The 60,948-nt window shown below is 45.2% G+C and overlaps 2 protein-coding genes across 3 annotated transcripts; one reads left to right on the top strand and one right to left on the bottom strand.

The window, feature by feature from the left end:
- The first annotated feature begins 1,912 nt into the window (after window positions 1-1,912).
- On the top strand, window positions 1,913-22,306 carry LOC127555828 (chloride channel protein ClC-Ka-like). Of its 2 annotated transcripts, XM_051988484.1 has the most exons (19): window positions 1,913-2,027; window positions 3,151-3,279; window positions 4,508-4,636; window positions 6,051-6,190; window positions 6,322-6,399; window positions 7,533-7,611; window positions 8,940-9,065; window positions 9,899-9,983; window positions 10,235-10,336; window positions 11,171-11,255; window positions 12,141-12,314; window positions 12,867-12,936; window positions 13,703-13,816; window positions 14,070-14,283; window positions 15,409-15,542; window positions 17,319-17,407; window positions 18,321-18,404; window positions 21,568-21,654; window positions 21,933-22,306. In XM_051988484.1, exons 1-19 carry the CDS (start codon window positions 1,928-1,930, stop codon window positions 21,978-21,980), a joined length of 2,067 nt encoding a protein of 688 aa, XP_051844444.1. In that variant the 5' UTR covers window positions 1,913-1,927; the 3' UTR covers window positions 21,981-22,306. The 2 variants fall into 2 exon arrangements, with proteins under 2 accessions (XP_051844444.1, XP_051844445.1); XM_051988485.1 differs by lacking the exons at window positions 21,568-21,654; window positions 21,933-22,306 and adding an exon at window positions 18,892-19,046.
- Window positions 22,307-23,662: 1,356 nt separating this feature from the next.
- On the bottom strand, window positions 23,663-45,751 carry FAM131C (family with sequence similarity 131 member C). The gene is made up of 7 exons (XM_051988493.1): window positions 44,930-45,751; window positions 33,381-33,496; window positions 31,637-31,672; window positions 31,284-31,377; window positions 29,139-29,321; window positions 28,129-28,239; window positions 23,663-24,893 (listed from the first exon to the last, which is right to left on the bottom strand). The coding sequence occupies exons 1-7, from the start codon at window positions 44,949-44,951 to the stop codon at window positions 24,595-24,597; spliced, it is 861 nt and encodes a 286-aa protein (XP_051844453.1). The 5' UTR covers window positions 44,952-45,751; the 3' UTR covers window positions 23,663-24,594.
- Window positions 45,752-60,948: the final 15,197 nt, after the last annotated feature.

Here is a 60,948-nt window from a genome sequence, read left to right as displayed (position 1 = left end):
CAGGAAAAATCAGATCAAAAAGAAAAAAATGAGAAAGAAAACAAAAAGCAAGCAAACAACAACAAAAATGGTGAAAATGCTGTGTTGTGATCCACCCTCAGTTCCCACAGTTCTCTCTCTAGGTGCAGACGGCTCTCTGCATCACAAGACCATTGGAACTGGCCTGAATCATCTCATTGTTGGAAAGAGCCACGTCCATCAGAATTGATCATCGTATAATCTTGTTGCTCTTTACGACGTTCTCTTGGTTCTCATCACTTCACTCAGCATCAGTTTAGGTGAGTTTCTCCAGTCCTCTCTGTATTCATCCTGCTGATCCTTTCTTACAGAACAATAATATTCCATCACATTCCTATACCACAATTTATTCAGCCATTCCCCAAGTGATGGGCGTTCACTCAATTTCCAGTTTCTAGACACTACAAAAAGGGCTGACACTGGGTTCTAAGGGTCCTCCCAGCTCTGATCTCCTGGGTTCTAAGGGTCCTCCCAGCTCTGACCTCCCGGGTTCTAAGGGTCCTCCCAGTCCTGACATTTCGTATTCTAAGGACCCTCTCAGCTCCAAGGCACTGTGAGCCCATTCACAGCATCATGCAAAGATCCCTCATCTCAATTCAGAGACTCTGGGGCAGAGTATCTGGGTTCTGCTCATAATCATCTGTGTCACGTTGGTGGACTCCCTTCCCTCTTCTAGACCTAGTTCCCCCCTGTGTATAATGAAGGAGAAGTTCCATATTACTTCTAGCCCCCCTCCCCCATGATTCTGTGGAGTCATTGGTCTGGGGGACCTTTGCTGTTTTGGGCTCAGCTTGAGAAGCTGAGAAGCTCTAGACAAGGAGCTCAGGTGGCCTCTGACCTGGCCGAGCCCATTGACGCTTTGCCTTCTGGAGGAGGCTGGGGCGCCCTGAGCCAGGCTGGGGAGCACCTAGCCGGACCCTGGGCTTCCTACTTCCAGCTCCTTCCCTCCATACCCAGAGTAACTGGCATGTCCTGTTCAGGTTGACTTGTCAAGGACATTCTAAATAGCCACTGTAAACTCCCCGGGCTGGGGAGGGGGGCAGGGGGGAGAGGCTGATTGGTGGAGCTCACACCTGGCCAGGTGCAGCTGAGCCGGAGGGAGAGACTCCGAGCAGAGGGAGAACCTGCGCCGCCACAGGAGGACGAGGGTGAGTTGGTCAGAGGGGAGCCTTTGGGAGCGGGGGGCCCAGTGACCATGGACCCTGAGGAAGCCTGGATCCGGTGCGGAGCCCCTGGGGACGGGGGTGGGCGGGCGTGTGAAGTGGTCCAGGGAACAGCTCCGGCGAGGGCAGGGGCCGGGACCAGGGTCTGGCTTTGCTGGGTCCAGCTGAGCCATCTTGGACCCGTCCCTCTGGGTGTCCTCCCTAAAGTGAGGGAGCTGGCCCAGGGCAGGTCGGGCTCCCTTCTCGGGGTGATTCCTGTCATTCTACTCTGGAACAAGCCCCCTCTCTGTAGGGGGCCGAGGGAGCCGCGGGCCAGTCCTAGGCCGGACTTGTCCTGCACTGTGCGCACACAATACACACACCAAACACATATACACTACACACACACACACACACACACACACACACACACACACACCCCTTCCCCCATCTCCCTTCCCACTCTGAGCCCTCCCCCAGACATGATCCAGCTTCTTTGGAGCCAGACTTGAATCCGGCCTCTGGAGGAAGGGCTCAGAACCTCTTAGAACCGAGCCTGAACCCAAAGCGCTCGTAGAGTTGAGCTGTTCCCACCCGCGTGTTAGCTCACTGGGGCCGGGGCACAGCAGGGGCCCGATGCTGACTTTCAGGCTGGGGAGGGGCTGAGTGGGTGCTGGGGTGCAATGGGGGGGAGCCCAGAAGAAGGCCCAGAGGGAGGGGCTGGGCTGCCCCCCAGGGTCCGCCTGTCTCTCCAAGCAGGGTCAGTGATGGAGGATCTGGTGGGACTCCATGAGGGCGCTGCGGGGGAGCCCGTGGCCTTGCAGGAGCTATGGGGTCCCTGCCCCAGGACCCAGCGCCGAATCAGAGGTGAGAGGCCCCTGCGGGCGGGGGGGGGGGAGCCAGGGGGCAGCCTCAGGGGCTGTCTGGGCCCGGCCTCTCCCCCAGCTTGCCTGTCTCTGACCCGCCCCCTGCAGCTTCTTCTCTTCCCTGCTGCCTTTTTTAGCGGCCTCCTTCTCTCTCTGAGACCACCTCACCCCCTAAAAATAGCCCCTCCCTTAGGACTCCGAGTGTGATCTCAGCCCCTGAGCTGCTCAGACGGGCAGGCTGCCAGGCTCCTTTCGTCTGCCCCCAGCACGGTCACTGCCTAGCATCGCCTGGGAATGGGAGAAGCGGCTCTCCTCACTCCCCGTGCTGCTGCCAGTGAGAGGAGGGAGGGCCCAGAGAAGGCCGGGCAGAGGGCTCCGCACTGGGGCTCAGGGCTATTGTCCTGGACATTGGAGCTGCATGGAGACAGATGAGGCTCCCAACTACTTGGCGAAGCTCAGGGACAGGCAGGAGTTGGAGCCGGGCCTTGGGGAGTGGGCACAGGCTCCCGGGTCTCCTGCTTGGCCTCCAGGGCCCTATCACTCCATCCCTGTGCCCCTAGGGACCCCGGGGCTCTTGGGCTTCTCTGCCGGCTCTTAGCACTAGGGTGGCAGGAGATACATGACAACGGGAGCTGGCACTGAGGGCCTGCCTCCCTCTCCCTCACCGGGCTATAAATACCCACCCCAGCAATTCTCTGGGAGGCGGGGCACAAGTAGCTGGCTGCACTGGTCTCCATGCAACCAGAACCCCGTGGCTGGCTGGGCACAGCCCCTCCTCCTCTGCCCTGCCACCTTCTCCAGCCTGGCAGCGCGCCTTCTTCCAGTTCTAACTCCCCTCATTCACGCTCGCTGGCTCTCCCGGACCTGAGGCTGTGGAGAAATCTGCCCTGGCATGGTGCCCACTGCTGTGCCACCTTCCCCTGGCAGGATGCCTCACTACACTGTTGGCTTTCCCCAGCAATACCCCCTGGTCCTTCTCACCCGAGACCAACAATGCCCTGAGGTGGTCCTGACCTTCTCCCCTGGCTCGACTTCATTCCCAAGCCAGCCCGGGCCAGGCCTTCCAACAGCCCCCCAGCCCCTGGACCTTCTGACCTTTGCCCACGACGCTTCCATTTTGGCAGGTTTCCTGGAGAGAGTGAAGAGACAGCTCTTCCGGGTGGGCGAAGACTGGTATTTCTTGGTTGGCCTAGGAGTGCTCATGGCTATCATCAGCTTCACCATGAACTTTGCTGTTTCCAGGGTCGTCCATGGTAACTATGGGCACTGCCAGCCTCAGCAGCCCTGCCCACTTATAGCTTTGGAACCAAGGGGAGGTCTTGGCCCAGAGCATCAGCAATACCAGTGTGTTGCCTGGCATGAGGCAAAGTACTATGTCCCCTTCACATCACTGCCTACCCCGTATTCTTCTTCCCTTTTTCTGTCTCCCTATGGGAAATCCTCCCCATTCCCTACCAGAGACAGAAGATGTAAGGAATCACAAGGGCTGTGTAAGAATTATTAGAGCTTCAGAATCCCTTAGAACGCAGAATGTCAGAGCTGGGAGGGCCTTAGAACCCAGGAGGTCAGAGCTGGGAGGGCCTTAGAACCCGGGAGGTCAGAGCTGGGAGGGCCCTTAGAACCCAGGAATATAGCATATCAGTAACCACTCTTGTCTGACTGGGTACAGTCTATGTATGTATGCTGGGGATTGGAGATGGGCTGTTGTTAGTTTTAGTTCTGGATGCCAGATGACAGGAGGAATTATGACAAATCTGATCACATTTAGAGGAGTGCAATCAGGGTGGTCCTGATCATGGGAGAAGAGTTTTGAGTTTCCTGAGGAACTAGAATTGTGAAGCTTAGGAAAAAAAAGATTTCAGGAGGACACGGTCATTGTCTGCAAGTATTTTAAGAATTGTCCACGGAAAAGGGATTCAATTTGTTCTGTTTGGTCCCAAAGGGCAGAACATATTTGCAAGTGGTTGGAACTTCTTTGAAGCCAATGTTTACCCAATGTAAGAAAACTTTTTAACAACCAGGGGTGTTCCAAAGCACAAGGAGCAGCCAAGGGGAGGGTGAGCAGGGAAGTCTTCAGATAAAGACTGGTCAGCCACTTGGTCAAGGAGGTCATGGGGGAAATTTCTCTTTGGGAAGGGATTGACTAAATAAGTCCCAGTCAATGGAGACACTCCATAAACTTAGAATAATGTATAAGTCATCTAACACCTCCATTTTACGGAGGGAAAAAACCTAGACAAGTAAAGTCTCTCTCAGAGTCATTGGCAAACACCCCCATCTTGAATGGGAAGCTTACCATACCGTCTGGTTTCCGCCCCAATCCCAACCATCTCCTCTCCTCGGTGACTCTTAACCCAACTCACCCACTCAAGCCAGGAGCTTAGGGGCCCTTCTATAAACAATATCAGACAGGGCATCTTCCCAAACTACGTTTGAGCTGGCAAAGCCTTTTGGTCTACAACCCCCATGATCCTCTCTTAGCACACATGTGGCTGTATCGAGAAATCGGCGACAACCACCTTCTCCGCTACCTCTCTTGGACTGTGTATCCCATAGCCTTGGTCTCCTTCTCCACTGGATTTTCCCAGAGCATCACCCCTTTTTCTGGAGGTAAGAACCATGGCCTGAGGTACCTTTTTCTGGGGAAAAAGATAATAACAGGAATAGGTAATTTTCCCATAGCATTCTCAGGCTTTGCGAAATGCTTTCTTTATAATAACTCTGTGAAAGAAGATTTTGCAAGGGTCAATGCTGAAAAATTACCCATGCATATATTTTGTAAATAAAAAGTTATAATAAAAAAATTTTTTAAAAAAAACTGTGAAGAAGGCAGAAAAAACTTTGGGTTTTTTTAAAATAGAACAGAAAACTGAGGCTCAGGGAGGATTCGTGGTTTACCCATGGTAATGCAGTGAATAACTGTTCAAGCTAGTATCTCTATTCATGTGTCTTGATTTTAGGCCCAATTCAGTTCGTGTTCTTTCCTATCCCATGCTATCCTTCCTTGGGTAGTATCTTGAATTTCTGTGTTGATTTATAGTTTCTAAGTGGTGTTCAAATACTTCATCTCAATGAAGGAGATCATAGAGATATTTATCTCCATTTTATAGATGGGGAAATAGACTCAGAGAGGCAGGGGTTGGGGTAGGACAGGGAGAATCGCCCATAAGATCTTTTATGGAACCAATAGACTAGAATTCAGCTCTCTTGACTTCCTTTACATACAACTATTTCACCTGTCATGGTGACCAAGGTGATATTCTGGCTTAGGTGTGACATAAGAAGGGCACAGAAATGAAGGAGGCTTATTGGTAGCTGCCTATGAGGGAAGCCCTAAAATCAGAATCAAAACCTAGCTCTGGCATTTATCTGGGTGATCCTGGGCAAGGCATTTACCTCTCTGAGCCTCAGTTTCTTTGTCTATGAACTGAGGAATTCTGGATGATAGGATCATAGCTATCAATCTCAAAGGAACCTCAGAGGCTATGTGATCTAACCCCTCATTTTACAATTGAAAAAAACTGAGCCCCAGAATGGTCAAGTAGAAGCAGCATTTGAATTCATGTCCTTGGATTCCAGAGGCCATATCACACAACCTTCTTGGGATTATGGGTTGGGGTGTGTGTGTGTGTGTGTGTGTGTGTGTGTGTGTGTGTGAGAGAGAGAGAGAGAGAGAGAGAGAGAGAGAGAGAGAGAGAGAGGAGAGAGAGAGAGAGAAGAAGAGAGAGAGAGAGACAGGAGAGAGAGAGAGAGAGAGACAGAAGAGAGAGAGAGAGAGACAGAAGAGAGAGAGAGAGAGAGACAGAGAGAGAGAGAGAGAGACAGAAGAGAGAGAGAGAGAGAGAGACAGAAGAGAGAGAGAGAGAGAAAGAAAGGGGGGGGAGGGAAATTAGCAGATACCAACTTCAGCCCTGCCAGTTTTTGCTTCATGTCCATGATCAGTAGATAGGAGATTGCACTTATTGATCCTCAAGTGGTCCAATAACATCACCTGACTCTCTTCTCAAATTCTCTCGGCTATTAGGCTCCGGAATCTCAGAATTGAAGGTCATTTTATCTGGCGTAGTCCTGGAAGATTACTTAGACATTAAGAACTTTGGGGCCAAAGTTGTGGGCCTCACCTGTACCCTGGCATGTGGTAGCACCATCTTTCTCGGCAAAGTGGTATGTGCCCCTAAGGTTCAAGGGATAGGGATGGATGGGGGGTAGGAATAATTTCTATGCCCCTGGGATGAGATGCTTGGCCAGAGGGACACACCTGCCTGGCTGTGCTCATCCACTCTTCTTCTTCCCAGGGCCCCTTCACACATATTTGCTGCATGATTGCCTCCTACATGGGCAAGGTGCGCATTTCAGCCCTTGGAGAGTATGAGGTAAGGTCTGGGGCTTTGGGTGGTGCAATGCTCATCCTCTCAGGGGGTTGGCTCTCTTCTCCAGAAATCCCAGGGATCTGGCTGAAGAGTCTGGGGAAGATGGGGGCAGTAGGAGGGTGCAGGGTAACTGCTGACCATATTACTCTGAGGTCCTGCCCAGCTCTGATAGTCTATGTTCTAAAGATTCTCCCAGCTCCGACACTCCATCTGCTAACGTGCCCCTAGCTTTGACATTTTGTATTCTAAGGCCCTTCCCCCTCTGACATTCTGGGTTCTAAGGGACCTTCCACCTCTGACATTCTGGGTTCTAAGGGCCCTCCCAGTTCTGACATTCTGTGTTCTAAGAAGCCTCCCAACTCTGACATTCTAGGTTTTAAAGGCCCTTCCTATTTTGGATACCCTTTCTTCTAAGACCCCTCTCAGCTCTGACATTCTTTATTCTTTTTTTAATATTTTATTTTATTTTATTTTATTTCATAATAACTTTATATTGACAGAATCCATGCCAGGGTAATTTTTTTACAACATTATCCCTTGCACTCACTTCTGTTCCGATTTTTCCCCTCCCTCCCTCCACCCCCTCCCCTAGATGGCAAGCAGTCCTATATTGACATTCTTTATTCTAAGGGTCCTTCCTGATCTGCCATTTTATATTCTAAAGTTCTCTGACATTCTGTGCTCTATACTCTAACATCCTCCTAAATTCTGACATTCTGTCTTTTAAGGTTTTTTTTTCTGCCTGGATATTCATCATTCTAAATCCCCTTTTGTCATTGTTGTTCAGTCACCGAGTCATGTCCGAGTCTTTGTGACCCCACACCAGACCCTGCTCTCCTCTACTTTCTCCCAAAGTCTTTCCAAATTCTTGTTCAATGCTTCTATGACACTTTCCATCCATCTCATCTTCTGCTGTCCCCTTCTCCTTTTTGCCATTTATCTTTCCCAGTGAGTTTTCCCCAATGAGTTCTGCCTTCTCAATATGTGGCCAAAGTATTTTAGTTTCCGCTTCAGTATAGAAGTCTGGTTTTAAATAATTCTTGCAAGCTAGGGTGAGGACATGCAGAACCGGGGGATGTCTGGAAGCAAGGAAAGGGATTGGACCCCCAGGTCCCAAGGTCTGTCTCTCTTTCCAGAACAAGATCAAGCAGAATGAGCTGTTGGTGGCGGCAGCAGCAGTGGGGGTGGCCACTGTTTTTGGGGCACCCTTCAGTGGTGAGACCTGGAAGTGGGGGAGGGATGGAAGAACAAAGATCTGTCCTCTCCAACCCCTGGAACTTTTCCTTACTCCAAGCCCCCTCCTCTCCCACATGCATGGTTTTCCTGACTACCTTGGAATGGGCATTCACTCAAATTCCTGCTCCTATCCTGTTGCTCAGGCTTCTGGGAGTTGTGTCCTGGTTAAGTCAACCTACTAAAGAATTATGTGCTTCTTAAGTACATGCCTTATGTCCAAACTTTTGCATGAGACAGAAAAAATAAAATTGAGGTCCCTTCCCCTGAAGTGTTTAGGATCTAACTGGGGAGCGTGACAAGAAAGTCACGGGGAAGCAAGGTAAGATGGTATTAGGACTAATGTTCTATTAGAACATTAGGGGCAGTGAGGGGACACGTAATGCATAGAGCACTGGACCTGGAGTCTGGAGGACTCATCTTCCTGAGTTCAAATCCAGTTAAGACACTAGCTGTGTAATCCTGGGCAAGTCATTTCACCCTCTTTGCCTCAGTTTCCTTATCTGTCAAATGAGCTGGAGAAGAAAATGGCAAAGCTGTGTGATTCTAGGAAGTCACTTTATCCTGTTTGCCTCAACTTACTAGCAAGTCATTTCCCACTGCTTGCCTCAGTTTCCTTATCTGTCAACTGAGCTGGAGAAGGAAATAGCAAAGCATCCCAATATCTTTGCCAAGAAAACTTCAAATGGGAAATTAGAACGGGACACAAAATTAGGTAGTTCAGACTCTTAAGAGCTTTAGAAATGCAAAAAATAATGACTAAGGCCCACTGCTATTGCCCTTTGCAAAGCAATCTCCCCATGTGTGTGGTATTAATGGTAAAAGGATTTTTATGTCCATCTTACAGATGAGGAGGCTGAGGTCCAGAGTATCCAAATTTGACTGGGTTCAAAATGTGATTTGTCTCTCTAGGTCTCAGTTTCTTCATCTGTAAAATGATAGGGTTGGATTTGATGATCTCCAAGGTCCCTTCTAACTCTAGATCTGTGACTTCATCATTCAAGTCTCTATTGTATACCTGCAGGCTCAGGGTTCTGAGCAGGGGTCACTTAGAGAGGGCTCCCCAGAGAAGGTAGGGTTTGAGCCAGTTTAAGTCCTACATTCTACCTTTGCCACCTTTTTTGATCAGGGACAGGAAGTAAGGGAAGGGAGGTTTCTCCTTCTCCTCGTAGCTGGGAACTTCAGCTGGGGGTGGGGGTAGGTGCTCATGGCTGCGAACTCCAGCTTGAAGTGGGGGATAATTAGCAACTATCAGGCCTGGAGGAGAGGCTGGACTGAGGCTCTTATAGTCACCCCTTCCCCTCCGACAGGGGTCCTGTTCAGCATCGAGGTCATGTCCTCCCACTTCGCTGTCTGGGATTACTGGAGGGGCTTTTTCTCTGCGGTCTGCGGGGCCTTCATGTTCCGGCTCTTGGCTGTCTTCAACAGCGAACAAGGTGAGTGGAATCTCAGCATTCTCCTACAGGATATCAGGAAAATAGACTCTAGGGCTCCATGTTTGTGATTGGGGGAGGGGTTTCTGCTCTGCAGGACCTTCTTTAAGCAAGTGGAAGAGGGATTTTACTTGGTTTTTCATGGCCCCAGAAGGTAGAACCAGAGCCAGAATGAATGGGAGTGACAAAGAGGCCCACTGAGGCTGGATATCAGGAACAATGTCTTACCCATTGGGGTTGGCTGGCTCCAAGAGGCTGCCTTGTAGAAGGCAGGTAGTGAATTCCTCATCCTTAGAGCTCTTCAAGCAGAGACCAAACATAACCACTTGTTTAGGATATAGTAGAAGGGTTTTAGTTATTTAAGTTGAATTAAATACACTCTAAGGTAACATCCCTCTTGGACTCAGAAAGAGTCATTTTCCTCAATTCAAAACCAGCCTTAAATACTTAGTAATTGTGTGTTCCTGGTGGGCCAGTCACTTTACCCTGTTTACCTCAGTTTCCTCATTTGTAAAATGATCTGGAGAAGGAAATGGAAAATCACTCCAGTATCTCTGCCAAGAAAATCTCAAAAGGAATCACAGTCAGACAGGACTGAAAAAGAATGAGTTTCCTTCCAGCTTTGAGATTCTATGATTTTATAGGAACAGTAGGACACAAGGTCATTAGGGTCAAGATATATTAGGCTTTGAATGTCAGGTTAAGAGTTTTTGGAGACTTCATGTTGGGCAAGGAGATACCCTTGCAGGGGCTTGAGAAGTTGGGGTGTAAGGACAGGGTATATAGTAAGCTAAAGATCTGATGTGCAATTCCTTTTACACAATCTTTTTCCCTAGAGACCATCACCTCCCTCTTCAAGACTAGATTCCGAGTAGATATACCTTTTGATCTACCAGAAATCTTCTTCTTTGTACTGCTTGGGTGAGTAGGTACAAACAGACCCAGAAAGATGAATGAGTCCTGGGAGAGGCTCAGATAGGCTTTCCCATTTTTGGGGTGCTCCTGGCGTGCATGTCCCCCTTTCCTCCTGGGGAGAACAGCACTATGAACCCCAGGCTCTACAGATACAAGGAGACAGTAGTCCTGCTGACTTATTTCTGGGGTCCCTGGGCAGGGGGATATCAAGGGGATCTGTGCTGGAACTCAGGGTTCCTCTTGCCCACTCTTTCCAGATTTGTCTGCGGGATCATGAGCTGTGCCTACCTCTTCGGCCATCGTCGATTTGTGATGTTCGTTCGAACAAACTGCATCACCAAAAATCTGCTTGCAACAGAGTATGAACAAGAAATGAGGAACTGGCGAGAGTTGGGGGGCTGGTGTTTCTTGCTACAACTCTTCCTGAGCTCCCATCAGCTAAACTGGGCCCCCTTCCCTGGTTCTGAGCCCCTAGCCCTGATGGACAAATCCTTGCACCAAGGGCTAGCCCATCAATCAATCAATCAACATTTATTCAGCATCTACAAAACTTAAATACAAATTTAAATACTTAAATACAATGCTTAAATATTTCATGAGAGAACAGAACTCATTGGAATAGATGCTAATGGGAAAAAGTGAAGGCAAAAGAGAAGGCAGAGGATAAGATGGATATAGTGTCATGGAAGCAACTAATATGAGCCTGGACAGACTTTGGGAGATAGTGGAGGAGAGCAGGGTCTAGTGTGCTGTGGTCCTGAGGCTCACAAAGAATACAACATGGCTGAACCACTGAACAACCACAAAAGCACCTACTATATTCCAGGCCCTATATGAAATTCTGGGGATTCAAAGAAGCAAAAAGTCCCTTGTCCTTAAGAAGCTTCCATTTAATGGAAGAAGAGATCAAGGAGAGGGATCTGGTAATTGGGGTGAGGTGGGAAAAAGTTAGTCAGTTAACAAGCATTTATTAAGTGTGCCAAACTTTGGGCTTAGAGCCAGAGTTCCTGCCTTCAGGGAGCTTACATTCAAATGAGAGTTGGGCTATGGAGAGATAATAAGTAGCTTCTGGGTAGATGTGGATCTATAAAGAGCCTCTATGATAAGAGGGCCCTGAATTCCCAGAAGCCCTCTCTGGCCCCTAAATAGGGGATAGAATGGAATAATTTTGGCTATCTTTCTCTCCCTTCCAGCAAGCCTCTGTACGCAGCCCTGGTGGCACTAATTCTGGCCTCCATCACCTACCCACACAGCCTGGGACGATTTATGGCTTCTAGGGTAAGAGGGAAATGAGGGGGGCAGAGTTAGGTCCCCTCAATCTAAGTATAGTGCTTCCTTTATTCTACTATCTACTATATATATATATGTATTATATATATATATAATTCACTCGAGCCCTTTATTACACAATATAAGCCCTCAAGGCACCAACTATACCACCTAGGGAATGCTAAGTGCCAGGAACAGGGAAGAGAAGCAAGGTTTTATTTTTCCTTTTGGTCTGATTTTTCTTATACAACATGACAAATATGGAAATATGTTTAAAAGTATTGTACATATGTAATCAATATCAGATTGCTTTGCTGTCTCCGGGAGAGGGAGGTTAGGAAGGAGGGAGAAGAAATTAGAACACAAAGTTTGACAAAAATGAATGTTGAAAATTATCTTTATATGTATTTGGAAAGCTAAAATACCATTAAAAAAGGAAAAAAAAAGATATAGAAAAAAAGGAAGAGGAGGAAATAAGCATTGATTAAGCACCTACTATATGCCAGGCATGATGTACAGCCCTTTATAAATCTTATTTAATTTGATCCTTTTAATGACCCCATGAAGTAAGTGCTTTTATTATCTTTGTTTTAAAATTGAGGAAACTGAGGTAGACAGAGGTGAAGGGACTTTTTTTAGGACTTTTAGTGTCTGAGGCTGGATTTGAACTCAGGGCTTCCTGACTCAGGACCAGAGCTCTATTCATGTACTGCCAGCTGCTTCTGTCTATGAGGAGCAGAGATTGGTCCGATAGTTTGGGAAGGGTCAGCCAGTGTGGGCAGGGGTCATGGGGAAGTTTCCCTGGATGAGTAGGGGGAGAGAGAAAGAAAGAGCGCCTTGGGGAGAGCAGGGAGGGACTTCCATAAATATTATTATTCCCATCTCTATCCCCAGCTGTCTATGAATTTGTACCTGAATTCACTGTTTGACAACCAGTCTTGGGCTCTGCTATCCCGGAACTCCTCTCCTGAATGGCCCCCAGAGGTGGACCCCAACAACCTCTGGTTTGAATGGTACCACCCCCAGTTTACCATTTTTGGCACCCTCACCTTCTTCCTGGTCATGAAGGTGAGTGTTCCCCGTCGGCCCCGGAAGCCTCCTTGTCACCTTCTCTAACCCGGCCGTGTCCCCCTCTTCCTTCCCTGACCTGCTTCGCCTGCTGCTGCTGAGGCTTTAGCTGGGCCGGCCTGGAGGAAAGAGCTCAGACTCTGGAGCCAGAAGACCTGGCTTAAGACCCCCGCTCTGACGCCCAATCCCTGTGTGAAGGGAGGAAAGCTACTTTATTGTCCAGACTTCCTTTCCTCATCCATAATCCCTGGACCTCTTGCAGTAGCATCTTGCAGGGCTCCTGTCAGTGATGATCTTCTGAGAGACCTTTTGCCTCCACGTGGGTGCCCTTGTTCCTTTTATTCCCAGGCCTTTTGAAAGGGACTACCTCCCTTGGGCGGTCCCCGCTCCAGCCATCTGTGTCTTGGCTCCCTTCGCCACCCTTTATCTGGCCAGCACCAGCCCGAGCTCCCCCCCCTCACACAGCCCTCTCTCCCTCCCTCCTTCACATATCTTATCTGCTGGGCCTCCTCCTGGGGCCTGCCCTGACCCGGGCCCTGGCTCTGCCCATAGTTCTGGATGCTGATTCTCGCCACCACAATACCTATGCCAGCCGGATACTTCATGCCCGTATTTATCTATGGTGAGTCTGAACCAGAGGTGGTTGGGATTCTATGATCCTTAACTAGCAAAGCTGCTCCTTCCACGCCCAGAATATGTGGTAGAGACCCGGGACTTGGTAATGGCCGCCTGCCGGATGCCCTGAAGCCATTCGCTCAGCAAATCCTGGCAGAATATAGTATGAGGAATGGGCACTGAAGCTCCAGAAGCTAATGTGACTTAGCTCATGATAAGGGAGGCAAAGGATCCAGAACGAGGAAGGTTGATAAGTCCCCATACATCCTGTCCTGGGCAAGACACTCTTCAGTTCTGGGCACCAGAGAAAACATTGTCAAGATGGAGCACATAAAGGAAAAGGCGTCCAGGATGAGGACATGAGGACAGAGAGGACAGGAAAAAGTGGAAAATTGGGAAGTTGTCGATCCCCTTCTCTGAAATCTTTAAGCAGAGACTGCTTGGCTCCTGAATGGGACCATTGTAGAAGGGACTCCTGCTCAGGCAGAATGGAATAGAGGCCCTGAATTTGTTATATTATTATATTTTATTATTAGATTAGATTCAATATTATAGGGCTCAGTTTCCCCGTCTGTAAAATGGCCCTCCGAGGTCTAAAGCCGAATTTATATTTCTCTGATTCTGAGGACCAGAGCTCCAGGAGGTTTCTGAATGAGAGTGTTCTGCTCTGTAATTTTATCTTAAGGACAGTTTGGGCACATAGAAAGACTTCAAGGCCTTTTGGGCAGTAGAGCAGACCCCACCTCACTTCTCACCCTTCTACTCTTTGCCAGGAGCTGCCATGGGACGAATTTTTGGAGAGATCCTGGCGGTCATCTTCCCAGAGGGCATCAAGACGGATGATGGGGTCATCAACACCATCCTCCCTGGTGCATATGCAGTGGCAGGTACATTTCTCTGGGTGATTAAAGAATGTTAACCATGGCTGAGCCTCTGGGCAGGGTCTGGCCCATGGCCAATCTTGCGCAAGGACAAAAGGCCTCCCCAGAGCTGCCCCCAGACTCGCTCTGACTTAGGCCTTTGGGTCCTGGGAAGGTTACAGCTGGAGGTCCCAGAAGGTAGAGAGGAGACTGGGTCGCAGGGGTCTGGGGCTAACTCCCAGCTCAGCCTGAAGTCTGTTCTCCCCCAACTCCTTGATAGGAGCTGCTGCTTTCTCGGGAGCGGTGACCCACACGATTTCCACGGCCCTGCTGGTCTTCGAGCTGACGGGCCAGTTCGTCCACGTGCTGCCCGTGCTGATGGCTGTGCTCGTGGCCAATGCGGTGTGCCAGAACTTCCAGCCCTCCTTCTATGACAATGGCATCATCCTGAAGAAGCTTCCCTACCTGCCCCGGGTCGTAGGACGCAAACTCAAGTGAGTCCTGACCCTCAGCAACTGAGTGGGGGGGAGGAGGAAGGCCCAGGACTCCTTCCGTGGAGCGGAGGCCCTGAGCTCTCTGCTGCTGACTAGCCATGCAGCCTGGAACCGTTTCCTTACCTGGGAAATGAGTGGATTGGACTAGAGAGATTAAAATCCCTTGCAGCTTTGGCACTATACTGCCAAATCCTGGCTGTGATGTTCTACCTTCTAAGGGTTTCTACCATTCTGACATTCTCTGTTACAAGGATCTTTCCAGCTCTGACATTCCATGTTCTAAGGGCCTTCCCAGCTCTGACATCCCGGGCTCTAAGGGCCCTCCCAGCTCTGACATCCCAGGTTCTAAGGGCCCTCCCAGTTCTGACATCCTGGTTCTAAGGGCCCTCCCAGCTCTGACATCCCGGGTTCTAAGGGCCCTCCCAGTTCTGACATCCTGGTTCTAAGGGCTCCCCCAGCTCTGACATCCTGGGTTCTAAGGTTCCTCCCAGCTCTGACATCCCGGGTTCTAAGGGCCCTCCCAGTTCTGACATCCTGGTTCTAAGGGCCCTCCCAGCTCTGACATCCCGGGTTCTAAGGGCCCTCCCAGCTCTGACATCCCGGGCTCTAAGGGACCTCCCAGCTCTGACATCCTGAATTCTAAGGGCCCTCCCAGCTCTGACATCCCGGGTTCTAAGGACCCTCCCAGCTCTGACATCCTGAGTTCTAAGGGCCCTCCCAGCTCTGACATCCTGTGTTCTAAGTCTTCTTCCAGCTCTGACCTCCTGGGTTCTAAGACTTCTTCCAGCTCTGACATTCTGGGTTCTAAGGGCCCTCCCAGCTCTGACCTCCTGGGTTCTAAGGGCCCTCCCAGCTCTGACCTCCTGGGTTCTAAGGGCCCTCCCAGCTCTGACCTCCTGGGTTCTAAGAGCCCTCCCAGCTCTGACATCCTGTGTTCTAAGTCTTCTTCCAGCTCTGACCTCCTGGGTTCTAAGGGCCCTCCCAGTTCTGACCTCCTGGGTTCTAAGGGCCCTCCCAGCTCTGACCTCCTAGGTTCTATTGATATTCTGTCCCATGGCAGCAAGATCTCCCTGCTCAGGAGATCTTTCCCTGCTTCTTCCCTGACTGGGTCTCCTTCTTCCACAGCTCCCACTGGGTGACTGCCGAACTCTTCATGAACCCCAATATCACCACCCTGGCTAAAGATTCTCCCCTGGATGAAGTGGTGAAAACTGTGACCTCCACAGAAGCTGCTGAATTCCCACTGGTGGAGAGTGAAGGTGACCTGTGGGGGGGGGGGAATGGGCTGGGCAAGATATTCCCCTTCCTTTCCCTCGATTCTTCTGTCTGGAGGAGAAAAGGCTGGGGAGGGAAGGAGGAGTATCTTTTATTAAGCACTTACTGTTTATAAGGCACCATGATCAACATTGGGCTCCAAAGGTAGAAAAGATACAACACTGACCCTGCCCACAAGGACTTCATGGCCTGATGGTGAGAAGGATAAATACCCATGTAACGATGATACCAGGGAGAGGAAGACGGAACGTAATGGAGAAGTCCAAATAGTGTAGCATGTTTAGCCAGAGGACCTGAATTCAAATCCCACCTGAGATGTCCTCATCGATCACTTAAGCTTCAATTTTCTCCTCAGTAAAATGAGGGCATTGGATTTCATGGCTTCTGGGGGCTCTTCCAGGTCCACATCTATGATTCTATGGTCCCATATCACTTAAGTTTCTTCAACCTCAGTTTCCCCCTCTGTAAAATGAGATGGTTGGACGTGCCTCTATATGACTGGTATGTCTGGTGACAAATAATATCACCCCACTGTGTAATAAGGAATTTGAAGAGGGAGAAATGACTTTTCCCCTAGTGGAGAAGGAGGTTGATCAGGGAAGGCTTCATGGAGGAGCACATGGTACTTGATTTGAACCTTGAAGGAAGGGAAGCATTTTCACAAATGGATATATGGACTTCATTCTAGTGTGGGATAGGCTAGCCAATGGGGTTAGTCTTACTTTGCTTGGCTCGTAATGGCAGGGGCAGGTAGGAGCACTGGATAGGGATAGAGACAGAGAGAGACAGATAGACATAAAGTCCACAAGAGCACATGAAAATGAGCTGGGAAAAGTAAGGAGAGACAAATCACCGAGGGCTTTGAATGCCAGGGTCAGGATTGCTTTGGGAGATTTTTGAGTAGATAATTAGAGGCTCACGGATTCAGAGATGGGAGAGGCCAGGGAAGTCCTCATTTTGTAGATGAGGTATCAATCTGAGATCACCAGAAGTACGGGGAGGTGGCAGGACTCACAGTTTGCCACCCAGAGAGCAGATCCAGGATCTGACCACAGGTTCACACTTCCCGATCATCCTTTGTTCTACGGTCCCAGAATGCCTCCCCAGTAGCTAACATTTCACATGGTGCTTTCAGGTTTGAAGAGGATCGTGGAGATTATCTCCTCAGTGGGATGAGGGATGATTCCAGAAGAGATAGAGGGGAAGCAGGAAAGCTGATTTAAAAAGGTTACAGCAAGAATCTTAGATGAATTCTACCTCAGCTGGGTGTCTATGAAAAATCTACATAACCTCTCCAAATTTGTTTTATTCACTCTAAAATGAAGAGATCAAAGGTAGCAAACTTCCAGTACTGGCTGACTGGGGCCAAATTAGATTCAAATATAATTAGGAAATATTTAATAAAAAAATAAAACTACAATAGAATTAGATAATGTTAATAAGTAGTTTTCTAAATCAACTTGCCCATTTGGGGATTTTTACATATTATTTAGTGGCCCCCATATCTATTTGAGTCCTCTAGGAATCCACAAGGTCCCTTCTAGCTCTGATATGCTGTGATTTTAAGTTAGGGCTAGTGGGGAGAAAGGAAGCATCTTGGGTCTTTCCACAAGGTCTCTCTCCTCTTTAATTCCCCACCTCTGGTTCACCCCTCCTCTAGCTGTTCTCCCGAAGCATGGCCCTGCACCCTGTTTCAGGATTGACCAGAATTCTCACTCCAACCAAATGCGCCTCTTTTCTCCCCCCTTTCCTTGGCTCAGAATCCCAGATCTTGGTGGGCATAATCCAGAGAGCCCAGCTGTTACCATTCCTCCAGGCGGAGCCAACCATCCAGACACCTGGACACCAGGTGGGTGAAGGTGTTGGAGGCAATGTCTAAGCCTGGCCAAGATAAGGGTGGTGGGAAGAGATATCCAAATTAATCATCTAAAAGAGGAAGTATAATGTGGAGAGAGGGAAGAAGAAAAGGTCAGGCTTGAGGGACTTGGGGAACTCCCCACTACAAATCCTGGGGAAGAAGGGGCTCAGACCTATATGGAGCAATAAGAAATCCTGCCCCCAAGTGGCAGCTTGTCCAAAAAATCTGCTAGGGGCAGACAGTGTGGCTTAGGACACACAGAGTTCTCAGTGGAGTCAGGAAGACTTTGATGTCTTTGGAAGTCAATCAATCTCTTTATCATCCAAACAATTTTCTAAGCTGCAAAGACTACAAAAATTCTGCCTTGATAGAAATTGTTCTTCACTAGGTGATTCATATATGATCAAATCTCAGGTTTGGAATGAAAGAAAGAAAAGAAAGAAGGAAGGAAAGAAGGAAAGGAAAAAAGAAAGAAAGAAGGAAAGAGAAAGAAAGAAGGAAAGGAAAGAAGGAGGAAGAAAGAAAGAAAAAAGGAAGGAAAGATGAAGGAAGAAAAGAAAGGAAGAAAAGAAAAAGAAAGAAGGAGGAAGGAAAAATGGGCAGGAGAAAGGAAAAAAAAGAAAGGAAGGAGGGAGGAATGAAGAAAGAAAAGAAAGAGAAAGAAAAAAGAAGAAGGGCTTGGAGAGGGAAGAAGAAAAGGAGAAAAAAAGGAAGGAAGGAAAAGAGGAAAGGAAGAATGAATGCAAAAAAAGAAGGAATAGAAAGAAAGAAGGGAAAGAAGGAGGGGAGGGAGGGAGAAAGGAGGGAAGAACACTCTACAATATCCTTTCTATCTAGTTTGATTGGGTCGGAGGTGGACATTCTGGGGGCTGCTCCCTTACCCCTCACTTTCTCACCCTCTCAGTGGCGTCTCCAGGATGTCCTGTCTGGGGGCTGCCCCGTGGAGCCTGTGACCCTACAGCTGTCACCTCAGACATCTTTGCACCAGGTAGGTAACTAGGCCCGTGCCAGGCAGAGAACAGGATGCTATGAAGAAGGGGCTTTCAGAGTGCAGACGAGAACTAAGTGAAGGCGCGAGTTGCCTTCCGGAGACTTACAAAGGATTTGGATTCAGGTCCAGCTCTGGCTTAGACATTTACTAGCCTTGTGGTTTGGGGCAAGCCTTCACTTCCTTGGTCCTCAGTTTCCCCATCTGTAAAGTGCAAGGAGTAAATTGGATGGATCTCTAGGGTCCGTTTCAATTTTAATTCATTTATTAACAAGCAGCTCCTATGTGCCAGGCACTATGCATTGGTGATATCAAGAAAAAAAATGAGATGAAATGAAACTGTCCCTGCCCTCAAGGAGCTTCCACTGCACTGGATCCTCGAGTTCCGATGTCTTGTGAATGTGCTGCCCCAGAGAGGGATTCAGTTTGGTTCAATGTAGATTCGAGGGTTTTTCCCCTTTCTTTTTCAAATGTTTCTTTTTTTAAGCCCAGAGACTACAATATTTCAGTTCCAAATTCTCTTTCCCGCCCACTCAATAAAAAGGTAAGAAAAATGAAACATTATAAATTTGAAGAAAAAAAGAAATCTACACGATAATTTTGTTGTATATTTGAAAGGAATAAGTTGTGCACAGTAGATTTGCAATTTCCTACGCAATCATTTTTTAATTGTACTATGTTATGGAAATGCTTGTTTTATTCCATAAATTAAAAATTAAATATAAAAATAAATAAATATAACAAATAAAGATTAAATATAATTTAAATAAATAAAATAAAAATAAAAACATAAATATAATTTAAAATTAAATATAATAAAAATTATAATAAATATAAATACATAAATTAATTTAAAAATAAATATAATTAAATATAATATAAATAAAAATTAAATATAAATAATAAATAAATAAAGATAATATAATAAAAATAAATATAATAAATAAACAAATAAAATTAAAAGTTTAATTTAAAATTTTTAAAATTAAAAACGATTTTTAATTATTAAAAATTTTGTATAGTCATACAACAAATTTCTGCACTAGCCACTTTTTTAAAAGCAAGAAAAAGAGAAAAAAATGTATTTCAATCTGTAGTTTGAATATCTCAGTTCTCTTTCTGGCAGTAGACAGTATGTTTTCCCATGAGTCCTTTGGAGTTGTGGTTGGTCATTGTGAAGATTCAGTTTGATGAAACATTTCCCTGTAAAGGGAAGTGGTGGCTCAGTGCATACAACCCTGGCCCTGGAGTCAGAAAAATCTGATTTCAAATGTGGCCCAGACACTTCCCATTTGTGTGATCCTGGGTAAATAACTTAACCCTCTGTTTGCCTCAGTTTCTTCATCTGTAAATTGGGTTTCAAAACAGCACTTACCTTCCAAGATTGTCATAAGGCTCATAAGATCCTTCTGAAGCACTTAGCACAGTGTCTGGTATAGTTACCACTTTATAAATATTAGTCATTATTATTATATAGCACTGGAACTGGAGTCAATAAGATGTGAGTTCAAATACAGCCTCAAACAAAGCTGTTTACCTCAGTTTCATCAACTGTAAACTAGGAATAATGTCTCTGAGGGTTGTTGTGAAAATCAAATGAAATATTGTTTACCTGGTATACAGTAAGTGCTATATAAATGTACATTCCCTTCCATGTTAAACTATAAAATCCTTGAAGGAAGGATCTGGGTTCTTTCATTTATATTTTCATCTCTAGCACCCAAAACAGTGCCAACCACATAGTACTTAATACATTAATTATAAATAAATCAAATAAATTATAAATTAATTGATTGAAATGCTGGCTCATTCAAGGTTCAAGGACTGGCATAAATTTGAAGGAGAATTCTACCTGTAAATAAAACTGTTAGAAGCCAAGGTCTGTTCTTTTTCTCCATGTACTGATCTGCCTACCTTCTTTTTTCATACTTCTTCATGTCCTTACCACCTAAGTCCCTGAAAGTTAGTCTCTCTTTTGTTGGCCTGGGAATCTTCTTGGAAAACATGGATCTAGTGGATTGAGCTTTTTTAGAGGAATCCCTTTAAATTCAAGGATCCCACTCAAGGCAAGAGTGGACAATCTCAATTGCACCAGAATCTCTTAGAGGAGAATCAGAGGTGTACCTCAGTTTGCTCATCTGTGAAGTGGGAATAATAATCTCTGCCCTGCCAGAGACACCTTGTGAGGAGGGGGAGGGCGTTTGGGGAGGCATGTGGTTAATTCTATGTATTGTCCCTGGTCTAGCATCAGCACAGGGAGAAGGCAGGAATAAGGAAAACTCATAGGACTGTATATGTAGTGCCAGAGATGCTAGAAATTATAATTAGTATTTATGTAATGCTTCACAAATACTATCAAATTTTACCTGACAACAATCCTTGAAAGTAGGTGCTATTATCCCCATTTTATAGATGAAGAACTAAGGCAGGAAGAAATGAAGTGACTTGCTCAGGACCATACAACTAGTAAGTGAGATTGGATTTGAACTCAGGTCCACTGCACTACCCAGCCATCTCACTTACCCTCCTTCCCCTCCCTACTCCGTATTGATTCCCCTCATCGATCTTGTAGATAACTTCTTATCTACATTAGCATGTGTTCTCAAGGGCAGGGGCACATTTTGCCTTTTTTTGTATGCCTAGGGCTTAGTACCGGTGCCCGGTACACAGTAGGTGCTCAATAATTGTTTGCTGACTGATTCGCCCAGAGTATCTTGACCTAGATCAGAAGTCTGTACACATTAGACTTTGAGGAGTCCCTTCAGCTTCCTGGGTCTGTCTCCCCTTCTATAAATGAGGAGAACATTAGCAATTAATTCCCTAAAGTCCCTTCCCAGCATCTTTGGAATTTACTTCCCAGTCTCCTAATTCCCTATAGCTGGGAAAAATCTTATGTGGGAGTGGTGTGGCCTCTGCTGGCCAATGTAGGAACTACAGGACAATGTGCTCTTTCCCGACCTCTCCATCCTCACCTCTTCAGGCTGGGGAAACTGAGGCACAATGCAAAGGAGGGTCTTGCCAAAGGGGACCCGAGAGTCCTTTCTCTTATAACACAGCCCCGTCTTGTTCAGCTCCCCCGTGGACCTATGCAAAATTCGTCTTTCCCGGACCCCTACCTTCCCCCCATCCTTTGCAGAACTGAATCCACCTCTCTCTCCCTCAGGTTCATCACCTCTTTGAACTCTTGAAAATGAGGAGAATCTTGGTGACGTCGATGGGTCGAGTGGTGGGCTTCATCTCCTGGGTGGAGGTACCAGGGGCGGGGAAGGGAGGGAGGGGCAGAGGTGGGCAGTGGTCTGAGACAATTCCAGGGGGTCATCTCGGGGCCCTGACTCATGGAGTTTCTCCGTCAGCTCCTTGTCCAAGGGGCAACACAGGTCCCAGGGGTTCCCAGGGAGGGGTAGAGATTTGGTTCTAAATTCTAGGTTCTAGACCAAGGAGCTCGGGGCCAGAAAGGCCCTGTTTTAATTTATGAGTAATCCGCCTCCACTCCCAATCAAAATAGACCAAGTTTCTTTTCTCCTCCAGCTGAAGAAGGCCATTGCTGATCTGGCGAACCCTCCGGCTCCTAAATAAGGCGGCGGTGGAGGAGAAGCCCACCAGCCCCGTCCTGCTGGCTCCATCCAGGAATCACCTATTGGGGGGCTACTAGCACTGCCTCTCTTGTGTTACTAAGGGCCCTGAGGCTCATTCCCTCACACAGCCCTCACCCCCAAGCCCACTCCCTTTTTTCAGGGGGAAAATTCTAGATCCAGAGGATTGTTGTATTCCTCAAAAGGCATCTTGCTCAATTCAGCGGATGGAAGCTCCTTGGAGGAGGGGTCATTGTCAATTTTGCCTTTAGAGCCCCTGTTCCTGGCATAATGCCACGTGCATGCTTAATAAATGCTCACTGAATTACACGGGGTCTCTTCATTTCTGTTAACTTTTGACACCCAGTTAGCATAAGGGATTTGATCCAAATCATGCGAAGTGGGAAGGAGCAGAAATCAGGATTTGAAGCCAGATCCCAGGATTTCCTTCATTGTCACATTCACTGTCCTTCAGATTCCAGGGGCAGCTTTAAACAGTTTTTTTTTTTTTTGGTCTTCCTGCAATAAGTTTGAGGTAAGAGCATTTCCTGCCCCAGTCCCCTAGGTGCAAAGGCCTGTCCAGGGCAGATCTATGCAGAAGATTGGCAAACGGACAGTGTTCTGGGAGCCTCTGCCCATTGGGCACCTCTGGTGCTCTGTCACCAGGAAGAGGAGCTGAGATGGGGCTCCGAAACCTATTCCTCTTTATCTCCCTTATAAAAAAGAGGGGCTTTCTCCATCCCCCACATGCCCGACATCCTATATAATAGCATGGCCCTATCATTGTCTTCTTCCCCAAATCCTGTGTTGAAGGAACCTTAAACTAAAATCCTGGGTTTCTGCCATTTTTCATTTCAGCAGAATAAATCTTGAAAGACGGAACCTTCTTTATTGTATTTCCCAGCAGACGGATCACCCTCATATAAGCAAACTTTTTGTCCCTTTTCTGCTGCTAGTCCCAATAGGTGAAAGTAAAATGGGGCTAACAAGTGGTGTCCATGGTGTAGCTCATACACAAGTAAATAAAGCCTCAGCTAGTTCCTCAACTAGATTTTTCTTTGTTTTCCTTTCCTTCCTTCTTTCTTTCCTTCCTTCTTTCCTTCCTTCCTTCCTTCCTTCCTTCCTTCCTTCCTTCCTTCCTTCCTTCCTTCCTTCCTTCCTTCCTTCCTTCCTTCCTTCCTTCCTTCCTTCCTTCCTTCCTTCCTTTCCTTTTTCCCTCCCTTCCCTCCTTCCTCCCTCCTTTCTCTTTCTCTCTCTCTCTCTCTCTCTCTCTCTCTCTCTCTCTCTCTCTATCTCTCTCTCTCTCTCTCTCTCCTTCCTTCCTTTCCCACTTCCTTCCTTCCTTTCCCCTTCCCTCCTTCCTTCCCCCCTTTCCTCCCTCCCTCCTTCCTTCCCCCCTTCCCTCCCTCCCTCCTTCCTTCCCTTTTGCTTTCTTTCTTTCATTATTTCTTTTTGCTGAGGGAATTGGGGTTAAGTGACTTGCCTAGGGTGACAGAGCTAGGAAGTGTTAAGTGTCTGAGGTTATATTTGAATTCAGGTCCTACTGACTTCAGGACTGCCACTTTGCCATAAAACTGCCCCCTCCCCCACTAGATTTCTGCACAATAGAAATGGAAGTTCTGATAAAGCTGGAGACCCAAGAATTATCATCCACCCCTCAACCCAAGCCATCAGTCTGTTAGCTACTGGACAAATCCACCACTTTAATGTCTTCAGAGAACATGGTAGGGGAAGGGAATGAATGGATAGGGTGGAGAGAGAGGAAGACTGTCCACCAAGGGGCCCCTGTTGGGAAGGATCTCCAGTAACTTGGGAGCCAATCCCTGGAGTATCCAGGAAGTGCTACAGTATGAGGATGCTCAGACGGTCACAGTGACAAGAAGGGGGGCTTTAGCTGCCAGGGGAGGGAGTCACCACCTTGTAGGAGGGCTGAGGGAAGAAGCAGAGGGAGTGAGGGGGAAGAGAGAGCTTACCCCCAAGTAGAAGTGTGAGACGTGAGGGGAGATTGAGGAGGGAACCCAGGGGTTCGGACAATCCCTTGCTACCTCCTAGAGCCCTCCCTGTCACCACTGAGGGGACGGCAGAGGGGACTCCTCAGGGGTAATTCTTGATGTCACAGAGTTCAGTATTCTGCTTTGTCCTGAGGAAGGGCAAGAGAGGCGGTGGGAAGGAGGGGCACATAGAAGACCCCTCAGCCCGCTTCTGCCCAACCTTACCTCCCAGACAGAAAGGGAAAGGAAAGGGCTGGGGGGATATGGCTCCCATTGAACAAGGGGTAAACTGAGGCACCGATTGGTTTCCTAAGGGGTCTCGATGACTCCACGGCCCCATGCCTACCGGTTGCCCGACTCGCCCATCTCAAGATCAAAGAGAGGCATGAGTCCGTCCACTACAGGGGAGCAGCCTCCGCTGGAGACCTCGGGAAGTCTGATGCCCGTGGCCCCGAGCCACAGCCGGTAGGGGCAAGCGCCCCGGTGCACCCCTTGGCGTGGTATGAGCATGGGGCAGGGAGGTCAATGGGGTCAGTGAAGAAAGGAGGGGCCTCGCTCCCCCCTGCTCCCCCCTCCTCCCCCGGCGTCTTTCTCCAGGCTGGCTCAGTGCCAGCCCAGGGCCCGGCCTCAGTTGTAGAAGACCTCGTCCTCTGAGAGGGAGCTGCTGTCCACATAGCGGAGGGAGCTGTGCAGCTGGGACCGGGACTCCGCCTGGGCTTCGGGGCCTCCTCGCAGCAGCAGCCGCTGCTTGTCGGGGCTGGGAGGCCACGGGCCCGCGGCGGACGCCTCCTCCGGGGAGTCCCAGCTCTCGGCGGGAGGACCAGGGGCCGGGAGAGAGGAGGAGAGGGAGGAGGAGAAGGCCTGGAGGCTGCCGTCCAGCAAAGGCCCATTGCGGAGGTTGTCCTGCAGGTAGAGGCTCCCGAAGTCTGGAAGCGGAGGAAAGGAGGTTAGCACGAGACCCTCCTCTATTCTCTCGGGATTCCTCCCCTCCAGCAAAGACCCATGGCGGGTAGAGGCTCCCAAGATTTGGGAGCCGAGCAAAGGAGGTTAGCACCGGACCCTCCCTATCCTCTCCGGATCCCTCCTCCAACCTTTCCCCTTGTGTCGGGTGTGGGTCTGGACAAATCACATGACCTCTTTGGTCCTCAGTTTCCTTACCTGTCAAATAGATGAGATGGCCCCTAAAGTTTCCCATGTCCTTCACAAGGCACGCTTCAGGCACACTACCCTACTGCATTATCCTCCTTTCCTCCGGCTCGCTCTCTTTCGGACACTCTCTCCTACTCAATATCTTTCAGGACGCTTGTCCTCCTAGGAGCCTCCCCTCAGGTGTCGGGGCTCTCAACTGCCTCAGTATACATTGTATTCTATACCCTTAGGCTGATGCTGAATTCACTCCCGCGCAGCATGAGCTCTTAGAGAGCTGGGAACCGCACGTTTGCCTTTGTCCTTGAGGCTAAAATGTCTGAAATCTCTTCCCCGGGAGTGTTGTGAGGAGAGAACCGGCGTGGGATGCAGATACACGCCACACGCATCACAGGGGAGCCAGAGCAACCCCTCACCTTCAGGGCTGGAGGCAGAGCTCTGGGAGCCGCACCCAGGCCGGAAGACGGGGCTCCTCACACCTGCGGTGGGTTCTCTCTCTAGCAAACGCCCTGTGACCCAGAGTTAGGAGGGGTTCAGCCCTAAAACTCAGAATCCAACAAAGCGAAGCTTGACTGAAGCCAACTGATGATTAAGGAATGACCTGATATAGAAAGGCGGTCATGTCTGGGCTAAGCTTGGAAGGAAATGAGGGACGTGAAATGGGCACGTCAGGGACGGGGAACCAGTGCAAAGGTCGGAGGTGAGAGCAGGAGGTGTTCTCCGTCTACGTAAGGATGCCGCAACTCTAGCGACCGCTTTAGTGGTCCGTGGCTCTAAGAGAAAGTGATCTTCACCACGATTGCCTCAGCTTCAGGATGCAGTAAAACTGGACGCCGCGAATCTAAACTGAAGGTTTCGCCGGTGATTCAGCATTACAAGCAAAACTAAGGCTTTTAGAACAGCCTGGGGAAGGAGCCGGCGGTGACTGGACCCATTGGGAAATTTTCAGTGTGAAAACTGACACCTCAGAGATCCCCATCCCCCACCAAACGCAATGGTTGTGGATTTCCAGGCTTAAGAAAGTGCTGGGGAAAGTGTTAATGATTCAGATCAGACCGAACAAGATTTGCATATTCCTCTCCCTCCTTCCGGCCTCCTCCCTCCCCCTCCACCCCGTCTGGTTTTTAAACTTTTCCCAGCACACACCTGGAGCACAATCTATCTCTCTGGAGTTCGTCAGGACATGAAATCATCACCTTTTATTATTAATCATAGTCGGAGAGTACTAAGCATTTATGTAGCACCAACTGTGTGCCAGGCTCTTTGCGTAAGCACTTGTACAAGCATCTCATTTGAACCTCACAACCATCTCGGGAGGTAGATGCTATTATTAGTGCTCCGCCCCAATTTTACAGTTGAGGAAACTGAGGCAGAGATGAAGTGACTTGTCCAGAGTCACACAGATATTAAGTGTCTGAGGCTAGATTTGAACTCATTTCCCGCTTCCAGAGCCAGTGCTCTGTGCACTATGGCCACCACTTAGCGGTTCATATAATAATAAATTGGTATTCTGGGAATTAAGGCACCACATAGCAAGTAATATAAGAATAAACTGATTGTGCATTATGACACCACCTAGCGGGTAATATAATAATAAACTGGTATTCTGTGTATTATGGTACCCACTTAGCAGATAGTATAATAATAAACTGGTACCATAATAATGTTAGGCTTTGCAAAAGGCTTTTCAGAAATGATTTTCTTTGAGCCTGGATGAGATCAGTTTGGTTGAGCCAATGAGTACATGAAGAAGAATATATAAGGGGGCAGGAAAGAGAGGCTTTGGCCAGGCTCTTTCCACTGACCTAACCTTGCTCTTTAGCGTCCATTCTGGCTGGCCAGTGGGATGGAGCATCATTCTGGGTCAGTGGAAAATCCCAAGTCTCAAAGCACTTTCCATGACATGTTCCCATGCTCCCGCCCTCCCTTTCTTCGCTTCCTCTCTTCCCTCTCCTGATCCCGACCAGCCCCTGTCCTCCTGTCCTCCCCGCGGAGGGGAAAGGATGCTCCGGTCCTTGCTTGTGGCCCCTTGGCTCCCGATGACCGGGCATCCCGGTGGCTCTTTCTCCCAATACCGCTCCCTGCTCCATTGTCACCGATGGCTCCCTCATCCATTCACTAAGGGGCCCTGAGGGGAACAGCACAGAGCAATAGGACCGAGGACACGTAGAGAGCGCTTTAAAACAAATCCTTGTCAATGATCTCATCCTATAATCATCTTCAGCCGTCCCTCCCCCGGTGCCTGGTGGGGCATGGAGGTGACCTGGGCTCTCCAAAGCTTTGCCGGTGGCCTGTGGGGCTTGGCAGAGCTGAGCAAGTTGGCACCGTGTCAGATGTGGGAGAGTCCACTCAGCTCCGAGATACTGAGGGCTGGCCACGGGGGGAGGGGGACGCTTCTTTTTTTTTAGACCCAGTGACTCATGAAGACTGTCTACCAAGGCAGGGGGTTGCAGGGAAAGGGTTGTTTTAATCTGGGAAGCAGACCCTGATAAAATCACAGGTCCTTCGGGAGAATACAATCACTGGACATTTGTAAAAAAAAAAAAAAAAAAAAAAAAAAATTTAATGCTATCACCTGTTTTTAAGGGGAGTGGACAGAACGCCCAACCCATCCTGGAGTCAGGAAAATCCAACCTCAGGCATTTACTAACGGAGTGATCCTGGGCAAGTCACTTAACCCTGTTTGCCTCAGTTTCCTCATCTTTCAAATGAACTGGAGAAAGAAATGGCAAACCCATTCAGTGTCTCTGCCAAGGAAACTGAAACAAATGTACCATAAAAGCAAAATCTCTCCGTTACAAAATTATTCCTTAGAAGTTGATACATATTTTGTTTTTAACTTGTCTGTATATATGTTGTTTCCCCCCTCCAGCAGAATAGGAGGGCAGAGACAGTTTCCTTTTTGTTTATGTACCTGGCACACAGAAGGCACTTATATATTCATCTTGAATTTAATTAAATTATTCATCTCCTTCTCTTCTTTTGCTCTCCCCACTCCCACCCAGGAGAACATACCCTGTAGGGGGATGACATCCTGGGGACTCTCTCCATGGCACATCTCTTCATCTTCTATCGAGGACCAGGCACTCAGTGTGGCCTCGGTAATGGCAAACTGCTCAGCAACACCTGTATTGAGAAGGAGGGACCGGGGCTGGAGTTGGTGACAGACTCTACCTGCAATGGAGCTGCAATGCGTAGGTTCAGAGGAAGGAAACAGCCAGGACAACCGCCTCTTTAGGGCCTTTCCAATGCCTATCAATAATCCAACCCCCATCTGGTTTCCACCCAATGCTCAAATAATTCCCACCTAACAATCCTATGTCTACCTTTTGGTTCACCCAATGACTTTATCCCAATTCAATGATCCTACTCCAATGGTCCAATAATCCAGTGCCCACCTAGGAATCCTATATATGCCCTAGGGTCCACTCAATGACTTTATCCCAATTTAATGATTCAGTGCTCAGTAAAAATTCTACTCCAACCACCCAACAGTCCTAATCACCCTGTGCCCACACAATGATCTTATACCCTTATAATAGTCCAAGGCTCACCTAATGATATTATACTAATCCCCATCCCCCAATAATACTACACACATCTAGTGGCCTAGTGCTCATCCTATGGGTGCCAATCCAATAGCCATACAATGACGTACTGCCCACCCAATGATCTGATGTCCAGCCAATGGCCTTGCACCACTTAGTAACAATTATGTAAAGTTTATAAAGCACTTGTTTCCCAACAATCCTATTAAGTTAGTAGCTTAATTATTATTTCCTTTTGGTTGATGAGGAAACTGAGGCTCATTAAAGCAAAATATCTTATTTAAGATCAAAGCAGATGAGAGATGGTTAGGATTTGAATGCAGGTCTTTTGATGTTCTCCACTGTTCTTTCACTCCAATCTCTTTTGGATGTCATCTCAGGTTCCATGGGGTCATTATTTGGGTACCAGTCTTCACTTAAGTTGTTTTTTGTCCCTTAGCTTCGCCACTTCCCCCCCAACCCTCTGGTCCCACTGACCTGCAGCAAATCGGGCCTCCCGAAGCTCATCAGGAAGGTAGCTGTAATGTTCCTCCTCTGCTGGCGATGGGTCCCAGCCCGACTGCTGGGCGCTCCAGCCTTTCCACTCGATCAGGTGGGCTACCCGGCCCCGAGCCATGGCTGTGGGCTTTGTGATGTGGTCCTTGATGCTCTGCACCACACCTGGGCATGGGAAGAAGCTGAGCTATTCCTATTTGCTCCCATTCCCAACCGTGTACCATAACCACTCAACCAAGGATCACAGATCTGGAGTTGCAAGGATCCCAGAGCCCCTCATTTAGCAAATGAGAGAACGGAGGTTCAGGGACAGGAGGTGATTTGCCCAAAATTATACCCAAGTAGGATGTACCAGAGGGGAATTTGAACTCAGATCCTCTAGTATCAGAACCAAGATTCTTGCTCCCATAATGCAATATTCCTTGTACTTCCATCAAAAATTCAAAAATGTTGCCTATTGTATACTAGGCCACATAGACAAAAAGAATTTCTGGCTTAACGTTCTTACTACCATTTACTTAAGATCGGCAAGTCACGTAAATAGCTAGAGTGTAAAAGAAAACTGAGACATCCACTGGAGCCCTACTGGGATCTGGTTAGTTCCTGCTCTGCCTGTTTACAAATTTACAGCTCGAAATATCAGCTGCGGCTCTGGTGTTAACTGGCTAGTACCATGTGTGATGTGATGAAAACCTTTCCCTTCTAACATGTTCTTTTAAGTGTCAATCATCCTCTTCTCTTATTTACTCCGAAATCCCACTGTCCCCATCTTGCTGCTGTAACCCAAGTCCACGTAAGGCTGTTGCTCATATCTCACTGATTTTTGTAGAGAGAGTTTGCGCTCTGTGCATAATAAACTGGTTTTTCCCATAGTTCTGCGTTCTTGATTGGCAACGGTACCAATGGATTCTCGGGTACTTTATTGCTCTTAGGAAACAACCAATTCTTTCTGTAGGAATTCCTAGGCTTAGAACTAGAAGGGACTTTAGTAATCATTGGTATTTTATAGATTTTATAGATATTTTATATTTTATATCTATTTTATAGAAGGAGAAAATGAGATCCACACTGGGATAAAATGATTTGCTCAAGACTACACAGGTAGGACATAATAAGGCCAGTATTTTAGTCCTGTTCCTCCCTCCAGGGTCCTTTCTACCACCTCATATTCCCTCTTGGAGGACAGAAAGATTGCTGATGGTGAAGGTGATTGGGAAAGGCTCCCTGGAGGAAGCAGAGCTTACAGAGCCTTGAAGGTTGAAGAGAGAAAGGGTAATAATGGAGAAAGCATTCCAGGCAGAGGAAACAGCAGGAGTAAAGAATAGAGGCAGGAATAAGCCTGGGAGGGAAGCCTGTCTCTGGGGCCCTCTAGCACATATCCCGCGTTCTGTCCAGTCTAGCTCTTCTTTCTCCAACAGGCATAATGTGGTTCATTCCTACCTCCCTGTCTTTGCCCCTGCATGAAGTGTCCATGTTCTTTTTTTCTGTTCTCCTTTAAAAATAGAATCTTTTATTTTTGTATTTTTGGTGAGTCAGTTGGGGTTAAGTGTCCAGAGTCACACAGCTAGTATTAAGTACCTATATCTGGATTTGAACTCAGTTCCTCCTGAAGCTAGAGTTCTATCCACTGCACTAAATATATAATATTTGAGGTCTACCCCTCTTAGCTCAGTTCCTGGCACATGGTAAGCATTTGATAGATTACTGTTGGCTTTATTCTTGGAGGGCTCAAATCTTCTAAGGTACTGGTCCCTGGGAGAGGCAGGTGCAGACAAAGTTCTGTAAGAGCCGTCCCAAAGGTGGGGCAACTGGGACTTTGGCCTAGGGCACCAAAATTTAGAGAATGCTGGAAAAAAATTAAGCTTAATACTTAGCTTAGCTTTATCCCGGGGCAACTGAAACAATTGCATTTAGCGCATAGCCAGAAAGAATAATCAGGTAAAATAAGACATTGTCTGCCTGTGGCAGAGAAATTCTTCTCTAGCTCAGTCCCACCCTGTTAGCCTTCCCTGATCGCTTAGCAGGCATCTGTCTCCCTCAGCAGGGTGAGTCTTTAAAACTCCGTTTTGTGCCATCTGTCCTAGGTGCTGATGTCAAGCCGTAAGGCTGCTCTGGGCCTGTACGTACCCACCAGGGAGGAGGTGGCTAGGGCGGCCACATTGTAGTTACTGGAGCAGGTCTTGGTCTCAGATAGGAAGCCATTGGGTGTCCGGAAGCATTTCTAAAGGGAGAAGAGAAAGGGAGGATCAATGGATAACCCCCCTCCCAGTCCTATAATACCCTTCCCGCTCCTATGCCAGTCTCAGAGTCTGGGCCAGGGCCATGGAAGGAGAAACCTGGAAGGGGACAGCCCGGGCTTGATGAATCAAGGTCCCTCCTTGTCCAACTTTTCCCCCAGGACCCAGCAGGGTGGAAGCATGCTAAGGGACCGGGCATGGAGTAAGGGTTTAGTGGGGGGAAGATCAGGCAAGTGAACAGACCTGCCAGGGATCCCAACAGAAATCCATTTGTTTTTCCTAAAATGAAATGAAAAAAGAGATTCAGGAAGATGTAGTTTCTAAAAGAGCAATCAGGCAACTCAAATCCCACCTTCTAAAAGAAACTTTCTCCAGGTCCTTCTGGCTCCTGGTGCCTTTCCCTTTCACATTCTCTCTCTGTCTCTGTCTCTGTCTGTCTGTCTCTCTGTCTCTGTCTGTCTCTCTCTCTCTCTTTCTCTCTCTTGCTCTCTGTCTCTCTCTCTTTCTGTCTCTATCTCTCTTGCTCTTGCGCTCTCTCTCTCTCGTTCTCTCTGTGTGTCTCTCTTGCTCTCTCTCTCTCTCTCTCTCTCTTGCTCTCTGTCTCTCTCTCTCTGTCTCTCTGTCTCTCTTTCTGTCTCTCTCACTCTTGCTCTTGCTCTCTCTCTCTCTTTCTCTCTCTCTCTTTCTCTTTCTCTTTTTCTCTCTCCCTCCTTCTCTCTCTCTCTCTCTCTTTTTCTCTTTAGCGCTCTCTCTCTCTCTCTCTCTCTCTCTCTCTCTCTCTCTCTCTCTTGCTCTTGCTCTCTGTTTCTCTCTCTCTGTCTCTCTTTCTGTCTCTCTCACTCTTGCTCTTGCTCTCTCTCTCTCTTCTCTCTCTCTCTTCTCTCTCTCTCTCTCTCTCCTCTCTCTCTCTCTCTTCTCTCTCTCTCTTTCTGTTTCTCTCTTTCTCTCTGTCTCTGTCTCGCTGTCTCTTTCTTTCTGTCTCTCACTCTGACTCTGTCTCTATCTCTCTCTCTCCTTTCTGTATCTGTCTCTCTCTCTCTGTCTCTTCCCCCCCCCCAATGTGTACTATTTAAATATTGTCTCCTTCATCGGAGTGCAAGATATGTTCTTGTATTTCTTTGTATCCCTAGAACTAAGCACATAGTAGGAGCTTAATCAGTGCTTATTGACTAGTTATACCAAGTAAGTTCATCAGGAAGTATGATCCATCAGTATTCCTGGAAGGAAGTGAAGGGCCCAATAACCCTCTCATCTACCCAGGGATCTGGCCTGGCTGCCCCTTAGCAGGTGGAAAATAAATATAGGATTGCTGGATGCCTCGATTCAAGGGCCCAGCTAATTGGGAAATTGCTACTTCAATATATATATCCATAGATCTCAATGTGAAAGGACCTCAGATGTCATTTGGTCCAGCCCCCCCCTCAGTCCCCCATTTTACAGATGAGCAAACTGAAGCTGGGGAGGAATTGAGTGTCTTGTTTAAAGTCACGTGAGCAATAACAGTTGTCAATATTTTTACATTGTTTTAAGGTTTTTACATATATTTTCTCTTTTAAGCTTCACAACAGCCTGGAATATTGGTGCAGTCACCTCTCTTTTTCAGGTGAAGTAACTGAGGTTCAGAGAAAGGAACCGACCTTCCCAGGATTACACAGCTAATGAATATCTAAGAGAGGATCTGAATTCAGGAAGCAAGAACAAGGACACAATCTCTGCTCCTCTGAACTCAAATCCAGCACATTCTCCAAGATACCACGCCAAGAACTTGTCCAGACCCTTCATTTTATGGATAAGGATACTGGTGTCCATAGCAAGCCCATAGAGGGGTCCCCAGAAACACCACAGATGTAGGGAGTCTGAAAGTGCTGCAGAATCATCAAGGAGGGTCCCAAGCCTAGCGGCGTCCCCTTTAGGGTAGGGATAGAGGTCCAGGTGTAGCCTGAGGGTGTGGGCAAGTTGGGGTGGAGAAATATGGAGTGCCATTTACCTTACTGGTGACATAGTCCGGAGCAGCAGCAGGAAAGCAGCCGGAGGAGAGGTCCGGGGCTGGGCAATCTATGTCCCTGGGCAGAGGGCAGTCTTTGTGGGCACTTGTGAACAGTTCTGGAGAAAGAAAGAGCGTGAGTTAAAGGAAAGGGTTGAGATGGAGAAAGGGAGCCTCAGTTAGGAAGGGAAGGAATGGTTGTTGTTATTCAGTCCTGTCCAACTTTACGTGACCCCATTTGAGGTTTTCTTGGCAAAGATATAGGAGTGGGTTGCCATTTCCTTCTCTAGGTCATTTTACAGGTGAGGAAACTGAGCTCAGAAGGTTAAGTGACTAGCTAACAAGTGTCTGAAGCAGGATTTGCCTTGGAAGGGGTCAGGATAAAGGCAGTCAATGGTGCTGTCTGAATTCTGCATCTGCTTTCCTGCTTCCAGGGTTCTGTTCTCAGGGAATATCCTAGGTTTGACTCTGCCCTTTAGTCCCTTTGCTTGAAAGCAGCCTAATTGGGATTGGCCAATTCAAGGAGGCCTGACCCTCTCAAAGCAGCTCCATCCGAGAGAGCTGCACGGACTCCTGCAATGGGCAAGGCTCCTCCACCATTACAGAGCCTTCCTCCTTCCCCCAGCTAGAACAGGCGAGCCTGCTTCAACAGCCTTCATAAATACTCGTCCAATCTCTTCTTTTTAATTTTTTAAAATTTGAATGTTTTTTCCATCCAATCTCAAAGACATCCGGTGTATCGGTCTCAAAGACATTTGCACCAAAATTTTTGGTTCCTAAAACCAATGGATGACTATTATCCTTTGAAAGTGAGAAAGTCATGGGTTTTAAGCCTGGGTTCAAGAGTTAGCAGTTCTTGTAACTTTCTCAGGCATATAAGGAGATTTAAACTCCTAAATTTAGATTTACAATCCAATGTTTTTATTAAACCCACAGCTCCCAGTCCGTTCCACTTTAGGGAATCTTTCAATGACAGGCAATGTTTCCCAACTTTATCAGGCTAAAATCTGCCTCCTGGCAACATAGACCCATTTGCTCCCAGTTCTGCCAGTTGGGACTAAGAAGGAAAAAACAAATCCTTCCTCTTCATGACAACATTTCAAATTATTTTAGAATCTTCTCTTCTCCAGGATAAATAACCCCAAACCCTTTAATCAGTCTTGGCTTGGGGCAATCTCTCTTCTTTTTCCTAACCCAGAGATTCTCTCTGAATGGATGCTCTCCTTGCCAATGTCCTCCCTACAATTTTGAATCTAGATTAGAGAATAACAGCCCAGACTGGTCTGCCCAGGGGACAGAACAAAGCCATGTCCTCCATCATTCTGGACATGGAGCTTCTATTCATTCAACCCAAGATCACGACAGCTTTGGGGCCGTTGGCTCTTCTGGGGACGATGAGAAGGGAAGGGCCTCTGAGAAACCGAGGAACAGGAAGATAGGACGGATCTAGTTTGCCCTCCTACTGTTCAAGGAGGGAGGAAGACCACAAGGGGCAGAGAGAGCTTTCATCGTGAGTGACCCTGCCTTCCCCAGGCAGTGACGGGCACAGATACTCAGTTGGGAGAAGGGGAGGGAGGTTCCTTACAGGGACACAATCCGGACTCTAGCTGTCTCTCCTCTCCCAACAGTGAATCTAGATGTGCTGGGGTGGAGCCCACCCCGTTGGGCCAAATTTTCCCCAAATTCATTAAATCTGGAGGCATTAAGGAGATGGGAGTTGACGGCTTCCGAGAGGTAGCGGCCCCTGCGTTTAAGAGGTCAGATGCAACCTAGAAGCTGTGGTTTTTAGGGAAGGAAACAAGTACTTATTAAACATCAACTGTGTAGGTACCATATACTATGCCTTTAAGTGCTCTACAAGTCTAGTTCATGGAATCTCCATTGGGGAGGGGGAATGTGTGGTGTGGAGGAGGGTTACAGGAGACCCGACGTCTGGGTGCTCACTTTTCCTCCTATGATCTTCATTTCTTCTTCTATAAAATGAAGAGGTTGTCCAGCTTAGGAAAGGGGCTTAGTCACCCAGAACATTTACAGAGGATGATATCGCAGTCCAGAGAGACAACGACTTGTCCAAGAACACACAGGTTACAGCAAGTGGTGGAACGGGGTTCAAATCCTCCCTCCAACAGCCTCTAAATCAGGCATTCTTCTCTAAGGACCCTCCCAGCTCTGACCTCCTGGTTCTAAGGCCCTCTCAGCTCTGACATCCTGGGTTCTAAGGGCCCTCCCAGCTCTGACATCCTGGGTTCTAAGCGCCCTCTCAGCTCTGACATCCTGTGTTCTAAGGCCCTCCCAGCTCTGACCTCCTGGGTTCTAAGGGCCCTCTCAGCTCTGATATCTCGGGTTCTAAAGCTCCCTCCCAGCTCTGACCTCCTGGGTTCTAAGGGCCCTCCCAGCTCTGATATCTCGGGTTCTAAAGCTCCCTCCCAGCTCTGACCTCCTGGGTTCTAAGGGCCTCCCAGCTCTGACTTCCTATGTATTTAGCACTCGATGTCCTAACAGCCCTCCAGGCTCTGATATTTTATGACCTCACTTTCACAGACACTAAACTCTAAAGATGAATAAGAATATTGATGAGCCCTCCACACATCTCCTGAAAGATGTTAAAAATCTCTTACGCACCCTCTTTTGTGGGGCCCTGCCTGGTCCTGTGATAACTCCTATGCTGCCTCCTCAAGACAGGGAGAAACAAAATGAAAGTATCAGAGGAGTCACTGGGATTGGCTCCATTTTATTGTTGGAAAAACTGAGGCTCCAAGAGGAGTGACTTGCCCCCACTGCCAGTTGCAGCAGAATGGGGAACCAGGTCTTCTACCTTGGGGCCCAGTGCTCCCTCCTTCCTCCCAGGGCTCCTTCCACCAGGCTCCGGGCTCCGTCCCTCCCCAGTCTGGCTTCTCCAGTGTCTCCTCTCCAGGGTCCAAGCCCACAGCTGGTTGCCTCCTGCCTCCCTCTCCCTCTCAGGACTTGGGCTCTGGTGATGTCACCCGTGGTTGCCATAGAGACATCAGGTAATGAAGCGGCCCTGGGAGGAGCCACAGGCTCCTCCTTCCCCAGCTGGGACCAAGCCGACCACGTCACTGGCCATTGGAAAAACACAGCCGGAGAGGGACGAAGAAATGGGCCCCGAGCTACCCTCCTACGTAGCTCAGGGCCCCCTCCCCCAGCACGGGCCTGGTCTGTCCCATAGGAAGTCAGCCCTGAGGGGCCCGGATCTCCAGAAGCATCTCCCCATCCTCTCCTTAGTCAACCGCAGGCTTGAGAATAAAAGCGATTTTAGGCTCCTTTTGCTGATGAGGACCCTGAGACCCAGAGCAGGAAAATGGCTTGGGCAAGGTCACTCCTGTAGTTAGTAGCAGACTGGGATTTGAACTCAGTACCTCTGAGCGACCCAGCAGATCCAGATATGACTCCTGCTTTATCCTTGATTCTGAGGTCAAAGCCTCATTCTTCCCTCTGCTCCTTGCCTTTCTTTGTATCCCCAGCACTTAGTAAGGTGCTGACACATAGTAGGTACTTCACTGACTCAAGTCCGAATGAAAGACTCTCTTTCCTTTCCTCAAAAAAAAAAGGCGGGGGGCAGAATTAAAACTGGTTTGCTTCCTGGGCACTTAGAAGTCACCTCTTCCATCTTCCTGCATCCAAGTGGCCAGTTCTTTCCAGATTCTCCGGTGTTTTCCAGTTAAACTGGAAGTCACAAGAGGCCATTTCTTTTCTCAGCCCATTTGTTGCAGGATGGAATGCCCCTTGACCAGAGGAAGTTCCTTCTTGTGTCTGGCCGCTCACTTTCTTGCTGTGTATCTTCCCTAAAACCTTCCTCTGGTGATTTCAGCCCCACTTTTCTTCTCGAAAGGTGGGGAAATGGACAGTCACTGGTCACCTCCCTCCAGATAATATTCATATAATCTACAGTATAACATGTTCCTGACTCAATTCCTTGGGGCATCTCAGTTCCATAAAGGACCCCCCCCCATCCTTTCCTCTAGTCAACTAGACCTTAGAACTAAAAATAATTCTGGCACACAAAACATTCACGTTTGAAGGGACCAGCTTGCCCAGCCTTTTGATTTTAGTCACGAGATAGCTGAAGTACAGCAAGGTTTTCCCCAAGGTCACACTCTGAAAATTTAAGTCAACAATCTATCACATGCAAGGCAACAGTCGGAGAAATGCTGAGAAAATGCTCAGCAGAATTTGAACTCAGCTCTTTGGTCTCCCTTCCCCTACCTCTATTTTCTGTTTCCACCAAGAAGTTCGGCGTCATTCACGCCCTCTTATCTTGATAATTCTAACAGGTCCTAGGACATCAATCCTATGAAAGGAGAGCTACACTTCTGCTTCTGTAGAAGGACTGTTCCTTTCTACGGAGAAATCCTATTTGCTTGATTCTCAAACCGTTAGGGCGATATATTCCTTCAGGACCAATTCAACGATGACCTCAAAGTTAGTTCTATATTTGACTGACTGCTTCAGTATTCTCTTAAATCAGTTTTTTCCCCTCGTGTATAGTTTTTAAAAACTGAAATATGTTCAAGTAACTTGGGTGCAAACCAATAAAATCAAGGAAAATCTTAAAGTTCAATTCTATTACTCCTGAAACTGCTTGCTATCAAAAAGGTTGCAGAGGCCATATTGCTCCACTGATCTGTTCGGACACTTTTCCTTGGTGAGAATAATGTGCAGTACACAGGCGTGAAGAATATAAATTGAATTACCAACAATATTCCCACGTCTGCTCTTTTTGCCTCGTTGCTCAGTCTGGTTAAGTATCGACTTCTGTACTGGTGAATAGTGACATTTAATTGTGGAAAAGTGTCATAGCCAATTTATTCACAAAATAACAAGAATTCTCTAGCTTTTACACTTCAAAAAAAAAAAAAAGATGGGGACTGTTAGCTTTTCTACTAAGTACTTGAGTCACTTTGCTGTCTCTTAGATCTCAGTCTCCCTTTCTGTACAATGGGGCCGAGTTCTGCTCTCCTCTTCCGCCAGCCCTCAAATGAGAGGGAGAGGATGTTGCCTCCTCCCTCTGCCTGGTGAGTCACCGCCACAGGTGCAGAGACCCAGCCTGGCGTGGCGGCTTGGCTGAGAACAGGCTGGCTGTTACCAATCTTCCCTAGCCCTCGAGAAGAGATATTTATAGAGTGATTGTGCAGTTCCTATTCCCTTGGCTCGGTTTTCAGCGGCAGCAGACACCCTTCCCTCCATTTCCCCTCCCTTAAGACCCCCTCCTCTCTAAATCCATTAGGGTTATAGAACAAGAAGAGATTCAGATTCAAATTTGGCTTCAGACAGTGACGAGCTATATGACCTTAAACAAATTATCCGACTTTTCTGAGCCTCAGTTTTTCATCTCTACAATGGGGATAATGAGTCCTCTTTAGCAATGACTCCCACCTCATTGCTGTGAGGTTCAAATGAGAAGTCTGTCTGAGATGTGTGAAAACCTTCAAAGTGCTAAAGAAACATCAGATATTAATATATTAACACCAGCTATTTCTATAACCCATTCTGGGGCAGGTAGGTAGTACTTTGGCTACCAGGTACATTGGTAGCAGGACTGGATTCAGGAGGATCTGAGTTCAAATTTAGCCTCAGATATGTGTTAGCTGCATGACCCTGGGCAAGTCACATAACCCCATTTACCTCAGTTCCTCATTTGTAAAATGGGGATGTTGGAGAAAGAAATGACAAACTACTCTAGTGTCTTTCTCAAGAAAATCCCATGGACAATGACCCTCACCTCCTTCAGAATACTGCTCTGCATGATAAATATATATATTTTACACATGTTTAACTATATTGGATTGCTTGCTCTCTAGAGGAAGAGGATGGGGGGAAGAGAGGAAGAAAAATTTGTATTTTTTTTGCAAGGTTTTGCAAGGGTGAAGATTGAAAACTATCTTTGCAGATATTTTGAAAATAAAAAGCGATAGTTAACAACAACAACAAAACAAAACAAAATAAAATAAAATACTGCTTTAAAGTCATCTCCTTCTTGAGCCCACCTTATCAACTTAAGCTCCTCATATCAAGTCTTCAGAATTCAGTTTGTATTATCAGAATTGAGCTTAATTCGCTGCTTTATAAATGTTCTCATTGACATTTCCTAGTGTGTATATGCTATGCACAGCTCAGTTTAGAAGCTCCCTAAGGTCAAAAACTGAGTTTTTCCTATCTAATAAGAAGTCTTCAATGGCAGGGATAGGCTTCCTCATCAGTCTGGGGCTCCTCTAGGGAAAGAGATGGGAAAAGCCAGACTCTGAAGTCTAGAGGCCCCTTCTCAAGATGAGAGGAACTCTGTAGAAAGATGGGTGACTGGGTCTTATTTGTAATTTGCTCTGGGATTAAAACCTCCCTCCATGCTCATTGGGAAAACCAGCTCCACTTTGGATGAGTTGACATGGAGAAGGAAGGGAGGTTCAGCTTCCTGGGTGGAAGGGGAGGAAAAAACACAGGTAGCTCAGTTTTCCATAGGCTACTTTAATGAAAATCTGCAGCTAATTTGCACCATTACTGGACTACATTTCTGCAAGGTCAGCCACCATACACTTAGATAAATACCACCGAGCCACTTAGAAAGGACCATAGAATCTCCAAGTCAGGAAAAAAAATTCTTAGAACATAGAATATCAGCACTGGGAGGGGCCTTAGAACCCAGGATGTCAGAGCTGAGAGGACCCTTAGAACAGAGAATGTCAGAGCTGGGAGGGCCCTTAGAACCCAGGAGGTCAGAGCTGGGAGGGCCCTTAGAACCCGGGAGTTCAGAGCTGGGAGGGCCCTTAGAACCTGGGATGTCACGGCTGGGAGGGCCCTTAGAGCATCCCTTAGAAGATCAGAAGAGCATCCTTGGGATGGACTCTAGAACATAGAATTTCAGAGGTGGAAGGGACCTTAGTGTCTCTAATTTTACAGATGGAGAAACAGCTGAAGTGGATGGACTGGAGCTCAGATCTCTGGTTTTAAGAATCTGAACTAAGGTTGGAAATGTATTCTGGGTTGAAATAGCTTCATTAAGTTTAAGCAAGAGGAAAATGACGGTAAGGAGAAAGAGGAAAGAAGTGACTTTTGCTAAATGGACACAGTGTGTGTGCATGACTTAGGTTGAGATAGAATAATTTTAGCTTATTTAAGAGAATTATCCATTCTTGGATGCTTTGGAAGCACCTCTGGGCTTCAAACTCCTCAGATCTATGGTCACTTAATCAGGTCACCTCAGGAGCTCTCCTCATTGGTACTTTTTCAGCTTGCAAGTACTTCCTTTTCCCAAGTAATCAATAATTCAGATTTGTCACAGATTCAGATCGGCTTGCCTGCCATCCCCAATTCTCTGTCCTCAACTACTTCTAATTAGGGATTAGTGAAGAGTTATATGGGACTTCAATTCCCTAAAGTGAGGGGCTTGACCTAGATGAGGGATCAGCAAAATTATAGGCTGCAGGTTAAACCCAAACCAGCCTATTTTAGGATGGTCAGGAGCGAAGAATGATTTTTTACATCTTAAAACAAAGTTTTATTATCTTAAAAAATATAAAACATTTTGAATTTATATATGTATATTGTATCTTAAAATGTAAAAATATTCCTAACTCCTTGCGAGGAACAAAAACAGTTAGTGGGCAGGATTTGGCTCCCATGCAGTAATTTGGGGGATCTCTAGGCTAGAAAATCTCTAAGGGCCCTCCCAGCTCTGTGTTCTAAATCCCTCCCAGCTCTGACATCCCGAGTTCTAAGGACTCTTCCTGCTCTGACATTTTGAATTCTAAGGACCCTCAGCTCTGACATTTTGTGTTCTAAGGGCCCTCTCAGCTCTGACATTTTGTGTTCTAAGGGTCCTTCCAGTTCTGACATCCTGGGTTCTAAGGGCCCTTCCAGTTCTGACATCCTAGGTTCTAAGGCCCTCCCAGCTCTGACATTCTAGGTTCTAAGGCCCTTTCCAACTCTAGCATTCTATATTCTAAAGTCTCTTCCATTTCTGATATTTTAAGGTCCCTTTCAATTTTGACATTTTGGATTCTAAGGGACTTTTTTTTTTTTAAGCTCTATTAGTGTGTGTTCTGAGGCATTTTCCAGCCCTTAAGCTCTCTATCCTAGGACCTGCCAGCTCTGACATTCCATGATCTAAGTTCTGTCCCATCACTAGCATTCAGTGTTAATCAGTCTGAATCAAAATGTTGTACTGTCTAACATGTTCTGAGACTACACGTTATTTTTCAATTACTGGGGATCTATTTGCTACGGGTTATTTGGATTGTCTGTGTCATCTGCCCCCTCTCACATGGTTGTCGAAACTGTTTTTGGATACACCCCTCAATACTTTAAGCATTCATCAGCGTACACAGCAAGAAAATTGGAAAGCCATCTCTGCTTTTTCAGCCACCCTCAGCCTGTCGTAGTCAAATAGACACAATCTCATATCTGTCACACTTGGATACCCTTAGTCTGTCACAGACCCAAACTAAGATGGATCACTTCCCATAGGCCCAGCCAATACCTGGCACACCTGGTCAGTTCTAACCTGTCACAATAATAGACACACTTTATAATAGTCACACTTTAAGTCTGTCTGTCCCAGTCAGACCGAGATCTTTATACCCTTAGTCCATCACACTAAAACACAATTTGGTAGTAGGGGGATTGGGGGGGACACAAAGGGGAGGGAGGTAGCAACTGGCTTTGATTTTGTGTTTAGGATGGGGTGTAAGAGTGGATAGTTTCTCTAGAACTTCAGCTGCCCCAGGAGAGCTCTGAGAAAGAGGGCCAACTGTAAACCGAGGCTGGACTACAAAATTTCCAGGGTTGGGTGGGTCCTGGACCAGATGGGAAATCAGAATGGGTAAAAAGACTTGTGGAAGAGTCAAAATTTGAACTCAAGACCTTTGGCTCCCAATCTAGCACTCAGAGGCAGTAAATGAATCATTAGCTTACTAGGCATCTAGTTGTCTGCCAATGAGTGAGGCTGTTAGTAAAGATCCTTCAGTTGTCATTGAGGGTGTCAGTTGTCTGTCAATTGTTAGGGAGGGGACCTTTCAGTCCATTGTTGCTAATGGACTTGTCAGTTATTGGGTTTGCCACCAGAGCTGTCCCTATGGCTTAGTGCATACCCATCATTAAGGAAAAACAACATATTTCAAAGCTTGACATGTGCTTTGCATTCATTTCATTTAAGCCTCTCAACAGTTCTGTGAAGAAGATAAGGGCAAGTATTATTAACCTCATTGTACCCATGAGGAAACTAAGACAGTGAAATTTAAATGACTTGCCTAAGATCACACTGTCAAAATTAAGATTCAAGCAGGCTTCACTGCTCTTAAACAAGACACCCTCCAGGCTGTTTATCCTTCCCTCAGTGACCTCCTTTGCCTTCCCATTACTCTTGGTGTTCACAGTAACCAGATTTTGCTGAGAAGATCAAGGGGCAAGAGAGCGTCATATCTCTCCGGGAGGGTTCTGGGGGTGGGGGGCTGTTCAGCCATGATCGGGCTCTTCTCTCAAGCCTGCTGTGAAATGCAGCCCTGCACCAGGTGCCTTTGGGTGCCACCTGTATCTGTCATCTCACGGTAGTCAAAGCTTTTCCCAAGCAGAGATCTGTTCCCCTTGTACCCATAAGTAGGATAGGAGTGGGGGTTGGGGAGGGTATGATAGTTTAGGAAGCTGGTCCTAAGAAACTAGCCCAGTGATGTGGTTACCCTGGAAACCTTGCTTCAAAGGGGAAGGGGAGGGGAGGGAAAGGAAAGGAAAGGAATGAGAAGGGAAAGGAATGGAAGGGTGGGAAGAAAAGGGAATAAGGCAAGGAAAGGAAGGACCTGGAAGGGAGAAAGAAAAAATGGAAAAGAGGAAAGAGAAAGAACTGGATGGAAGGGGGGAAAGTGAAGGGAATGGAAAAGGAAGTGGAAGAGAAAGAAAAGGGAAAGAGGGAAGAGGAAGAGAAAGAAAGGGAAGGGAAGGAAAGAAAAAGAAGGGAGAGAAAGGAAAAGGAGAGAGAGGAGGAGGGTCACTTAGGAAGCTGGAGAAGCTTCTGTGTTGAACAATGATGATGACAACGAGCCAACTAATAACACTTTACTGAATGACAACCCGAGCATTAGACTAGCTGATCTGCTCTGACTGAATGGTACATGATTGATTGATAACTGACTAATCTGATGACTGGTTCAACTGACTGATGTTCAGGACTGAAAAGCACAGGAAATGGGGGCGGGGTGGGCACAGAGGGAGCATCACTTGAAGACTCGTAGAGGCTGAGAGGACCTTTGGAGGTCATTTCAGCCATCTCGCTGCCTCTGTGGAGAGCTCCACTTCTCTTTCCTCAGCCAGGGCTCTCTTTGAGCTTTTAAGGAAGAATCCCTTTTTCTTTCTCCCACCCTCACATTCTGGAGGCTGTATCCAGAAAACAAGCCCCTGATTCCTTTGAACATCAGATTAAATCCCCATGCCTTTATGGAATAACAAATCCCCCTCCCTCCATCCCTTAATCTTGCCTCATCTCCCCTTTTTATCCTGGGTTCACAGAAGGCCATGGAAGCTTCTATTAAAAATGGTTTTGGGGAAAGATCTGCTTTTGTTTTTTTAAACAGAAGCAAGGGAGCTTTTAGGAAATTAAACCAAGGACTTCAGGTGGGTAGGGAGAAGGGGAGCTGCCTTCTTTCTGACAACAGGAGGTCTAGGCAGGAATGGGATGAGAGACCTCTGCTGAACCTTTACCTTTCCAGGTGGGACTGAGGAAAGGAATCAGACCCTTGGGAAAATCTGGGGAGGATGGATCAAAAAGGGCAGGAGGGGGTTCCGGAGAAGGTGCTGAGCCAGAATCCACAATGACTATCTTAACTGGACCTCGTGCCAGGCAGAAGGTGGCAGCCACCCCTGGCTCTCCTCCATAGCTCAGAGGGAGGGCTGGAGCACAAGAAGCTTTTCAGACTTGCAAGACTCCACTCCCAGGAAAGGGATCAGTTCAGGGGCTGGGGTTGGGGGCTGGAGGCCGACGAGTGTGTGAATGTGTGTGTACGCGCGCGCCCGTGAGCGCGTGTGTATGTCTGCAGGTGGGGGGGGGGGCAGAAGGGAAGGTGGTTTTTAAAAGGATGGGGGTGGGGAGAACAAGCTTCCCAGAGGCAGGGGACTAACCCCTAGTCCTGCCGCCAGTTTCGGTCCCCGGGGTCCGATCACAGAAGGGAGGGGGTGACCTCAGCTTTCTCCTCCGAGATCGCCCGCTGCGTCGGGCACTATGCCAGCCTCCCTGGAGCCCTCCCATTGCCTAGGGCGCCGAGCCCCGGGGGGCCCCGTACTCGAGGGATCTGCAGCTCAGAGGCTGGACGGTTGCTCCCAGGGGGGAGTCGAGGATTAGTCACCTGGAAATCTCCATTGAGGAGGGGGGCGTCCTGACGCTCTTGGGGGCAGTGCCCCCGTGCCCAGTGGCCCGAGATAAACAAGTCCCTGTCCTTGTGTGGGAGAGAGAGAGGAAGCTGGACCCTAAGGAGACGGGTTTTCGCTCACGATCCCCTCCCCTATTCTCCAAGGTCTCTTCGAACCCCAGCCCTCCGGTCTCCGATCGTCCTTACCTCGGGAGACGCAGGAGCCCATCACGGGCCGAGCGGCGAGCGGCCGTCCTCCTTCCCTACGGGGCAGGGCTGGCCGCTCATGTCTCCCCGGCCGGGCAGCGCCACTCCGCCGCCACCGCGGCCCCAGCTCGGGGTGGCCCCGCGGCGCGAGCAATGGGGCCAGGCTCAGGCGCACGCCCCTCGGGCCCGGGCTGGGCGCGCCCCCCGCCCGCGCCCCGACCCCCTCGGTGCTCTCTGAGGCTCCCAGGGGCCCCGCTGAAGTTTGCGGCCGAAGGCCCGGGCTAGGGGCGCGAGAGCTGCGCGGGAGCCAAGGGATGGACGCCGAGGAGTAGCGGCGATGCTAGCGGCGGCGGCGGCGGGAGGCTGAGGGCGCGGAGAGGGGCCGGCGCCTCTGGTTCCTGCCAGGCAGGAAGCCTCGGAGGATTCGCCCGCTGTGGCCACGTCCCCTCCTCCCTCTCTCAGCGCTGTGTCCCTCTCCGCAGCTCTAACCCCGCTCCCCTCTCCGCTCTGCGCCCCTCTCTACTGTGCCCCTCCCTGCTCTGCCCCTGTCCGCTCTGCGCCCCTGTCCGCTCTGCGCCCCTGTCCGCTCTGCGCCCCTCTCCTCTGTGCCCTCTCCGCTCTGCTTCGCTCCCGACTCTGGCTCAGTCTCCGCTCTCGCTCTCCCCTCCCTCTCTCTGTCTCACTTCTCTCTCTTCTTTTTGCAGCTCTCTCTGAATTCCTCCTCTTTTGCTTGCACCGCGGGTGGGGTTGGATAGCCCTTGGGAGACCAGGGCGAAGCCTTGAGGACTCCCTGGAGGAGAAAGCTAGGGCCCCGCCCCTGCTTAGCTTGCTCCCAGCGGCGATGGAGGAGGAAGAAGAGGAGAAGAAGGAGGAGGAGGAGGAGGAGGAGGAGGAGGGCCGAACTCCTCTGCACCTGTTGATAGGGCTGGGAAGGTCTGGAACTGGGGAGTCCACAAGGATGGACCACCTTTCATCCAGGAACTGGGTGGGGGTTGGGACTTTAGGGGCTCGGGCACTCCTTGCCCTTAGGAATGAGTTTCCTCTGACTGGAATGATCTCCCATCCTCCTATCCACCTGTAGACGTTCTACCCTCTCTTTAAAATCCAGTCTGAAGGTCACCTCTTCCAAGCAGCTTTCTCAACCCTGCTAGCTAAAAAGTCTCTTTTTATGGCGTCTTTCCTAGTTAATTCACGTTCTATTTACCGGGACTATATTTATCTATTCCTGCACTAAAGTGCTGCCCTGGTACCTCGTCCTGGTGCGGAGAGACCCCGGGCTATCCAAGGCCATCTATGTCTGCCGAATTTATGGTCTGACAAGTCCCATAAAGCTTCAAAGGCTTTGAGAGTAAGTCAGCCTCCGGGTTAGCTAAGGACCGTCACTCGTCCCCTGATGTATTTTTCATGGGATGCAACTCTCCAACATTATGGAAGGGTCGAAATATGTACTAATGGAGAGGATCCTCCCCCTGAAGAAATTACCGAGCCACAAAAGTTTGAAGTATTTTTCTCTCGTCGTTTGTGAATTTCTCCAAGGTGCTCCTCCAGTGTCTAATAGAGTGCCTGGCCTACAGTAGGTGCTTAATAAATGTATGTTGAGTAGAACTGAGTAGGCGATGTAGTCACTAAGTAAAAAGAATAACGCATGGGAGTCAAACAATCTGGGTTCAAATTCTAGTGGCTCTTTACAGCTTCAAACTGGGGTTTCTTCAATATCCTCTTCTCTAACCTAGGGCCTCAACAAAATATGCCCTGGAAATCTCAGTTTGGTTACCTGCTGCTGCTGCTGCTGCTGCTGCTGCAGCAAGATACCTCACTGTTGGTGTTGCTGCTCAAGTCTGTACTTTCTCTCTCTCTCTCTCTCTCTCTCTCTCTCTCCTCTCTCTCTCTCTCTCTCTCTCTCTCTCTCTTCTTGTTTATTTATTTATTTATTTTTTTTGGCAAGGCAATTGGAGTTAAGTGGCTTGATCAAGGTCACACGGCTAGGAAGTGTTAAGTGTGTGAGGTCTAATTTGCAGGTTCTATTCTGCTCCTGATTCCAAGACTGGTGTTCTATCCATTGTGCCATCTAGTTGTCCCTATGCTTCTCAAGAAATTTATCAGAATGGAAATGGATATCTTCCACAAAGAGAAGATCTAATTCAGTTCCAATTGATCAATGTTGGACAGAATCAGCTACACCCAGAGAAGGAACACTGGGAAATGAGTGTAAACTGTTTGCATTTTTGTTTTTCTTCTGGGGTTATTTTTGCCTTCTGAATCCAATTCTCCCTGTGCAACAAGAGAACTGTTCGGTTCTGCACACATATATTGTATCTAGGATATACTGTCACATATTTAACATGTAAAGGACTGCTTGCCATCTGGGGGAGGGGGTGGAGGGAGGAAGGGGGAAAATCGGAACAGAAGTGAGTGCAAGGGACAATGCTGTAAAAAATTACCCTGGCATGGGTTCTGTCAATAAAAAGTTATATATATATAGAGAGAGAAATTGATTAGAATTCTTGGGGAAGGGTTCCTATAGCATTTATAAAGCCTTTACCCAATCATTTTAAAATTTATTTAATTCTTTAATTAAGCTGAAGCTTGGTAGGCATCTGGCTACCTAGTAAGGGAAGCAACACAAGTATCTTTCTAGTTTGCAGATTAGATAATAAGGTTCAGGGAAGGCAAGAGTTGCCCATTAGAATTAAGAGGGATGGGGAACAACTCTCTGTAGAAGACAGGACATCTGGGTGATGTAGCAGATAGGGTACCAAACCTGAAGTCAGGAAGCCTCATCTCCCTGAGTTCAAATTCAGCCTTGGACACTTAGTAACTGTGTGACTGTGGGCAGTTAAGTTCACTCTTTGTCTCAGTTTCCTCATCTGTAAAATGAGCATGAGAAGGAAATGGCCAACCAGTCTAATATCTCTGCCAAGAAAACTCCAAACAAATTGTACGTGACTGAAATAGTGGAACAATAATAACACGAAGCTAATAAGTGGCAGTCAGAGACACCTTCTTCTCTAAAATCCTCACTCCTGTGGCTATTAAATGGAAACTTGCTGATGGGGACCAGAACAGGGACGGTTAACATCTCATCGGAGTCTAGGCTGGAGTGGCGCACAAAAGCTGCTTAGTTCAAGCTCTTCCTTTGACAAACAAGAAAGCAGACCCAGGGAAGTGGCTAGGCCAGAGGCACAGAAGGAGTAAAGAACAGAGCTGCTATTTTGAACCCAGGTCCTTTGATTTCCTGATCTTTCCTGAATTGAGATCAATTAATTTCACAAATGCAACAAAGATAGTCCACAGTGTTTGTACTAACCGATATAATTTCAGATGTAGAAAGGGTCTTTGGAGCACAGAATGTCAGAATTGGATGAGCCTTTAGAACAGAGGATGTCAGAGCTGGGAGGGGCTTTAGAACTCAGAGTATAAGAACTGGAAGGGCCTTTAGAACAGAGAATGTCAGAGCCGGGAGGGGCTTTAGAACTCAGAGTGTAAGAGTTGAAAGGTCCCTTAGAACAGAGAATGTCAGAGGTGGGAAGATCCTTAGAACACAAAATGTAAGAATTGAGAGGGTTCTTAGAACACAGATGAGAGATCTGGAAGGGCCCTTAGAACGCAGGATGTCAGAGCTGATAGGGAAATTTTAGAGATAATTTAGTCCAATCCCCTTATTTTGTAGATGAAGAGATGGAAGCTTAGGATTTGTCCAACATCACATCACTTACTAATGGAAGACCTGGGATTCAGACCCAAGTGTTCTGATCTCCAGTCCAGTTACTTTTCCACAGTATGCATGCTGCTTCTTCAGGAATTCTTCTCTGGGACCTCTCTTGATTAGAAGACAGTAAGCTAATATTTGAGATCGAGATGTATGTGGTGTCACATCTGTGAGGCACAATAGAATCTGAGCTAGAATGTTGCTGTGTCAGATCTCAGCTGATGGGGAGGCAGTAGAATATTATTTTGGGAGGCAGGGAATACAGATTTAAATCCTGCCTCTGTCATTTACTGGGACTATAACCTACGACAAGTGACTTGTCGCTCTGAACCTCAGTTTCCCCATTTGTAAATAGAGGTTGAACTAAATCATCTCTAAGATTTCTTCCAGCTCTTTGTTTATGATCTGTATGAGTAGTCTCTGTCATGAGCAGTGACTCTTCCCAGGAAAGATAGGTCACAAAAAATGAGATTGGAAGACATTGAGAGCTGGCCATATGAATAAGGTGAAAGTAGCAAAGGGGGCTAAAGCATTTCAGAAAGGATGGATTTCAGAGCTAAAATTGGTAAGTCACAGACTCTTGGAGCTGCCGTTGGCTTCAGATGTAAGTAAGCTAGTTCATTAAGCATCAGAACAGGAATATATTTCTATGACATTCCTGACAGGGAGCTGTCCATCTTCTGACAGAAGTCTTTTTTTTTTTCCCCTGAGGCAATTGGGGTTAAGTGACTTGCCCAGGGTCACACAGCTAGGAAGTGTTAAGTGTCTGAGGCCAAATTTGAACTCGGGTCCTCCTGACTTCAGGGTTGGTGCTCTAACCACTGCACCACCTAGCTGGCCATCACACCCTCCCCTTCCCTTCCCCCCCCGCCCCAAAGTCTTACAAGGAGAATATTTCACCAACTGGAAGACAAGTTATTCCACTTGTGGACACCTCTAATTGTTAGGGACCTTTTTTTTTCTGATGTCTAACCTAAATGTTTCTCTTTGTAGTTTGTTCCCGTTGTTTCTAATTCTCTGGGGCCAAATAGAACCCCTGGTCCCCTTTCACCTGATAAATCTCCAAATATTTGAAGTGACCTACCCAATGAACCAAATGGGCTTCTCTTCAGACTAAACCTCCCCCCATCCATCAAGAGATTTGTCCTGGATACGTTCTCCAGCACCATCGCCATCCTGCTTGCTACCTTTTTTTGAAGGGTGAGGGGCTTTTTACACTACTATCCTTCTTTAGATAAAGTACCAGGATGCAAATAAAATTCCATTTCTCTGCTCAAGAGGATGGATTGTGTGTGGACAAGCCGGGGAATCCATCAGAAGTGGGCAATCATTAGAATGTTGAGCTATTCAAGAGTCTCCTCCATGATCTCATTTCGTCACATGAAGCAGGGCAGGAGAGATTTTATCCTCATTTTCCAGCCGGGGAAATAAGCACGAAGGCGATAAGTAAGTTGCTCAAGGTTACACAGCAGTGAAGACAGGAGGATGGGAAGCAGGTCTCCAGAATCTTAATCCGGTGCTCTTTGGAACAAGTACAAATTATCCTCAGCCCTTGCTCCCCAAGGCGAGGGCAATAGATCCCACCCAATGGAACCAAAGGAGATGGGGTGGGGTCCAATCCCTCTGTAAGCTGTGTCCAGCAGGACCAGAATCTTCTTCACCCTCCCTCCCACCTAAGCTCTTGGGGAAGGAGGTCTTGCGTTTGATTTTTTTTTCCTTTTTTCTTCTTGTAATGAAATGTTTTATTCAGGCTCTGTTAGGGAGCACCCTGAGTCATGGTGACGTCCTCAGTCACAGCTGGTGACACACTCCCGCCCCTGTCTGGGCAGCCAGTGCCAGTGGGGACCAAAGGAAAGTGAAGAAAGGGGGAGGGGAGCCTGCTGAAAGCTCTGAGGCTTGGGGCATTCACAGTATTACCTCTCCTGCTGGGGAGCTCAGTGTCACCTCCAGGAATTTAAACTGGTAGGGTGATTGTTATTCTGGTTGCAACAGACAGAGGAATGCCAGAGTTGAAAGGACCCTTAGAACACAGACTATCAGAGCTGGGAGGGCCCTTAGAACCCAGGAAGTCAGAGCTGGGAGGGTCCTTAGAACCCAGGAGGTCAGAGCTGGGAGGGCCCTTAGAACCCAGGAGGTCAGAGCTGGGAGGGTCCTTAGAACACAGACTGTCAGAGCTGGGAAGGTCCTTAGAACACAGACTGTCAGGCTGGGAGGGTCCTTAGAACACAGAATGTCAGAATTGGGAGGGTTCTTAGAACACAGAATGTCAGAATTGGGAGGGTCCTCAGAACACAGAATGTTAGAATTGGGAGGGTCCTCAGAACACAGAATGCCAGAATTGGGAGGGTCCTTAGAAGCCAGGATGTCAGAGCTGGGAGGGCCCTTAGAGCCCAGGATGTCAGAGCTGGGAGGGCCCTTAGAACACAGAAGGTCAGAGTTGGAAGGGCCCTTAGAACCCAGGAGTCAGAGCTGAGTGAGCCCTTAGAATACAGGATGACAGAGTTGGGAAGAATTAGACATCTTCTAGCCCAATCCCTTTATTTTACAGAGGAAGAAACCCCAAAGGACTTGTGAGGTTGTATTTTCCCCAAAGTTACACAGGGAACTGGGCAGTAACCATGTGGGATGTGTTTAACCAAGTCCCCTAAAATATCAGTTCATTATATCACTCTATTGGACAGGTCTATTTCTAAGAGCTCTCTCCTGCTTCTTGCTGTGTCTTGCCCAGGACAATTGCTGCCCTACAAAACCTGACTCTCTTCCCTCATATCCCTCAGGCCAGGGTGCCAGGGATGATGATGATGATGCTAACAACTTACATTTCTAAAGTGCTTTATTTAATTAATTTATTATTTTTTATTTTATTTAAGTACAAAGAAAATAATTAAAATATTTTATAGATAATAATAAAATTATTTTAGAGCCTAATTTATTTCTTTATAATTTTTTTATTTTAAACAAATACAAAATAAGAAAAGAAAAAGAAAACATTGCCATAAATACAGCAGAATATGAAAGGATTAAATATAAAATAATACATTTCAATTTCAAGAAGATCTATATAATAAATTTGCTACATGTTGTTTCCAAAGTTGCCCAGCTTTTCTTTGCTTTCTTGTTGGTTTTCTTTTGTTCTCTGCTGTGCACTTTTTACTTTATTTTTTCCCTCTCTCCCTCCCAATTCCACCCTAAAGAAGGCTAAAATTAAGGGTACATATGCACACATATACATAAATATCAATAAACATACACATATATACTCATATATATGTAATATTGTACTATGCTTATTTCCATTTATCTTTTTCTCTAAAGCATCTTCCTTCATAGGTCCAGTCTTTCCATGTTTTTTGTTTTTCTTCCTTCTTTTTTTTTTTTTTTTTTTTTTTTTTTGCTAAGGCAATTGGGGTTAAGTCACTTGCCCAGGGTCATACAGCCAGGAAGTGTTAAGTATCTGAGACCAGATTTAAACCCAGGTCCTCCTGAATTCAGGGCTGGTGCTCTATCCACTGTGCCCTAGATGCCCCCATTTCCATGTTTTTCTAAATGAACCAGATCATCATTTCCTACACCACAGCAATATTCCACCCCAAATCCTATCTGAAGATTGTCTATGAAAGTTCCCCCTCCCTAGTTTTCTGCATTCCTTCTATTCTTAGTTAAATATGTTTTGTTTAAACAAGAAAACTTTAATGCAAAAATAACCAAAATATCCATTTTATACTTCAATAGTGTGTTTCCCTTAGAATGTAGTTTTAGATCTTATACTACTGAATCTTTTTCTTTACGTCATTTTTCCTGGTTTCTTTGAAGTTCTTGATCTTTTGCTTTTCCAAGATGAACTTTATTATTTTTTCTGGCTCATTAAAATAATTTTTTTGTAATTTAATTGGGATGACATTGAATAAATAGATTAAGTAGGTAAAATTGTCATTAAAATTAGGTTGATTTTACTTACTCATGAATTTAATTATTTAGATCTGAGTTTATTTGTATGGAGTGTTTTATGCACATATGCATATAATTTGTCTGTTTTGACAGATATATGTGCAGGTATTTTAAATAATATATATTTAAACATATATTATTTAATATATATTTAAATCATATTTTATATAAATTATATAAATTAAATTAAATATATTTAAATAATATAATATAATATTCAATATAAAATAATATTGATTAATATGGTGACATACTAGTTTCTCTAGAGCTTAATTTAAATGATTTGAAAATAAAGCTAGTTAAATTCTAATTAGAATGGAAGATCCCTGAAGTAAGGATTATTTTGTCTTTTGCATATGTATCACCAACACCAAACACATAGAAGGTGCTTAATACATGCTGATTGATTGAGGAGAGAATCTCTCATTTAGCACAGTGACTTACAATGTTAATAAATACTTGTTGAATTGAGGAAGAAGAAAAAGAACCCAGCAGAATTAAATATAATCCTGAATGGAAAAAAATGGACATTTAATGAACTCAAAGACTTTAAGGTATTTGTAATAAAAACAGTAGAACTTAAGGGAAAATTTAACTTATAATATCCAGGAGAAATATAAGGTAGACATTAAGGACACAATAAGGTCAAATTGTTTACTTCTTATATATGAAAATATTGTTTTCTCTTTTACAATTGTCATTTTTATTTGGGTAGTTTGAAAGATAGACTTGGGATGAGCTGAGTATGGTGGGGAGATGTTAAAAAAATAAAACTATATAGGGAGAGAAAGAAAGGAGCAATTAAAGCAAAATAAGAAAAAATTGAAACAAGAAGCTGGTAGGGGAGAAGCTGGATAATGCTGAAAACCTTACTCTATTGGGAATGTGTTAAAAGGAAAAACATACATCTAGAAGGTTATAACAGTCTTCTCAATTCAGAAAGAAATCAGGGAGAGATGATTGGGTGAGTGGAGAGAATAAAGGAGGTACTCTTGGAGAGGTGAGTAGGTTAAAGAATAGGAGGGAAAGATAGAAAGGAGACATAAAGCAGAGAGATAAGAATATGGTGAGAAAGATGGTGAGGAAAAATAGGAAGGAAGAAAATAATTCAACAGTAATTATAACTTAGAATGTGAAAAGGATAAATTTACCTATAAAATGGAAACTGATAGCAGAATTCTACAATATGTTACTTTTTAGAAATGCTATAAAAATGGAAGGTTCACACAAATATAAAATAAAGGTCAAAAGTAAATTTTATTATTAAAAAAAAGCAGGGGTTGTAATCATGATCTCAAAGTTAAAATTAAAATAGATGTAATCAAAAAAATAAAAATAGGGAAACTATAATGTATCTCAGCCAAATTTTTCAATATTGTTTTAGGTCATTTAGAATAACTAGGCAGTAAAAAATAATTGAGAAGATACCTGCTAAAATAGACACAGGAACTAAACAAATATAAACATGAAATACTTTTTATACAAATAAAATCAGATTTGAATAAATGAAGTAATATTTATTGTTCATGGGCAATATAATTTTTAAAAAATGAAATTTACCTAACTAATCTATTTATGTAATGTCATCCCAATTACATTACCAAAGAATTATATTACTAAAATAGAAAAAAATAATAACAAAGTTTATTGGAAGAACAAAAGGTCAGGGACCTTAAAAAATACAAACAGGAGAAAGAAGATATAAAGGAAGCAGATTCAGTAGTATCAGACTTTAAAATATATTATAAAGTGAGAGCATTGTTGAAGTATAAAATGAATTATATTAACTATTTTACATTAAAATTTTCTTCTTTTTTCAGTGAATAAACATTTACTAATATTGAGTGCCACATACTGTGCTAAAGGCCGGGAATACAAACACAAAAAAGAAAGTTCCTGTCTCTAAGGAGCTTACAGTCTCATAAGAGAAGATGCAAAAGGAAGCTGAAAAGGGAGAAAGGAAAGGTATCCAACACAGGGTCATGATGCAGTATTCCAGAGGAGTAGCATATCATAATTGGATTATGTTTTTGGCAGTTCACTGATGGGCATAAAATTTTCTTGTATAAATAAAGAATATGCAACTAAGAAAAGAATAGAAAGAGTGCAGTTAGGTGTCACAGTAGACAGAGCACCGATCCTGAAGTCAGAGGGACCCGAGTTGGAATAGTCTCAGCCACTGAGCTGTCACTTAACCCCAATTGCCTCACAAAAATTTTTAAATAGAAACAATGCAGAAAATTGGGGAAAAAACTTTCATAGATAATTTCTCACATAGAATGTGATTGGATTGGAATATTGCTGAGAAGTAGGAAATGATGAGCTGTTTGATTTAGAAGAACATAGAAAGATTGGACTTATGAAGGGAGATGCTATTTATCATCAGAAAAATAGATTACAAGAAATAAGCATAGTATGTTTTTACATATGCTATGTATATATGTTTATAGATATCTATATTTATAAATATACATATATAGTATACAGACTGACACACATATATATGCATGTATATGCATGTGTGTATATATGTGTGTGTATCCTTAATTAAATAGTACTTTCTTTGGAAAGAGGAGGAGAGAGGAGAAAAACAAAGTAAAAAGTGTGTAGCAGAATTTTTGATTTTCTTCACAGGCTAATTGTACACTATTTCAAAGTCCAATTCTTTTTGTACAGCAAAATAACTGTATGGACATGTATACATATATTGTATTTAATTTATGCTTTAACATATTTAACATGTATTGGTCAATCTGCCATCTGGGGGAGGGGGTGGGAGGAAGGAGGGGAAAAATTGGAACAAAAGGTTTTGCAACTGTCAATGCTGAAAAATTACCCATGCATATATCTTGTAAATAAAAAGCTATATAATTTAAAAAAAAAAAAGATATGTAGCAGAGAACAAAGGAAACCTATAAAGAGTAAAGAAAAGCTAGACAGTTTTAAAAATAATGTGTACTATTTATTATATGTTTTCTCAAAATTGGAATTTATTATTTTATATTGAATCCTTTCATATTCTGTGGTGTACATGATGATGCTTTTCATTTCTTATTTTGCATTTAAGCTTAAAATAAACTTTAAAACTCATAAAAAAGAAAAAAGAATAAATGCTTTCACGTTTACAAAATACTTTCTTCTCAGCAGCCCTCTGATATGGATAGGACAGATTTTATTCTCCCCATTTTATGGATAGAAAAATAGAGGCTATAAAGAAGGGTTAACTAAATCAAGAGACCGACCACATGTAGGACTTTCAGAGGCTTTCTCTGGGGGAAATTAAGACCGAATAGTGTTTTTTTTTGCTTTAGCAATAAAACAATTCCTAAACCTGAGTCCTTTTCTGAAGGGCAGTGAACAGATTGGACAAAATCTTGGATGACAGAATCAGGAGATCGAGGTTTAAATTCTGGCTCAAACATATACTGGCTGTGTGATTTTGGAGCAAATTGCTTCTCATTTTCTGATGCAATCTTGTCACATATAAAATGGAGCTGGAAATCCTTGTTGGTGTGAGGAAAATGCTATTAGAAATGTGAGTTATTATGATTTTCTGATAATGGAGATGGACTTGGTCATGGAATCACAGATTTAGAATGGAAAGATCTCAGAAAGCAGATAATCCAAATCTTTCATTTTACAGCCAAAGAACCAAGGCTCAGGAAGAGAATGAGACTTGCCTAAATGTACCTCAGAGCCTGGATTTGAACCCATATCCTTGGACTCCAGAGTCACTGTTCTATAATAAACTGTTATGAGGGACAAATGAAAGTGGTTGCAAGCCTAAGGAGTTCTATGAATGGAAATATATACAGGAGAATTGCATGTTTAAAATATATTGAATTACTTGCTGTCTAAGGCAGGAGGTAGAGAGAAGGGAAGGAAAAAATTTGGAACACAAAGTTTTTCAAGTATGAATGTTGAAAATTATGCTTATGTTTTTAAAAATAAAAAGCAATTATTAATTAAAATTTTAACTTATTAAGTAAATTAAATTAACTTATTAATTTTAAATTTTAAAATTGCATTTGGAAAAAAGAGTTCTATGAATATCATTTATTATCATTATTATCACGAGTACATTTCATCTTCAGATATTGCCTTGGAAAAATATTTTTATTGATATATTTTTCCATATTGGTTATATTTTCCATTGTGTCCCTATCAATTCTCTTTCCAAAGAACCATCTCTTACAATAAATAGAAGAGAGGGGGAGGAACTCAATTCAGCAAAACTAATCAATATCAAAAGAAAGTCTCATATTGTATGCAGTGTTCCACTGTAATGGGCCAGAATTCCGGAGAAATATCCTTGAGGCAAGGATTCTTACAACAAGGTATTAACTCAGTGGAATTGATAAGACAAGGGTTATCTAATTTAGCTTGGTGATTAATAGTTCTCTAGTTCAGTATGATCAAATTAATCTTACAACAAATAATGGTTCTCCAGTGATATAATGATTGGCTTATACTCAGTATGATAAATGGATTTAATTGTAATAAAGTATTTAAGAGATCAGAATCAGATCTAGAGGAGGGATCTAGGAGACTTGGAGAAGCAGAGGACTGGAGGCTGGAGCTCAAGCCCTGGGACTCAGAGAGACACTCCATCTCCCACCACTGTGGTGGTTAGCTTGTCCTCCTTCATTTCCCACTGAAACCAAGGCCCATCTGAAAGCCTCCAGAAAGCCAGCCTGGGTCCCAGGCAAGGAGACAGACTGTGAAGGAGACAGTAAAGAATTTGGACTTTCTTCCTGGTTATTCTCGTGATAATTATTCTGCTAAAATGAAGGCTGGTCTTGGGAGGTCTTGGGACTTCCAGAAAGCTAACCACAACATTACATTCCACAACCATAATCCCCTACTTTTGTCAAGGGTGGGGAAAGGAGATGCCTTCTCATAGAGAACATTGTCTTTTAATTCTCCATTTTAATTCTTCTTCCTCTGACATCCTACTAAAGGGAAAGTGACCTTGCTGAGGAAAGTACATTTCCAACCCTGTAAAGAATCTGACATAAAGAGCCTATTATTTTTTAAAAATGCATTTTACTGATGTATTTTGTTGTAATATCAACCAATGTATCCTCCACACTCTCCTGCTCCTAGAGAGCCCTCCTTTTAATGAAAAGATCATTTTAATGGTTCTTAAAATAGAAGATTTAATCAAAAATATGTAATTAACAGTCACATGTCCTGCATTGACACACAGTATCAGTATTTCATTGGGTAGATAAATCACTTAATTTCTCAGTTCTCTAGCTTAAATTTTTCCCACTCCTGATCTCTTTTTGCCCAAGAAATTTTTATGGACTCCTATGTGTATAATAAGTATATCAAATAGGCACACAAATCAAACATTTACTGATAATAAATGATAAAACAATATTTATTTTAAAACAATTTATTGGTATCTATATAATTTTGTCATTTATTAAAGACAAAAACAAATTTGCATACTAATGAGATGGATGTACTTGTTTATTTTTACATAAAGAATTCAATCTTGGCAGAATATTTTATACTGTAGGACACAGAACATTCAGAAACCTTTTACTGTTGCCAAATTTTCTGCAATTCCCACATTCAGTTACACGACCCTCTATGGGGTCGAGAACCACAATTTAAGAAGCGTAGGTCTAGTTATTTCTCTAAGGCTAAGTCCTAGAGAAGGTACAGACCTCCAAAGGTAGAGGGAATTTCCTCACTGGAAGATCTCTTTAATTAATATAATTGCCCCATCCCCCACAAAGGCAGGCCCATATTTCATAGCCTAGCAAGGTAGCTGTGCTGTTAAATGTAGTTTATTCTTTTAAATCATTTGCTTCAAGTCTGAATCATTCTTTAAAATAAGAAAAAAAAAGAATTGTTTTTAATTAATAAGCACTTATTTTCTCTTTCTCCTACCCCTCCCTACCTTACTGAAAAACAAAAAAAACAAAACTCTTATAACAAATCTGCACAGACGAGCAAAACGTATTTCATAATTGGTCTAAAATGTTCAAAAAATATTTGTCTCTTTCACCCTGAGTCCATCACCTTTCTACCTGAGTGGTCAGCTGAAGAGCCATCCCTTTATTAAAGAATACAAAAAGAGCTAGGGATGGGGTAGAGGGGGTAGACACTTGGGAGTAGGGGAGGGGGACTGTTCAGCAAATGTAGCTAACAGATTATAAATTGGCCAATATCTAGGATGTTCCACACCCGTAGTTTCCTCCCTCAGCTAAGAAGTTTAAAAAATTTAAATTTATTTCTCTTGTTTGGAGTCAATGTTGATCATTGAGATTTCACTGCATCCAATCTCAAGTACTTTATTACGCATTTTTGTTTTTATTTTGCTTTTGTTTTCTTTCTTTCTTTCTTTCTTTCTTTCTTTCTTTCTTTCTTTCTTTCTTTCTTTCTTTCTTTCGCTGAGGCAATTGGGATTAAGTAACTTGCCCAAGGTCACACTGCTAGGAAGTGTTAAGTGTCTGAGATCAAATTTGAACTCAGGTCCTCCTGACTTCAGGGCTGGTGCTCTATCTTCTGTGCCATCAAGCTAACCCTGAACTTTCTTTTTTTTTTTTTATAAATTAAATATTTATTTTTTGATGATTCCTCAACTGATCCGAGAAAAAGAGAAATAAATCAGTTTGCTCCAAGGTCAAAAGATATTTCCAAGCTAGGTGAGACTCAAGAGGTCCAAGTCTGCATATGTTTTGGACATCTTCTTCATATAAATTATCAACCAGGGCAGAACCAGTCTCTAACCGTGATGGGTGGCCAGAGCTGCACAAACCAGGTCAGAGACGGGAGAATCAGGACGCAAACAGAAGTTTAATTTCAAAGTGGGCAAAAGGGTTTACAAGCCAGGACGTATGATTCAGAGCTCTGCTTTTACTACAGGGGTTTGAGCTCACTACTTATCCCAATGGCTGCTAGTAAACTATAGCCCTAACACTGAGGTAACAATGTTGAGGTAACAACAATGTGACAAGTTTGATTTATAGTAGAGTTTTATGATCTGAACATGGGTAGAGCAGGTGCTTGTGCAAGCTCAGAGACCACGTGCTGCTGGTGTGAAACAATCCTGGAATTTAACTGGGGCTGAGATCATCCAGAGGATGAGCACAAAAATTATTGTTACCTCAAGCTTAAAGTACACAGTCGGCTTGCTTAGCCTTAGCTCTGGAAAACAGTGTCTCCTCATATCCTTAGTTTAGCTATCATTTGCTATTTCTATACTTAACTAATACCTGTACCTGATATAAGAATCTTTTAAAAAATTATGAAGGTGATAAGTGAAATGAGCAGAACCAAGAGATCATTGTACATGGCAACAACAAGATTATGTGATGATCAATTCTGATGGACATGATTCTTTCCAACAATGAGGTGATTCGGGCCACTTTCAATGTTCTTGTGATGAAGAGAACAATCTGCATCCAGAGAGAGGACTGTGGGGACTGAGTGTGGATCACAACATAGCATTTTCACTCCTTTTGTTGTTGTTTGCTTGCTTTTTGGTTTTTTTTCTCATTTTTTTCTTTTTGATCTAGTTTTTCTAGTGCAGCAAGAGAATTGTGTAAATATGTTTACACATATTCGATTTAACATATATTTGAACATGTTTAACACATTTTGGATTACTTGTCATTTAGGAGTAAGGGGGGAAATTTGGAACACAAAGTTTTGTAAGGGTCAATGTTGAAAAATTATCCACGTATATGTTTTAAAAACAAAAAGCTTTAATAAAAAAAAAATAAAAATTTATGAAGGTGGAATTAACTAGCCTTTTAAAATGATCAGACAGATACCTTAGAAAAGAAAGATAATTACACTTCCTTTACCATTATCGATACAATTTATGTGTAAAATCCAGTCATTCCTTAATGAATAAATCTTTAATCCAATTCTGAGAATTTATTACTAAAACATACTCAAAACTTGAATTTCAATGATAGATAAATTTTGGAAGCCAATCATATGCATATGTATTAAGTTCTTAGAGAAAACAGTCTAATATTATTGCTTTTCTTAAAATGTACTATTCCATTTATTTAGAAAACTTTCCCCTTATGTAATATTACCTTATTTAATCATTTCCCTCTTAGGAGGATATCATCTCTATTATAATTTGACCACAAACATAGGTTAAAATTGTAAGATGTTATACTTGAATCCTATTATAGAAACTTAGAGATGTTCCCGCATCAATCTATTATTTAATAGATTTGGTATTACACTTAAAAACTTCTTGATTTTTGAAATCTGCTATTATAGGAAAAAAGAGGGACATCATTATAAAAATGTATCATAACAGAAGGAAAAACTCTCTTAGCTTAGTTTAGTTATGAGTCACAGCTGACAGCGAATGATGTAGTCA

The sequence above is a fragment of the Antechinus flavipes genome, chromosome 3, assembly GCF_016432865.1.
Source record: "Antechinus flavipes isolate AdamAnt ecotype Samford, QLD, Australia chromosome 3, AdamAnt_v2, whole genome shotgun sequence".
NCBI classification, from domain to species: Eukaryota; Metazoa; Chordata; class Mammalia; order Dasyuromorphia; family Dasyuridae; genus Antechinus; species Antechinus flavipes.
Note: the sequence above shows the minus strand (reverse complement) of the source record. Positions and strands in the feature narration are given on the sequence as shown.

Excerpts from the sequence above, each read along its gene's own strand:
- LOC127555828 (XM_051988484.1), top strand. The coding sequence starts at position 1,928 with ATGGAGGATCTGGTGGGACTCCATGAGGGCGCTGCGGGGGAGCCCGTG. Across the intron at positions 9,984-10,234 it reads TTCTTCTTTGTACTGCTTGG|ATTTGTCTGCGGGATCATGA; the intron begins GTGAGTAGGTAC and ends CACTCTTTCCAG. Across the intron at positions 21,655-21,932 it reads GCTTCATCTCCTGGGTGGAG|CTGAAGAAGGCCATTGCTGA; the intron begins GTACCAGGGGCG and ends TTTCTCCTCCAG.
- FAM131C (XM_051988493.1), bottom strand. The coding sequence starts at position 44,951 with ATGGGCTCCTGCGTCTCCCGAG. Across the intron at positions 31,378-31,636 it reads TCTGTTGGGATCCCTGGCAG|AAATGCTTCCGGACACCCAA; the intron begins GTCTGTTCACTT and ends TTCTCCCTTTAG. Across the intron at positions 29,322-31,283 it reads AGCCACCTCCTCCCTGGTGG|GTGTGGTGCAGAGCATCAAG; the intron begins GTACGTACAGGC and ends TCCCATGCCCAG.